This window comes from Cibotium barometz, chromosome 48 (assembly GCF_041138505.1).
Source record: "Cibotium barometz isolate CiBa-2024 chromosome 48, ASM4113850v1, whole genome shotgun sequence".
In the NCBI taxonomy this organism is placed as follows: Eukaryota; Viridiplantae; Streptophyta; class Polypodiopsida; order Cyatheales; family Cibotiaceae; genus Cibotium; species Cibotium barometz.
Window position 1 is genome coordinate 36,285,241 of NC_141093.1, and position 68,253 is coordinate 36,353,493.

Here is a 68,253-nt window from a genome sequence, read left to right on the forward strand (position 1 = left end):
AGTGGACTCTGGATCTTGCTCTTAGCATACTAAAGACACAGGCAGTTGAGTTTTCTCACCATGTGAGAGATCTGGAGGTGACAGACGTGATAGGCCGACTCTGGGAGCTGGCTCACTTCTTTGATTCCGGGAGTGCGGATGCCTCCGGGGTTCGCCACTTGGTGGTCCGCATAGTGGCAGACCTAGCACGCGAACCTGGATATGTATGTATACACGAGGTTGCTCTCTCTAAGCGGGAGGTAGTCGCCATGGGACACAGCCACTGGTGCCTGATCCGAGATTCTTGTAGCACACCGGGTGGGCAGATTCGTAGCCGCTCAGACGGGGACTATTCTCCATCTAAGCCGCTTGCGAAGGCCCGCCGTATGGCTGAGACAGCCTCCACCTCAGCAGGTCATCCATGAGGATCATCTCATGGAATGTACAGGGCCTTGGCAGCGCACACTATGTACGCTATCGTGGATGCTTGAGGCAGGAGCTTCAGAGATGCCTGGTTGGGGGCAGTATTGATATTCTAATGATGCAGGAGCACCATTTGAGTGAGAGCAGGATTCGGAGATATGGTTCCGTGATGCCTGGCAGATGGGACACATTTTGGTCTGCAAGGTTTGGCCCCTTGGGTGGGCAGGGAGGAGTATGTATGGTCATTGCGGATGCATGGCGGCAAGCCATTGTGGATCGCGTGGTCATTGTGCCTGGTAGAGCACAGTATGTTATTCTGAGGATGCATGATGAGCTCTTTGGCGTGCTCAATGTCTATGCGCCTAACCATGCTAGTGCCAGAGCAGAGTTCTGGACCCTTGTTACATAGATGCATTGCCCGAGGCCGCACATTGGTGTGTCGGAGGAGACTTCAACATGCTTGAGGACCCGGCCGATAGGGTGGGAGGCAATCATGTTACAGTGCACGGCACAGAGCTTGCAGCATGGGAGCGATTTTGCATGACACTGCGGATCACTGATGCATGGCAGCATGAGGCTTTCTCCCGCTCTCAGGAAAGTCTTAGTTTTTCTCGGTCGGATCGCCGACAGGGAGGGACCAATCTATCACGGATTGATCGCTTCTATGTGGGCGACAGGTTCGGGGAGCGTGGGGGCTCCGTTGGCATTCTCGCTGGCACTTCTTTCTCAGACCATGCGTCATTTATTTTGATACTTGAGGAGGGGACACGGGAGACCAGCTTGCAGTTGAGGATCCCAGAGAGGATACTTACAGATTCCAGTCTTTCTGAGGACATTGAGAGGATATGGCATGATAGCCAGAGCTCTGACCTGGATGCAGCAGGCCAGTGTGCCCAGGGACTCATCGAGCTCGGCTCTTTTTTGCACGTTGTAGCCTTGACACGACTGGGAGAGACACGAGAGCCGGAGCGCCGCTTGAGACGTAGCCTTGCTTCGCTCCAACGCCTTCAGGAGCAGCAGCCTACATGTGAGTGGGTGGCGTCCCAGCTGAGCCAGGCACGCCAGGAGGTTAGAGAGGCAGAGGAGCAGAGACATGCGTTCTACTATCATCGCCAGGCCTCACAGTGGACGTAGCTTGGTGTGATAGTGACTGGGGAGTTCTTTGAGATTACCGGACCCCGCCATGCTCGAGCAGGTGTACGCCAGCTCAGGAGACAGGACGGCTCGTTAGCCACTGAGCCCGGGGAGATTAGAGCCATTGCCACTGAGTTCTATAGAGACCTGCTCTCAGCGGAGCCAGCCACGGAGGCACGTGATGCTTGCAGACAGACTCTGTGGGCCCATGTACAGAGGAGGGTCACAAATCGTATGCGCACAGTTCTGGGTGAGCCTCTTTCAGAGGATGAGCTTGTTGAGGCTTTGAGGGTCCTTCCGCGCCATAGTTGCCCTAGGGAGGACGGATTGACGCCTGCCCTTTTCATGCGCTATTGGGACATTTTGGGGCCAGGCCTCCGCAGGGGCTTTCAGCATGTTTTGGACACTGGGGTGATGCCACAGAGCTTTTCAGAGGGCTTGATCTTTCTTATCCCCAAGGGGGAGGGAGTGTCTGATGATATTCGGCAGTGGAGACCTATTACGATCCTCAATACTGTCTACAAGGTCCTGGCCAAGGCCTTGAGTTTGAGGATCCAGCCCTTCCTTGGGGAGTTGATTCATGCTACCCAGACAGGATTCGTCAAGGAGCGCAGTATCCTTGACAACATTTTCACCTTCTGGGAGGCGACGGCCCGAGCTAGATTTCTCGGCGAGGACCTGGTCGTTATGCTTCTCGACTTTGAGAAGGCATACGATAGAGTCGATTGGGGTTTCCTAGAGGGCACTATGCTTCGCCTGGGTTTTGAGCCAGTCTGGATTCGAGGGGTGGCGGCTCTATATTCCACAGCTCGTAGCCAGGTGCTGATGGCAGGAGGACGGAGGCCGAGTTTTGAGTTGACCAGATCAGTCCGTCAGGGGTGCCCTCTCGCCCCGTTTCTTTTTCTCTTCTTTGCTGACGCTATGAGCATGTATCTGACAGTAGAGAAGGTTGGTTTGAGAGGACTCCAGCTCCCAGTCCCGGGAGAGGACCTGCTCGATTCTGAGTTTGCTGATGACACGGGATTATTTTTGCATGGACAAGAGGCCAATCTTCAGAGGGCAGAGCAGTCGCTACAGGTTTTTGGTGCAGCTTCGCGAGCATTGATCAATTGGCGCAAGACAGTGGCCTTTTGGATCAGTAGCGCTCCCACTCCGGCATGGAGCCCAAACCTGGGTTTCAGATGGATTCCTCCTGGCACAGCAATGCGGTATTTGGGATGCCAGATTGGACTTGATTTGTCACCTGAGCAGCAGATCGCCCCGCTTCTTCTGAGCATTCGGAAGAAGCTTTTGTATTGGAGTACAGCTCGGCTATCCTTGGCTGGGAGGGTGGTGGTGACAAATCAAGTGCTTTTAGTGACCATGTGGTACATCACGTCTTGCTGGATCTTCTCGAGCTCTTGCATCAGCCAGGTACAGAGGCTGATCAAGAACTTTCTTTGGTCTGGGCGGGACGGTCAGCCAGCCCGGGCTAAGGTTGCTTGGGCAGTTATTACTCTTCCGTTGGCCCAAGGGGGCTTGGGCATTATAGATCCAGTTGATCAGAGTAGAGCCTTATTGGGGAAGCTTATTGTTCGGGGGCTGCTTCCACGCGATGAGCCTTGGAAGGAGTTTCTTTTTCAGCAACTGCAGGCTAGGGCTCCTCCAGCAGGGGGCACTTGGGCACCAGAGATACGATGGATCTTCATAGAGATGAGGAGGACAGGCCTCAGTAGAGGATGGGAGGACAAGAGGCCAATCTGCATGGACAAGAGGCCAATCTTCAGAGGGCAGAGCAGTCGCTACAGGTTTTTGGTGCAGCTTCGGGAGCATTGATCAATTGGCGCAAGACAGTGGCCTTTTGGATCAGTAGCGCTCCCACTCCGGCATGGAGCCCAAACCCGGGTTTTAGATGGATTCCTCCTGGCACAGCAGTGCGGTATTTGGGATGCCAGATTGGACTTGATTTGTCACCTGAGCAGCAGATCGCCCCGCTTCCTCTGAGCATTCGGAAGAAGCTTTTGTATTGGAGTACAGCTCGGCTATCCTTGGCTGGGAGGGTGGTGGTGACAAATCAAGTGCTTTTAGTGACCATGTGGTACATCACGTCTTGCTGGATCTTCTCGAGCTCTTGCATCAGCCAGGTACAGAGGCTGATCAAGAACTTTCTTTGGTCTGGACGGGACGGTCAGCCAGCCCAGGCTAAGGTTGCCTGGGCAGTTATTACTCTTCCGTTGGCCCAAGGGGGCTTGGGCATTATAGATCCAGTTGATCAGAGTAGAGCCTTATTGAGGAAGCTTATTGTTCGGGGGCTGCTTCCAGGCGCTGAGCCTTGGAAGGAGTTTCTTTTTCAGCAACTGCAGGCTAGGGCTCCTCCAGCAGGGGGCACTTGGGCACCAGAGATACGATGGATCTTCATAGAGATGAGGAGGACAGGCCTCAGTAGAGGATGGGAGGACAGATTTGCCTTGAGCATCCTGCGAGCTTGGGAGCTGCTGAGACCAGGGCTTTCTCAGAGACCTACTTGTGATGAGGAGCGGGCCACACAGCCGCTCATCTGGAGCCCCGCGGTACGCACTGAGCAGGGTCATATGCTAGGTTCTCGGCCTCATCTAGCCTAGGGACCATTGGCGGCAGGCCCAGCACGCAGTTTTGGAGACTGGCAGGCCTTCTGCAGTCTCCTAGAGGAGGTCCAGGCGGAGAGGCTGAGTCACTTCAGAGGGGGGGGGCTGATCATGAGGGATGACATTCATCACTGAGGAGTGGTTCACGCCTTTCGAGCCAACGGCCCCACGGTGGATGGGAGCCTTTACACAAATGGAGATCCTGATTGCTGTCAGAGCTTGCACTGAGGATGGTAGATGCCTCTACTATGAGATCCAAGATGAGGGCAGACATCCGAGAGTGGAGGCGGAGTCGCCTTTGGTTGCAGAGTGCATCTTTCAGAGGATACGGGTAGTGGCTGCCGCTTCCTGGAAGTGGCATATTGATCCAGACCCTGCAGATGTGGACTCTGATTGGCGCATTTGGGCATATGCTGCGCACCCCTTGGCCCGGCTCCAGTGGGACCCTGGCGAGTACGAGTGGCATGATCCTTATGCGTCCCCCGAGGCCACAGAGATTACCTTTTTCCAGTACATCTGCTCTGCCTTCTTATGAGCAGGAGAGTTTTTGTAGCCCAGTGGGCGTTTTTTTTAAACTAATGAAAGGATCTTTTCTCGGAAAAAAAAAGTAGAAGACTTGGGGTCAAAAGGGAATACATGCACAAGCCGTTGTCCTAAGAAGACGGGACCTTTAGCAAAAATCTCTATCACAAACTGGCCTTTAACAAACAACACATTTAGAAAACCCCTTGCCTACGCAAAAGACTTTGGACAGACTTTGTCATGCAAAACATCTTCCTGCAACCATCTACCTAGCTCCACCTTACAAGGTGGCCAAGGTGGCCTTCCAACGATCACGCGAAGAACCCTACCTGATTCCTAACCATCTCGAGGTTAATCCTCAAACATACCTTCTTTTCTTTTGTCTGTGCACTCTATCTCTCATTCATCCAACCAGGCGCGTTCTTCCTCGCACTCTCGCCAACAGCTTCATCTCAACACCTCTTCATCTCTCCTTCACAATCAGCTTCCCAGTCTCCCCATCTGTTGGGGTAAAGGCATTATGCCCACCCTTATAGTGTGTACAAGCCCATAAGTTATAGTACATAGTACACTTAGTACTTTTAATGTACTAAGTGCACTATGTGTACTAGTGCAATATACATGTGTGATAGGGGAGTCACACACTTACATTTGGTGAGTTGACTTATCCCCACAACTCTCTCTCTCTCTCTCCCTTGTTCTCTCTGTGTATGTCTCCCACATGAATCTCCAACCCTAATTCTTCTTCTCCTATTCAACTGGTATCAGAGCCACGGTTGTGTCCGTGTGTGTGCGGGTGTGCGGAGTCATCTTCATCGCGAAGAAGAAGCTCGGCTATGGAGCCTTGAGTTTGGCACGAGCAGAGGAAGAGCCACGGGCAGAACTGCAACGCTGGAAATCGACTGTAGAAGAGCACTGTGTGTGGTCGTTGAGACAGCAGGTCATTGAAGTGCAAGGAGTCAACGTGCTGGGCGCAATCTGTATGTAAGTTGGGCAGCGACTATGTGATGGCGGCGCAAGTGTGCAGCCAACCGCTACCGTCGACCATCAGCCGTGAGGAGTAGCCGCAGCGTCAACTACCGTAAGCTGAGTGCGGAGCAAAGGCTGGTGACCCACCAGCGTGCCGTAAGCCAAGGCCAGGAGGTCCCGTCGGCCACTGCACAAACTGCGCAGCCCGACTACAAAAATTTGTGCAGCCCGACTACTGAAGCGTGTAGCGGTGGGTGTACGGTGGCCACTAGGCGGAGGCGGCATTTAATTGGCGGGCGTTCATATTCAGGCGAACACGCCTACGAGCCAGCCTCTATAGCCGCCAGCTTCGGTGAGAGCAGGCTCCTGGTGCGGTGAACGTGGAGAAGAAGCGACCACGCATCACGACTGGTTCCGCCTATTCCGCCAAGAGAAGAAGCGACCACACATCATTTTGACTCCACGCCTTGTTGCTGACCTGAGTCGAATACGCCTGGTAGCCCTGGTTGCCTCGCTTCTTCAGCCCGTTGCTTTTCGTGCGCCTACCTCGCATGCGCCTGCATCTTAGTCTCCTTCAGCAAAGAAGCTAGGAGAAGCCTTAACCTGCAACCTGCAAAACCTACACAGAACAGCAGGAGCATCATCACCCCCTTTCCTGCAACAAAATTCAGAAATTTACAAGGTATCTTGCTTCAATTTTTTTTGGGGACTTGCAATTGAGCAGGTACAATCATCAATTGAGCGGGTACAGGTGCCGAATTGCTCAATTTCTGAGCAAAATTGGCAAAATTGGGTGACATTGGTCACAATCAGGATCAATTTGCAGGAAATTGGATGTCGAAATTTGGGGCTTTTGATGTAATTCTGCAATTAAGCACTCATACATGCTGTATGATGTGAGAAATCGCGCATTTGGGCAAATTTGCAGCAAATTGCAGTGCAAATCAAGGGGCTTTTGTGCCGATTTGGTTGATTTGCATGCGGGCAATCGCATTTGATGCTGTGGATAATGTGTTGATGCCTTACAAGCACTCAATGTGCCTGTAAATCAAGGGGCTTTCATGTATTTGATGTATATGTGGCCAGGGGGAAGCATCGTGAACACTCTGGATGCCTTCATGTGCGTCAATGTACCATGTATGATCAGCAATTTATCTTAAATCAAGGGGCTTTTCAAGATTTTATGCTTGTTGAGCTTGGCAAAGCAGCAGGCAAGACTCTTATGCGTTGAATCCTCAGAAATCAGCTTGCAGTCAAGGGGCTTTTGCCCAATTTCTGTTCGGGACTGTTGTATGCAGTGTTCGGGACTGTAAAAGTCTGATTTTCACTCATTTGGACAGCCAGGAGAGCATTTATTGCTACTGTACCCGCTGGTACAGATTTGGTACAGCTTTGTACAAGTTTTGCCATGGCTGTACACTGATTTGAGTGAGGAAAAGGTTCAATTTCAGCTGCTGTACTTGCCGGTACAGGTTTGGTACATCACACGTGAGCACTTAGTACTGTTGTACAGTACTTTGGAAGGGCAATAGAGCACATTTAAGGTGCTGTCCAAAATCTGCAGCAACCAGATTTTGGTGATTTCATCACATAAAGTGGAAGAAAAGTTGCATTTGTGCTTCCGCAGTGGGAGATAAAGCTTGGGAGAACAACTGTAAGCACTTTGTGTGCTTTTGGTGCAGTGTTTGCACATTTTGCAGGGAGTCAAGCATTGACAGGTTGCATATTGCTATGGCAACCACATGTGAGAGCTCTTCATTGCTTCACATCAAGAAGCTTGAAGGCTCACATAACTATGATATTTGGCAAACCCAGTGCTATAATGTGATGCTCCAGAAAAAGTAGCACAAGCCTATCAAAGAAAGGGGTGTAATGCCCGCTTCTCTTACTGCTGAAGAGTGGGAAGATATGGATGAGCTGGCAAGATCTACTATCACGTTATCTGTGTCAGACTCTTTACTTTTCAGCATTCGTGAAGAGAAGACAACTTGGGGAATGTGGCAGAGATTGCAGGACTTGTATGCCCAGCAAAGTGCCTCAAGCAAAGCGTATTGGTTGAAGAAACTCATAGGTCTTCAGATGAAGGAAGGGGCTTCTATGACAGCCCATCTAAATGAGTTTAATGGTATTGTCAGCCAGGTCATTAATCAAAAGTTGGCAATGGACGATGAGTTCAAAGCCACTTTTCTCTTATGCACTTTGCCAGAGAGTTGGGACACATTCAGGACAGCCACTAGCAATTCGCATGCTATGCTGTCATATACAGATGTTGAGGGTGCTCTTCTTCAAGAAGAGATGAACAGGAAAAACAACTCTGTTGGAAAGTCCAATGCAATGAATGCACGTGGGAGATCCCAGCAAAGGGAAAAAAGCCAAGAACGGGGAAGGAGCAAGTCTCGCTCCAAAAAGGATTTGGAATGCCATTATTGTGGCAAGAAGGGACACATTAAAAAGCAATGCTACAAATGGAAAAATGATCAAAAGGAAAAGGGAAAAGGCAAAGACAAAGAGAAAGATGAAGCCAAAGGGCAAAAGTGGAGTCAAGATCGAAGAAATCAATGTGTCACATGGAGGTGGCAGTGAGGATGAGGTCCTATTTACGTCTTCACTTGATGCCCATTCACTTCTTACAGGTGGTCATGGTATGCACTCATGGATCATTGATTCAGGTGCCTCCTTTCATGTCACAGGTTGCAGAGACTTGTTTGTCAGGTATACTGCTGGCAATGAAGGAGTGGTTTATTTGGGTGATAACCATGCATGCAAGATTCTTGGCAGAGGTGATGTGAGGCTTGTGTTTTCAGATGGCTCACAGCTTATGCTCCATGATGTCAGGCATGTGCCTGAGATCAAGAAGAACCTGCTTTCTACTGGACAGCTTGATGATGCTGATTATGTTACCACATTTGGTCGTGGAAAGTGGAAGATTAGTAAGGGCTCACTGGTTGTTGCCAGAGGCTCTAAGGTGGACACTCTTTATTTCATGCATGCAGGTGTTTGTCACCATGCTAATGTAAATGCAACCGAGCTGCCGGAAATCTCTATGTGGCATAGCCGGTTGGGACACATGAGTGTCAAAGGAATGGAGCAATTGTCTCGTTTGGGTTACTTGCCTTCTCTAAAGTTTTCAAGTTTTCAGTTTTGTGAGCATTGTATATATGGTAGGCAACTACAGTGCCCCCACAAGAAAGCTCTTGGACAGAAAGATGCTCAGTTAGAGCTTGTGCATACAGATGTATGTGAGATGCCTCAGCTTTCTTTGGGAGGGGCAAAATACTTTGTGTCTTTTATAGATGATGCCACACGCAAGGTGTGGGTTTATCCTCTTCGTTTAAAGAGTGATACATTCTCAGTGTTTGAGAAGTTTGTTGCTCTTGTTGAGAATCAAACTGGCAAAACACTGAAAGCTTTGCGTTCCGACAATGGTGGAGAGTACATGTCCAAACAGTTTCAGGACTTTTGTGATGCTAAAGGCATCAAGAGGGAGCTCTCTACTCCTTATGATCCTCCACAAAACGGGACAGTAGAGAGGATGAACAGGACCATTCAGGAGAAGGTCCGTTCTATGTTGTCACATGCTGCATTACCTCATGGTTTTTGGGCTGAAGCTGTTATGACAGCCGTTCACCTTATAAATAGGTCACCTAACACGAGGCTTGGTGGGAAAGTGCCAGAGGAAGTATGGACAGGGAAGCCTCCGTCATACAAGCACTTGAGAGTGTTTGGTTGCGTTGCGTACGTGCACATACGCAGGGAAATGCGCACCAAACTTGATCCTAAGTCTCACAAATGCATATTCCTAGGATATGGTGACAGAGGTGAAATGGGGTATAGACTTTGGGATCTGTAACTTGGTTGAACACAATGCTAATCAATACACTTAAATACACTAAGATTTGAAGGACACTTGCTCAAATACAAGAAGTAAATTGCTGAATTGACAAGAGGCACACAATGAGCCGGAACGGCCGACCCCTCCCTTGAGTAAATTGTATTACTATTGGAGAAATTCAATACATAGCTTCACGGGCATCCATTGCCAAATCCTCCATGCCAATGCATATGAAATTCAGCATTTAGAAAACAATGGTATGTCGATGTAGATCACCAAGGAGCTGCCTTGATGCCCGGCCCGACTTCAGTGCCCATATTCTCTACCATTGGCTCTATGTTCTACCAAGCAAGGTAGCAACATCTTCAAGAGCACATAGGACAAGAGAAATACTACACAGAGCGGCTAAACAAGGAGTCCTGCCCTTCTACTGAGTAAGTAATGACAACACATTGTCCAATTAGCTTACCAGTCTTCATAGAAGTTGTTGCAAGCGGAAGCCTTCGCGTTGGAAGCTTTAGAAGTGTGGATATCTTCGATTTGCCGCAATCCTTCGCGACAAAAGTCTTCAAGAGGATGAAGGGAACCCTGGGAAAGCTTCCTCTATGGTTCAACTTGAGAAAGGAAGGCTGAAATTAGGGTTTTCAGCAAAAAGACCAGAAATTACAACAAAAATGAGAGCTGTTTTGCTGAATTTCAGTCATTGGGAGTGAGGAGGAGAGTGATTAGCACTTGGAAACACTCTTGGAAGCTTTGAAAACACCCTAGCAAGTTGGGTATGGCTATGGAGAGCTTGGAAATGGAGAGAAATGCTGGAACAACAGAGTTTTCAGCCTCCAAAAATCCTCATGAAGAGAAAACACGAATTTCTCTTAATAAGTAAGTGAATTGGGGTCCAATCAGGTGAAGGGACATGGGGAGATGCCCATTTATGAGTAAAAGGGAAGGATCAGGTCCTGGACATTGAGTCTTGTCCGCCTCGGGACTTCAGTGAGTGTGAACTTGGAAGCGGTCATAATTTATAAGTGACTTTTGGGCGCCCAAACTTTAATGAAATGGGAACGCACTCACTTATAAATATTGGCTAAGTCCTAAGGGCTATTTGAGCCTAGATTGGGTAATACTTACCACCTCTTCACATGCCACACAACCATGTCAGCAGACAGTTTCACACGCACGGTTCACGGGCGGGCGTCCCCTAGCCCAGAACTACACATAGGTCATGCAAGCATGAAAACAGCATGCAATTTCATTTGCAGGCAAGCACATAAAGATGCTATGCAATGCAGCATTGGCATGAGCAATTTCCGTTCATGAAACCATATAAGACCAGGCGTTTCCAGGCAAGTATACGCAATACCAGACCCAGTGGAAAGCCAATCCTCCAGGCATTTCCGGGCATGTACACAAAGGCACAAGTCCCAGCGGAAAGCCAAGTCCTCTAGGCGTTTCCGGGCATGTACACAAAGGCACAAGTCCCAGCGGAAAGCCAAGTCCTCCAGATATTCCGGGCATGATAACATCAAGTCCCAGCGGAATATCATATCCAACTATACAGCATGACACGTGTCAATCACCTGCATAGGCATATTCCATAAGCCATGGACACCAATCCAATATGTACATAGTGTGAAAGCAAGAGTGAACCATTTGGATGGCCAAATGGTGACATTCCCCCCCGCTTCTAAACAGTTGTCCGCAACTGAAATGCATCCAAATATGTCTGAAGCACATGCGGGCAATCTTTGAAGAACTCTTCATCTACCCATTTAGCATCAATGGGAAGATAGTTCTTAAACTTCACAAGGTAACGCCTCACAACTTTGCCTGCAGAAAGCTTGCGTTCCTTGTGATACACAATCTGCTCTGGCTGCAAGATCTCCTCAAGCTCATCCACTTCTGGTGGATCCTCAATGACCATTTCACTGGGCTCCGGCCCTACATACTTGCGAAGGAGACTCACATGAAAAGCATTGTGTATGTGCCAATGACTAGGTAATGCCAATCTGAAAGCCACTTCATTGATCTTCTCGATCACTCGAAAAGGTCCATAGTACCTGGTTGCAAGCTTAGGATATGCACACTCTTTGCCAGGCCTCTTTGCAAGCCTTGCTTTCTCAAATTTTAGCAATACCCAATCATTCTCTTTAACATCCAATTGCCTTCTATGCTTGTCGGCAGCCTTTTTATGCTTGTCTTGTGACCTTGCAATGGCTATCCGCACCTGAGCAAAAGCAATATCCAAGTCTCTTACATACTCATCAGCTGCAAATATCTCATCCTTTGTGCGAAGGATGGGTGGCAAAACCACCTTACCATAAACAATCTCAAACGGGGCCTTTCCCGTAGATGCATGCACCGTGTTGTTGTATGCAAATTCCACAAGCGGTAAGTACTTCTCCCAAGAAGACTTCTGATCCGCCACATAACATTTCAAGAGGTCCAACACGGCTGAATTTGCAGCCTCACTTTGCCCATCCGTTTGAGGGTGATAAGCTGATGAGAACTCCAATTTGGTGCCCATATTATCAAATAAGGCCCGCCAAAAGAGACTTGTAGTCCTGGGATCTCTATCCCCCACAATGGACTTCGGCATTCCATGATGTTTGAACACTTGTGCAAGATATATTTTAACCATATGCTCAGCTTTGATGGTCTTTTTGACCAGCAAGAAATGAGCTTGCTTGCTAAACCTGTCCACAATTGTCCAAATTGCATCATTACCCTGTTGGGTACGTGGCAAGTCCATAATGAAATCCATTGTAATACTTTCCCATGGCTGCGTGGGAATAGGCAATGGCTGAAGCAAGCCTGGTGCCTTTTACCTATCAAATTTGACCTTTTGACAGGTGATACATGCAAGTACATGTGCCTCTATGTTCTTCCGCATACCTGGCCAAAAGAAATACCGCTCAATCATGTGCGTAGTAGGCATTATGCCTCTATGACCAGCATATGGAGGAGCATGGCACTCATCCAAAACCTTTTGCCTCATGTCAGACACCACACATAGGCAATTATCTTTCATGAGATAACCCTCTTTGATCACATATGAGGCATGTGCATGACCAGCCATCAAATCAGCCCAAATAGTGGCAAAATCAGCATCCGTATGATACAAATTACGCATGGTAGACAAGTCCCCATGAGAGGCAACCGAGATAGCTGCTACATACGGCTTTCGTGACAATGCATCGGCCACTACATTCTTCTTTCCTGGGGTGTGCAAGATCTGAAAATGAAACATAGAGAGGAAATTGGCCATCCTCATATGCTTCTCTGACAACTTAGTTTGAGTAAGAAAATACCTCAAACTCTGGTGATCTGTCTTCACAGTGAAATCAGCCCCAAGAAGATAATGTTTCCATATAGTAAGTGCATGAATTACAGCCAAGAGCTCTTTCTCATAAATGCCAAGAGATAGCTCTGCATCATGTAATCTACGACTCTCATAAGCCACGGCATGTCCCTCTTGATTAAGGACAGCCCCTATGCAATTTCCAGATGCATCACATTCCACACAAAAAGGCTTTTGCAAATCCGGAACGATCAACACTGGACCATGAGTAGTTGCATCTTTCAATGTGAGGAATGCATCTCTCTCTACATTAGTCCATTTGAACACGGCCTTCTTCTTTGTTAAATCATGCAAAGGAAAACAATCCATGCAAAGTGCCGAATGAACCTGCGGTAGTAAGAGCATAATCCAAGAAAACTACGGATCTCATGCACTGAACTCAATTCGGGCCAATTCCGAATTGCATCAATCTTTGCAGGATCCATCCGCACTCCATCTTTGGACACAATATGCCCAAGATAATGTATCTCTGACAAGAAGAACTCACTCTTCTTTGCATTTATGAAGAGTTTATGCTTATGGAGCTCTTCAAAAACAATAGCCAAATGAGCTTTATGCTCTTCTTCGGTCTTCGAGAAGACTAGTATGTCATCAAAGGAGACACCTGTAAATTTCCTGTACCCACGGAATATGCGATCCATCATTCTATTGAATGTAGCCGGGGCATTTGTAAGACCAAAAGGCATAACAAGATACTCATAAAGCCCAAATGCTGTCCTGAAAGCAGTTTTGTGTACATCCTCAGGCACTACACGCACTTGATGATATCCACTCTTGAGATCGATTCGGCTAAAGCATGCCGATCCATCCAACTTGTCAAGGATGTCATCTATGCGTGGAATCGGAAACCGATTCTTGATGGTAAGCTTATTCAAAGCTCTATAATCCACACACATACGAAAGGATCCATCCTTCTTTTGAACCAAGAGGACGGGTGAACAATTTGGAGAAGAGCTTGGCTGAACCAAACCCTTCTCAAGAAGCTCATTCACTTGCTTCATGATCTCCTCTTTTTGGGATGCACTTACACGATAGGCTGGCCTATTAGGTGGTGAGCTACCCGGCACAAGATCAATGCGATGATCTTCCGGTCGTACAGGTGGTAACTCATTTGGTAACTCATCAGCAAAACAATCATTGTGCTCTTGCAAAAATTTCAGCCTATCATTACAAAGAGTGTTTACATGTACATTAGTTTTCTCAATAGGATCTCGTACAAAAATCAGGTACACAAAAATACTCTTTTTCATTACTTTCTTGATTTGTACATGAGATACAAGGGGAATGGTATCACCCTCTTCACCAGCATCAATTACATGTTCTCGGCCTTTATGCATGAAGGTGATCCTGTTAGTCTTGTAAGCCTTGCACGGATCAATACGTGTATGCCAAGGCTTTCCAAGCAATACATCACAGCCATTCAAAGGCGCCACAAGAAAATCCTCATGATCCACATAGCCTTGAATGTGTATGCGCAACTTGCCAAAAATAGGCATGACCTGCACTTCTCTACCAACAAAGGCAGCCCCTGCTTCAATTTGAGGACCCATGTCCTCCACTTCAATACCCAAAGCAGCTGCCATCTGAGTGGATATGAAATTCTCCGATGCACAATCATCAAACATGAACAAAGCGGGTTGATCTTTGAGCTGTCCCCAAGCTTTACATACAACCCTATCTTTGCTATCATGTGAAGTGTTGCCATACACATCCGGAACCATATGCACATTAGGCTTCGGTACATTAGCATTTTCAGCTTTGTTCTTCTTATTTGGGCATGCTCTTGCCATGTGCTCAGTGCTGCCACAAGTAAAGCATTTGCCTTCACGCATATATTGCTCCTTCTTCTCAGCACTAAGACCAAAGTTTGCCGGCTTATAAGGGCGCTTTTTAGCAAACTTATTTTCAGCTTTTGGACCTGATTTGGCTTGGTTTTGGTCCCTTTCAGGTGGCTGTCCATCATTTTGCAGGTTTTGGACAGCCCTCTCTTTGCCTTGAAATGAGGGTTTAGCCTTATTGGATCGACTCAATTTGAGTTCCAATTGCTCGGTGGCGGTGGCGGCTGCGATTAATTGGTGTAAGGTATGACCAGGATACATTTGTAATCCCGCTTTGTACACGGGTTGCAATCCCGATTGAAACCTTCTCTTCCTTTCCGCCTCGGTGACATGCATAAATGGAGACACCTCCAAAAGCACTTTCCAAAACTTTTGTACATATGCATTTACCGATTCCCCCTCATTTTGCTTTACCCAATCCCACTTCATTGTTATCTCATTCAATGCATTAGGAGGCAAGAATTGAGCATAGAACCTCTCCTTGAACTCTTTCCATGATCTAACAGGATTCGGTGAGAGCTTCTCCGTGAGCCACCAATGGACAGCAGTGCCTTTCATGAACATGCTTACATGCCGGATCATGGATTTCTGAGTGAAATCCTCATCACTGAAAGCAATATCAAACTGGGCAATAAAAGCAAGTGCCTTTGATGCATCATATTCTCCATGATATGTGTCAAACTTCACAGATTTGTCTCCGGCTTTGAAGTCACGAGACTTTGATGCATGTGTGTGCATCTCAACATGTTTTCCCCCATGTTTGTCCATTGGGACAGTCCCTGTAATTGGCATCATTTTTGGACCAAAAGGTGATGCATAAGGCATAGATACATGTGCCCTGTAAGCATGAGGCATGGCTGGCCCCTCAACATGCATTGATACATTTTCAGCCATAGCTTCTCCCTCACGAGCACACTCGAAGGCATGAGTGGCATGAGAGATACGCGGAATACCTGCACCAACAGAAAATTGCAGCCCATGATGCATGTGTTGTGCATGTACATTTTCAGCCGGCAATGGCATTTGACATACATTTTGACCACTGCCATAAACATTGTATCCTTCACGGGCTACATGAGATATTCCTGCATGGCGTGAAGTCACTGATTGTTCCTGTCCCATAGCATGGAGATTCATCCTCTTAGACATAACTTCTTGTTCGGGCACTTGTGGGGATTCCAAGACATGTGGGATGGTTGCCTTTTCTGCATAGGCATCCTCGGTACGAGCCAAGTATGCACGTGCTGGATCCCTTGGTTGCATGTGCAACTCTTGAGCAATCATTGCCATTGCATGATCCATATAAGATTCAGCTTTCTTGGTCTTCAAACGGTCATGTACCAATGGATCCTCGCGGCGATAGAGATTCAATTCTTCTTGTTGTGCTTGGAGAAGAGCCTGCATACGAGTAAGTTCAACCCTCAAGACTATCGACTCTTCTTCTTGCATCTTCTCTTTGCCACAAGACGGCTGTCCCACATATTCATGTTCCCTATTGTGCACCACATGAGTTTGCTCATCCTGTAAAGCATTGGAGGCATGCATTTCATTGTCCCTACCTCTTGTATTAGCATCTCCAACATTCATTGTATGGCTGTCCATAATGTTCTAAGTGTAGAGATAGCTAGTGTTCACGGTGATCGTCTCTCACGATAGAAGTGAAAGAGAACCGTATGCTCTGATACCAATGTAACTTGGTTGAACACAATGCTAATCAATACACTTAAATACACTAAGATTTGAAGGACACTTGCTCAAATACAAGAAGTAAATTGCTGAATTGACAAGAGGCACACAATGAGCCGGAACGGCCGACCCCTCCCTTGAGTAAATTGTATTACTATTGGAGAAATTCAATACATAGCTTCACGGGCATCCATTGCCAAATCCTCCATGCCAATGCATATGAAATTCAGCTTTTAGAAAACAATGGTATGTCGATGTAGATCACCAAGGAGCTGCCTTGATGCCCGGCCCGACTTCAGTGCCCATATTCTCTACCATTGGCTCTATGTTCTACCAAGCAAGGTAGCAACATCTTCAAGAGCACATAGGACAAGAGAAATACTACACAGAGCGGCTAAACAAGGAGTCCTGCCCTTCTACTGAGTAAGTAATGACAACACATTGTCCAATTAGCTTACCAGTCTTCATAGAAGTTGTTGCAAGCGGAAGCCTTCGCGTTGGAAGCTTTAGAAGTGTGGATATCTTCGATTTGCCGCAATCCTTCGCGACAAAGGTCTTCAAGAGGATGAAGGGAACCCTGGGAAAGCTTCCCCTATGGTTCAACTTGAGAAAGGAAGGCTGAAATTAGGGTTTTCAGCAAAAAGACCAGACATTACAGCAAAAATGAAAGCTGTTTTGCTGAATTTCAGTCATTGGGAGTGAGGAGGAGAGTGATTAGCACTTGGAAACACTCTTGGAAGCTTTGAAAACACCCTAGCAAGTTGGGTATGGCTATGGAGAGCTTGGAAATGGAGAGAAATGGTGGAACAACAGAGTTTTCAGCCTCCAAAAATCCTCATGAGGAGAAAACACGAATTTCTCTTAATAAGTAAGTGAATTGGGGTCCAATCAGGTGAAGGGACATGGGGAGATGCCCATTTATGAGTAAAAGGGGAGGATCAGGTCCTGGACATTGAGTCTTGTCCGCCTCGGGACTTCAGTGAGTGTGAACTTGGAAGCGGTCATAATTTATAAGTGACTTTTGGGCGCCCAAACTTTAATGAAATGGGAACGCACTCACTTATAAATATTGGCTAAGTCCTAAGGGCTATTTGAGCCTAGATTGGGTAATACTTACCACCTCTTCACATGCCACACAACCATGTCAGCAGACAGTTTCACACGCACGGTTCACGGGCGGGCGTCCCCTAGCCCGGAACTACACATAGGTCATGCAGGCATGAAAACAGCATGCAATTTCATTTGCAGGCAAGCACATAAAGATGCTATGCAATGCAGCATTGGCATGAGCAATTTCCGTTCATGAAACCATATAAGACCAGGCGTTTCCAGGCAAGTATACGCAATACCAGACCCAGTGGAAAGCCAATCCTCCAGGCGTTTCCGGGCATGTACACAAAGGCACAAGTCCCAGCGGAAAGCCAAGTCCTCCAGGCGTTTCCGGGCATGTGCACAAAGGCACAAGTCCCAGCGGAAAGCCAAGTCCTCCAGATATTCCGGGCATGATAACATCAAGTCCCAGCGGAATATCATATCCAACTATACAGCATGACACGTGTCAATCACCTGCATAGGCATATTCCATAAGCCATGGACACCAATCCAATATGTACATAGTGTGAAAGCAAGAGTGAACCATTTGGATGGCCAAATGGTGACAGGATCCCGTGAATAGAAAGATTATACGCAGCAATGATGTCATTTTTGATGAAACATGCATGTATAAGGAGCCTACAAGGCAACACGAGCCTGGCAGAGTCATCTTTGATGATGATGGACATCATGGACAACAACCAAGGGCTGTAAATCAGCCATTACAGCAGGAAAACCAGCCCTTAAATGGTGCTGAAAATGGTCCAAATGGACAGCCAAAGATGGCAGAAGATATCCCTATGGATATACCACAGTTAGAGGAGATACCGGGCATGATTTTTCAGCCTTATGGCATGGAACAGGAGCCACCAATGGGTGATATGCAGGCTGGACAGCAACCTGCAAATGATGGTCATTGGGTACGGAGGTCCACAAGACCCTCCAGAGCCCCTGACAGGTTTGTTCCAGGGGTTGACTACTTGATGCTTACTGATTGTGGGGAGCCCTCATGTTATAAGGAGGCTTTACAGAGGGTAGACAAGGCTCTATGGGAGCGTGCCATGAAGTCAGAGATGGATTCTCTGCACAAAAATGGAACATGGAAGTTGGTGCATTTGCCTGCAGGCAAGAAGGTTTTGCCATGCAAATGGGTTTACAGGCTCAAAGTTGCACCTAATGCAAAGCCAAGATACAAAGCCAGGTTAGTGGCTAAGGGCTTCAAGCAGGAATATGGTGTGGACTTTGAGGAGATCTTCTCTCCAGTGGTCAAAATGACCACACTTAGAGCTGTGTTAGCTTTGGTTGCGCATGATGATCTGGACTTGATTCAGATGGATGTGAAGACTGCTTTTCTTCACGGTGATCTCCATGAGGAGATATATATGCAACAGCCAGAGGGTTATGCAGTGAGTGGAAAGGAGAAGCTTGTATGCAAGCTGAAAAAGAGTCTTTATGGGCTCAAACAGGCACCAAGGGAATGGTATCATAAATTTGATACATTCATGAAATCACAGCATTTCAGGAGAAGTGACATAGATCACTGCTTATACACCAAGAAAGCTTTGGATGGCAGTCTATTGATCCTCATCTTGTATGTTGATGATATGTTGATTGCCGGGAAATCTCGTAAGGAGATGGATGCCTTGAAGAAGAGGCTGCATCAAACCTTTGATATGAAGGATTTGGGTGATGCAAATCACATCTTGGGTATGCGGATACTTCGGGACAGAAATCAGCATGTGTTGTATTTGTCTCAGAAGGAATACATTGGCAAAGTTTTGCAGAGGTTCAATATGGACGGGGGGAAGAAGACTAGTACTCCTTTGCCTCCATATGTGAAACTCAGTGCTATGGACAGCCCACAGTCAGATAGAGACAGGGCTGATATGGCGAAGATTCCGTATGCTTCAGCTTGTGGCAGTCTCATGTATGCCATGGTTGCTACTAGGCCGGACATTGCATTTGCAGTGGGAGTGGTTTCTAGATACATGGGCAACCCTGGCAAGAAGCATTGGGAAGCAGTGAAAGGTGTCATGAGATACCTGAAGGGCACACAGGATATGTGCATTTGCTTTGGCAAACAGGATGCATTAGTGCATGGTTACACGGATTCGGATTATGCCGGTCATCCAGATAACCGGAAGTCTACTACCGGTTATGTGTTTACATTCACAGGAGGTGCTGTGTCATGGATATCCAGGATGCAAAAGTGCACTACCTTATCTACTACAGAGGCCGAGTATATTGCAGCCACAGAGGCTTGCAAGGAGGCATTATGGCTATCTCGGTTAGTGGTTGATTTGGGTTATACATGGGATATTCCATTGTTGCATTGTGACAGTCAGAGTGCCATCCAATTGGCAAAGAACCCTGTCTTTCATGCAAAGACGAAGCATGTGGATGTGAAGCATCACTTCATCAGAGAGGTGATAGAAAACAAGCAAATTCAGCTTGTTAAGATTCATACGGATGACAACCCGGCTGATCTGTTGACAAAGAGTTTGCCTCCGGAGCGGTTTGCTCATTGCAGACACTTGATGGGCATTGGATGAGGCAAGTTTCAGCCTTGATATGGCCTTGTATGTTATCATGTACATGCTGATTTTTTCTTTTCCTTCATTTAAGGCTAGTGCAATATACATGTGTGATAGGGGAGTCACACACTTACATTTGGTGAGTTGACTTATCCCCACAACTCTCTCTCTCTCTCTCCCTTGTTCTCTCTGTGTATGTCTCCCACATGAATCTCCAACCCTAATTCTTCTTCTCCTGGCAAGAAGCATTGGGAAGCAGTGAAAGGTGTCATGAGATACCTGAAGGGCACACAGGATATGTGCATTTGCTTTGGCAAACAAGATGCATTAGTGCATGGTTACACGGATTCGGATTATGCCGGTCATCCAGATAACTGGAAGTCTACTACCGGTTATGTGTTTACATTCACAGGAGGTGCTGTGTCATGGATATCGAGGATGCAGAAGTGCACTGCCTTATCTACTACAGAGGCCGAGTATATTGCAGCCACAGAGGCTTGCAAGGAGGCATTATGGCTATCTCGGTTAGTGGTTGATTTGGGTTATACAGGGGATATTCCATTGTTGCATTGTGACAGTCAGAGTGCCATCCAGTTGGCAAAGAACCCTGTCTTTCATGCAAAGACAAAGCATGTGGATGTGAAGCATCACTTCATCAGAGAGGTGATAGAAAACAAGCAAATTCAGCTTGTTAAGATTCATACGGATGACAACCCGGCTGATCTGTTGACAAAGAGTTTGCCTCCAGAGCGGTTTGCTCATTGCAGACACTTGATGGGCATTGGATGAGGCCAGTTTCAGCCTTGATATGGCCTTGTATATTATCATGTACATGCTGATTTTTTCGTTTCCTTCATTTAAGGGCACTTTGCCTTTAAGTGGGAGGTTGTTGGGGTAAAGGCATTATGCCCACCCTTATAGTGTGTACAAGCCCATAAGTTATAGTACATAGTACACTTAGTACTTTTAATGTACTAAGTGCACTATGTGTACTAGTGCAATATACATGTGTGATAGGGGAGTCACACACTTACATTTGGTGAGTTGACTTATCCCCACAACTCTCTCTCTCTCTCCCCCTTGTTCTGTGTATGTCTCCCACATGAATCTCCAACCCTAATTCTTCTTCTCCTATTCACCATCCACTCGGAACATCTACCACCCCTTGGTGCCACAAACTGGTCATCGCAGCCATGCAGCCACCGTCTCGTTGACCTCCCGTCGACGTACGGTTGCACGCAATCAGCACGAGCAGAGTAAAAGTAGCGTGATCCCACTAAACCACTCGCCTCACACATGGTCGGCCCAACTCCCTTCCCCCAACTTGTCTAATGGATTCTCAACTGCTATAGTCCATTCGCCTCGATTTCAACTATGGCTTTGGCCTACAAATGTTGTCTTGATGTTGCTGACCATCTCTTAAAGTCATCCTTTATCTCTCTATTCACCTTCATTAGAGTTTCTGACGTGTGGATTCTCTCTGATTGTTTTCTAAGGGCACTAGATGACCTCCAAGTTTATAAAACCGCCCCACAAGTGGAGCATTCTCTTCTTACAGTTTGCTGATTTGTTGGAGTAGATAGATGAATCACCACAAAGAACCACTTGTGTTGAGTAGCCGAGGGTCGTATCGGCGACCACAAAGCACCCACAAAAGTAAAGTTTCAGCATGCTTAAATATAAATGCCTGTGAATCCACCCTTACACTAAGTATGGATACGTTTTCTTCCCCTTCATTGTCTTTTTTTTTTGGTGGTAGAGCATCAAAACCTATTCTGCTTGCCTTGTGTCAAGTGTCTTGAACTTCAGCGAGCTTTGGGGCAAGAATGTTGAGCTGGAGTTGGGAGTCAAGCTGTCAAACTAGTGGTCAAGCTAGACGTGAGCTAGTCAGGTAGTGTGTGAAGGACAAGCCAAACATTCATGGAGCTGAACTCTATACAGTTGGAGTTGTGGTGAGGAAGAAACCAGCATGGCTGCAACTCATGGTAACTGGAGTCGAGTTGTGGTGAAATCTAGACAATGCGGTTGACGTCTTGCTATGCTCGCACGTTTGACTGATGACCCCCCTTGTCATGGTTGCAGGCGGCACCCAACACCCCACACACACACACACACACAACATTTGATCTATTTCTACTAGGCAATGTTGTGGTACAAGAAGAGTTGTGATTGAACAAATTCCAGCTTGCTCGCAAAAAAGGAAATTGCCCAAGCAGTTTAAGTGCAGAGCCCTGCGTGAGGATTTCTGCAAACCCAAAATATCACTGCCCAATCACGGACAGGAACTTGCAAGCATGGACAAGCAGGACACAATGGAAAGAATTATTGGTAGAGTCAAACCTCAGCCAATCAAGTTGTTTGCCTTAACCACAGCTGTGACCCAATGGAGTGACATCGGCCACCCAGATTACAATTAGATATGTATAAAAATTGCAGCTTTTGATTTTGCAAACAGGAACTAACCTAGTGGGAAGGGGGCAGACTTCCGATCCACTTGCAGGGGTTGTGTCCTGGCAACAGCATTAAATCTTTTGCAGCTTCATAGACCCATGTCCAGCCTCCCCAGGCCTTTCCCACAGGGACATCAGCTTGGTGCTGCCAAATGTATGCTTGCCATGTGGGTTGCACAAGCTTCTGGCCGAAAGCTCAAAGCACATTGTTGAACACTGACCACTTAAAGCAATTTTCCAAAAAAAAATTAAAAAAAACTAGCTATGTACCTGTGGAGGCATATTAATTACTAAGTTGGGTACGGTATCTGGTAACCTGTAAGCCATTTCATCCATATGGGTCTTGCCGACATAGGTGGCTCCTGCTTGAACAAGAGCTGCGACAGCTGGTGAAGCTTGCTTAATTATTTGCTGAGAAAGAATAAAGCCTTGCTCTTTGAACCCTGTAAAAGCACTATCTTTTTAAGGCTTACAAAGCACACAATATTATACACTGGTTTCAACAGTGGTGGTAAACTTGTCACAATCACACTGTGCTAGCAAAGTCTGCAATCAAAGTTGCCATTTTCTCATCATAATCCGGCCCCTCCATCTCGAAGTGACCGACACCAGGTACAAGGTGTGTCTCAACTCGTCCGGCTGCAGATTTCAACTTGTTCTCTAGCTGCTTGACACTCGTAAACCCATCACCGGTCCCCATGACAAATAGCTTAGGCTTACTCGATTCCAAAATGGGCTTATGGTGCCGACCAAACAAAATGGAAGCTAGGCGCCCAAAAGGGTAGCCCAATGCCACATAAGCCACAACTCTCTCGACCTGATCCACAGCAGATCCAGCAATGGGAGCACCTGTAAAAAGGCACCGATTGCTTAAGACAATAATGGGCAAATTTTCAAATTTCTGTAAAATGGAAAATGGGTGCAATTGTAAAATGGCACAGGTTGCTTAAGATAATAATGCTAAGAAAAAAAAAGAGTACTAAAAAAAACCCTCGTCACTAAAAACATGTATGTGATAGGTTGGAAAAAAGCACACATCCACTTGCCAGTATACACAAATTTTAAAGGTTAATTAATACAGTGTTGATGCAACTGTGTGAAAGTGTCGAAAAAGGTACCATGCAATGAAGTGGCAAAGCTTCAAATCGCATCTGTATGTTGAATTTGCAAAAGCACAGGAGTCGTTTGACGCACTCATGGCTTGGGGCGTAGTCTCACGGATTGTGAAACCCCCATGATAAAATCTTCTTAGCGGGTATCTTGAAGCGAGCATTGGAGCTCCCCCGTCTGTGCACCTGTCACCTTCGCCCTCGCATGTTCTGTCTCCTCGCTGCCTGGTTTCGCCCCCACTCCCCTCCTCCACCCTGTTGAGCCCCCACCTTATCCCCTTCCTGCTCTGCGCTTCAGCCCGCCTTCGCTCACCTCCAGCCCCCCTGGCTGCCTGTTTTCGCCCCCTGCCCTCATGCTCCTCCTCCGCCTTCCTCCTCCTCAGCCTGAGCTCCCGCCTTTTCTCTCCTTCCAGCTCTGCTGCTGCCTCTTCTGTTTTGCCCCCCCTTCCATTCCCCCAGCGCTGCTTTCCGCCTTGCTTCCTTCGCCTCCCTTGCCTTTCCTTCTCTGAGAAAACCTCCAGCTCCTCGCTCTGACAAAGTCGCCTCCCTAGAGGCCTCCCCCTTGGTCTACAAGATTGTGGGTAGCCGCCCGGTGCGTGGACAGCTCATGGATCTTTTGCAGGCAAGCCTTATCGGCGAGCCTGGAAAGATCACTGATATTCATCCTTTGGGGCGTGGATACTACCAAATCAAGTTTGATTCACTTGCAGCATTGGACAGAGTCATGCAAGTGAGCCCTGTCGCACTACGGACGGCCAGGCCTTCTTTGCGAGGTGGCAGCATGCTATCGACCCAACGTCCGACCCTCTGGCTGGCATCTCAAGCTTTCCATGACAGTTTGCTTTCCTCGTCTCAGGAAGAAATATCTTCCCCTCCTCCTGGTGATAGATGGTGTTATTGGGAGAGTGATGCAATCCCCCCCCCCAAAAAAAAAAAAAACCACCACTTCAGTTCTAGCTCAAACAGCAGGGATTCCCTCTCTTCGTATCTACATAGCCTCTCGAGAGTCAGTTCCTCATGTCATATCGCTTCCTTGCCTCCATGGAGCTCCTATTTTACAGAGAGTTGAATACTCTAGTCTCCTGGGCCAATGGTTCATTCGCTAGCAGATGGGACACCTAGCTAGAGCTTGTCCCCACCGTCAATCCAAGAGGGCGTCTCCAGAGGTCTCCACCACACCCCCCCAATTCCCAGCTCAGCTCCTCATCAGGGAATGGGGGATGTTAGCAGTCATCTTCTGTCTCTACATATTACTCCGTGAGGGCCTCTGTTGTGGGTGTGCCTGCACAGGAGTTCTCTCCATTTTTTCCATGTTTTATCCCTGTTTTTGGTCGTGGGGGCTGTCTGTTTTGCTGGCCGACTGAGTTTTTTATCCTCGCCGACTGCACATGTGCTAGCCGATTGGCTTTGCCTAGTCATGGACACGATTTGCTACTGTCGGCTGTTTTTGGACTGCTCGACCAATACCATAGGGTGGTATTTACCACCCTTGCCCCCACACTCCTTTTTGTACCGGATCATTGTGTATATAGCAGAGTTTATACAGCTTCTCTCTCTCTCTACACTTCTGCATTTTGTTTCTCACAGCAGTTGTCTCATTTTCCGCTGTGCATTCCAACATGGTATCAGAGCCCCAGGTGGCTTTAAGCTTGGAGATGGTGGGAGCTTGAGGGTTTGTTGTTTCTCTCACATGCACTCTGCACTCAGTGCATGGTGACAAGATGGCTCATCATCAGCAGTGCAACAGTTGTGCAATATTAGAACCCAGTAGGATGATATTTGTCGTATGCCGTGACCCCATTGTACATCCTCAGTCCAGGATAAGTCAGGCACGAGCTACGTAGGTCATTCCTCAACCTTAGCGGGTCAATCAGTCAGTCAAGTCCCTTAACCCACTTGGAGAGAATCATTCATGCATGTAGAGTCAATAGAAGCCTTAGGGTTTGCATCAAAAAGCACTCTGCATCCTGCATAATATGCATTCATATGCTTGTGCATCATTTAGAACATCCCAGAAGCCTTAGGGAATTTACTAGGATTTATCTGGTATTTTTTTCATATTTTCTGGTATTTATTTAGCATTTATTGTCATTTATAAATATAAACTTTATTAAATGGCCAGCCAACTTGACCAACCTCTAGTTAGTATAAATAGGCTTGAATAGGGCTTAGTTTCTCATTCAGTCTTCAATGTGATAAAAGCTTTCCTCCTCAGCCCTAGGAGTTCCCTTGCCTTCAACACTAGACTAGTCTCATCCAGCCCTTGGAGAGCTTGAGTTTGCTTCAGCCAATCTTGATTCTCCAACGCATGCATCTTCAGCGGTCCCTACAGCCATAAGCGCATCAGATCAGCCCCCAAGTCAACATCAACACTTGCGTTTTCTGTATGTGAATCAGCCGCCTACAGATCAGCCTGCGTTTACAGATCTGCAGCACCTCCAGTTCAGCGTTTCTGTCCAGCAGCAGTCCTGTAGCAAGCGTTTCAGTCCAGCCTCAGTTCTACGTCAGAAAACAGCCATTCAGCCCTGTGTTTGCAGATTTCCAGCAGCCCCTTTCATGCGTTTTCAGTCCCACAGCAGCTTACATCAGTATTCAGCATCATCCAGTCATACACCAGCCCTCTGGTGAAGGTAACACAGCATTCATAAGCATTTACAGCATTCTAACATAGCTTAGAACAGTCCACCATCTCCTTTTCTCAGCCTCAGGTGTGCAGCCCTTCCTCATGCCCTTGGGAAGAGTGCATAGGCTCGAGATCAGTTCATCGAGGTGTTTCTACAGCCGTGTACAGTTCAGCCAAGCTCCGATCCTCCGAGATCTTGCGTTTGGCTTATCTACAGTCCACAGTCATTCTCTCTAAAGAAATAAAGCAAATACTATCTCGTTATCGGGATAGGGGGCCCTTCAGTGGGTAATTCGGGACCCAATCTGGTGTGCAGTTCTCATATCTCTTTAATGTTTGAAGTATTAAAGTGGATTGTTAAACTCACGAAACTCAGGATACAGAAGACGGTGTGAGCATTGGTGTGACAGGATCTTCCAATACAAAGACTTCCGCTGCATATCACATTGGTATCAGATTCAGATTGTCCACACACACCGTATCCTAGCGTGGGGGCATCCTTGGATGGTTAGATTGCGTTCCGGCACGACCACCGACTTCAGCATCATGTCTACAGAAGAGAGTACTCATCAACCGGAAGACGTCTCCCCCGAAGGAGACCTTGTTCTTCCGCCTACAACAGACACCATAGCTCTTCTTAGAGCTCAGAACCAGCTGCTCATGGAGCGTCTCCAACTCTTGGAGGTAGCAGCAGCACGTCCTTCTCCACCTCCAACAACACCCGACTACATCTTCCTCTTCTTTTAAATGGAACAACAAAGGAGAGAGGATGAGGCCCGAAGGAAAAGAGAAAAAGCAGAAAGACCGGACTATGAGGAAGCCCAACACAGGATCGATGAAGACCGGCGTCAGGCTGAACTCGCCGCTCGGGAACACCAACGTGAGCTTGATCGAGAACGTATGTTACTCGAGCACCAACGGGAAAAGGAGGCCATACACTTGAGGTATCAGCAACTCTCCTCAGTCTCCCCAGTCATAGGTGTCACCAGCCAGCAGTCCACAGCAGCATCAACCACCATCATTCGCAATCAACCTAACTTCAGTAAGTATGATGGTAAGTGTGATCATTCATCAGTTAATCAATTTATTCATCAGTTTAATGCTCTTTTTCCATTAGCTAGGATCACAAACCCTCAAGACAAAGTCCACTTAGCGGCTCCCCATCTCACTGGTGAGGCAGTCACTTGGTGGCAACAGACCGGGCCACAGGTGTCACAGCCTTTGACTGGGATATCTTTGTCCATGACCTGAAGACCAGATTTCTCCTGCCCTAGTACATGACCGGTCTGAAAGACGAGTTCTATGGACTCAGATAGAACGGATCCCTAGCAGTTAGGGTTATCTGAGGAGGCTAAGATGGAGCAATTCATTCGTGGATTGGACTCTAACATTCGGTTCACAGTTTGTAACTTTGAACCAAGTACATATAACCGGGCTCTAACTCTTGCTCAGAATGAAGAAATGAAGCTTAACGGGGGCAAGCCCAAGCAGTCATCTCAGTCCAGTACCAAACCCCAGCAGCAGCAATCAACTGCACAGACAGGGAAAGGTAACACGTCTTCTAAAGATGCTAAGAAGGACAGCAGTAATAGCTCCAGTTCAGGGGGTAAGAATGATAAAGAACCTAAGAAAACCCCTGATGAAAAGGCTAAAGCAAGCATTACTCGAGGTTATCTTCCTCCAAAGGAGCAAAGGAAGTACCGGTCAGAAAATAGATGTTTTTTCTGTCATATTATAGGGCATGGTAAGAAGGATTGCCACAAATGGCAAGCGGCACAAGCCACCAAAGCTCCTTCTGCCACAGTTGCCACAGCCTCCCCAGCTCCTCCAGCCCCGCCTACTACCTCAAATGCAATTCAACTTTTGCCTTCCATGCATCCTATGCCATCCGTGGTATTTGATGCTAAGCAGGAGGGTGAGAGCGATGCTGCTCAGAAGAGCCTCATCCGAGCTTATGGCTCTGCCCAAGGCCGAGAGTTTGTAGTCCTTTTCGATATGGGTAGTTCTAAAGACGCCATCTCTCCCCAGTTGGCTAATAACTTGAACTGCACATTAGTCCCATATCATCTGGATGTGGACGGGTTTACACCTGGTCTTCGCACCCACATTTCCCAAAAGGCACAGCAATTTGCCTTTCAAGATCAGAAGGCCTCATTTCAACGAGATTTCATCATCTCACCTCTGTTGGGGTGTGACATGATCTTAGGAATTCAGTGGTTCCGTCAGTATGAGCCTATTCCCGATTGGGGACAGGACACTTTTACTATTTGTAAAGGTTTTCCTAAGCCTGTCATGATTCATGGGGATAGAAGCATTCTTGGCATCCCATTGATTTCGCATCTCCAAGCCAGACGAGCTATCCGCAAGGGAGCAGAAGGAGCACTCCTTTCTGTTCGTGCTCAAACAGCCCCTCCCTCATTAGTAGCATCCGTTACATCTTCAGTCCCTCAGTTAGCAAACCTCCTATCCAGACACCGGGACATTATGCTTAGGGACGATCTCCCACCCTCTCGCCCTGAGGACCATCACATTAATTTGGTCCCTGGATCAGATCCTCCTAGCAGGTTTCCCTATCGTCTTTCCAAGACTTTAGAGGGCGAGTTAGAAAAGCAGTTATCTGAGCTTCTCCGAGCCGGATTCATTCGGCCTTCTTCCTCCCCATTTGCAGCACCTATCCTATTTGTCCAAAAGAAGGACAAGTCTGCACGCCTTTGTGTAGACTACAGGGCATTAAACAAACTCACTCTCAAGAATAAGTTTCCTATGCCCAGGATAGAGTACATTTTGGAGCGTTAAGACGTTGCTAAGTTTTTCACTAAGATCGACCTCAAGAGTGGTTACCATCAGGTCCACATTTTTTAAGCTGACATTCCAAAAACAGCTTTTCGGACAAAGCGTGGTCACTACGAGTTCGTAGTCATGCCTTTTGGGCTTACAAATGCACCCGCAACGTTCAATAAGATGATGTCTAGGATTTTCGCAGTCCACATTGAGAAGTGTGTTTTCATATTCCTTGATGACATACTAGTCTTCTCAGCCACTGCGGAGCAGCATGAGAAAGATGTGGAGAAAGTCTTGCAACTTTTGCGAGATAATCAGCTCTACATAAACGCCAAAAAGTTGGTCTTTGGTATTAAGGAAGTTCAGTATTTGGGCTACATCATCGGTTCCGATGGGATTAGACTGGACCCATCAAAGGTTCAGGAGATCTTAGATTGGGACATTCCTAAGACCGCCCAAGAAATCCGTTGATTCGTAGGTCTTTGTCAGGCCTATAGTACCCAAGAGATTGAAACAAGTGGGCAAACGTTGTCCCAAGCTTTCATTCCGTAGTTTTGGCCCTTTTCCAATAGTTAAAAAGTTAAGTGATGTCTCCATGAAGTTAAAGTTGCCTACCAGTTGGACAGTGCATGATGTTTTCCATGATTCTTGGCTAAAACCATATGTTGGTCGAGAAGTGTGATGTTTCACATGAACAGCAGCCAGACGTGGTAGACGAAGCAGAAGTTATTGAGCCTGAGCAGATCCTTCTTCATCTGGTTCCGGTCGACGGATACGTCAGTTCTATACGAAATTCCGAGATCGAGGCACCCACGAAGCCGTATGGCTAGACGAGGAGTTCTTCCAGGAGTACCCCCAGTTGTTGGCGGACTACTTGGAAGCCATGAATCTGCCGCCAAGCTAAGCATGAGGGAATGTCACATGCACTCTGCACTCAGTGCATGGTGACAAGATGGCTCATCATCAGCAGTGCAACAGTTGTACAATATTAGAACCCAGTAGGATGATATTTGTCATACGTCGTGACCCCATTGTACATCCTCAGTCCAGAATAAGTCAGACATGAGCTACGTAGGTCATTCCTCAACCTTAGCGGGTCAATCAGTCAGTCAAGTCCCTTAACCCACTTGGAGAGAATCATTCATGCATGTAGAGTCAATAGAAGCCTTAGGGTTTGCATCAGAAAGCACTCTGCATCCTGCATAATATGCATTCATATGCCTGTGCATCATTTAGAACATCCCAGAAGCCTTAGGGAATTTACTAGGATTTATCTGGTATTTTTTTCATATTTTCTGGTATTTATTTAGCATTTATTGTCATTTATAAATATAAACTTTATTAAATGGCCAGCCAACTTGACCAACCTCTAGTTAGTATAAATAGGCTTGAATAGGGCTTAGTTTCTCATTCAGTCTTCAGTGTGCTAAAAGCTTTCCTCCTCAGCCCTAGGAGTTCCCTTGCCTTCAACACTAGACTAGTCTCATCCAGCCCTTGGAGAGCTTGAGTTTGCTTCAGCCAATCTTGATTCTCCAACGCATGCATCTTCAGCGGTCCCTACAGCCATAAGCGCATCAGATCAGCCCCCAAGTCAACATCAACACCTGCGTTTTCTGTATGTGAATCAGCCGCCTACAGATCAGCCTGCGTTTACAGATCTGCAGCACCTCCAGTTCAGCGTTTCTGTCCAGCAGCAGTCCTGTAGCAAGCGTTTCAGTCCAGCCTCAGTTCTACGTCAGAAAACAGCCATTCAGCCCTGCGTTTGCAGATTTCCAGCAGCCCCTTTCATGCGTTTTCAGTCCCACAGCAGCTTACATCAGTATTCAGCATCATCCAGTCATACACCAGCCCTCTGGTGAAGGTAACACAGCATTCATAAGCATTTACAGCATTCTAACATAGCTTAGAACAGTCCACCATCTCCTTTTCTCAGCCTCAGGTGTGCAGCCCTTCCTCATGCCCTTGGGAAGAGTGCATAGGCTCGAGATCAGTTCATCGAGGTGTTTCTACAGCCGTGTACAGTTCAGCCAAGCTCCGATCCTCCGAGATCTTGCGTTTGGCTTATCTATAGTCCACAGTCATTCTCTCTAAAGAAATAAAGCAAATACTATCTCGTTATCGGGATAGGGGGCCCTTCAGTGGGTAATTCGGGACCCAATCTGGTGTACAGTTCTCATATCTCTCTCTCATATCTCTATAAAGTTTGAAGTATTAAAGTGGATTGCTAAACTCACGGAACTCATGATACAGAAGACGGTGTGAGCATTTGTGTGACAGGACCTTGGCAGCACTTGGCTTCTCTGTATAACAGGGTATCACCCATGAAGTGGATTTCCTTGGAAGTGCAGATGCGAGTGATGAATGCTGCAAAGCCTTCGATGATGCGGGAGCACATCAACAAACTCCAGGCTCTTCAGCAGGAGGTTCTTCAAGCTAGGAAGGAGATATCTTTAGAGGACATGGCCATCACTTTGCTATCGCATCTAACCCCTCAGTACTCAACTTTCTATTCCTCTTTGATTACCAATGGAAGGCTCAGCACCATCACATGGAAGGAGCTTGTGCCAATGGTCTTGGACCAGGAAGAGCGGTTTTCGAACCCTCCACAGGGCGCGGAGGTTCTAAGGCCTTGACTGGCCAGCGGTTGAAAGGCCGCAACAAGGGCAAAGCGAAGTCTTTACATGCCAAGTCTTATGAGCAAGAGCATGAGTCGGATCGTGACGCCTTGAAGGTAGAACCGGCCTGTAACCATTGTGGCGAGAAAGGTCACTATTGGAGGAAATGTCCTCAACGGAGCCCCGAGAAAGGTGCAGATTCCTCAACAGTAACCGTCAAGACTCCAACTTTTGTGCACTTGGAGATTATGGACACCGGAGTTTCATCTTCTTCGGGCAGGGAGGCGGTTGGACTCACCGCTACGGATACGCGGGAGTGGATTCTAGACAGTGGTGCTTCCAGGCACATGACACCTTCCCGAGAGTTATTACGAGATCTTCGTAGGCAAACGAGTCACATCCTTATTGGTGACAAGTCCACTATCCCTATTCACAGTGAGGGCAAGTTCTTTATGTCCCATCCCTTGGTTTTCAACTTTTGTCAATGCGCGAGGTTCGCAAGACTGGCATACGGGTGGAGTTTGATGAGCATTTTGTTGCTCTCTGGGACAAAGCAACAAGCCAAGTCGGAGTGGAGAATGGGATTTACACACTCTCAGCACTCTCTCTTACATGTTCTTAGTTAGGTGATTTGTGGCAATTTCGTCATGGCCACTTGAATGTGGATACGCTGCAGCGGGCTTTCTGAGACCAGATGGTGGATGGCTTGCCACATGTTGGCAGCAAGCAGGGACATTCCAATTCTTGCATTCGTCAGTCAGAGGAGCCTTTATAGGTGAACTATGCTTTGATGTCTCATATCATTCGGGACAAAGAGCCGACTTCAATTGAGGAAGCTCTTTCCCAAGAGACTTGTGGAACAACCACGCAAGTAGCGGATGGTGAAACCGGCCTCTGATAGAAACCAGAGTGCGGTAGACTAGCAGTCACCCGTCCACTTGTAGTCTAGATATGAAAACAAAACAGATTGGAGCTAGAGTGCCCAAATCTGAAAACCAAAGCTTGGCGCCCCTTGTGGTATTTCTTTATTAAATTCCAAAAATATGAATGGTTGAGTACAACAAAAATCAGCCAAGAGATTACACCTGTATGTCCAATCTGACGGCCCACAATATCTCTTAGCACAGAGGATCTATGCACACAGATCTGTGTTTCACAATAACACATTGTGCCTCCCTCTGATCAGCCAAGACCACTAAGCAGGGCAGCCATGAGCATACATCTGGCATAACTCAAGTGCATGATACATCATCTCAGCTCATACATACATGTACTGTCCAAACTCTTGTCTCAACCCTTGTCAATCTGCCATACCCCTCCTCTCACAAGGGGCCAGATAACTCATATCTGCAACAGACATCAAGCAGTAGAAAGAGAGATAGATGAACAGAAGCAGAGCTTACCAAATTCAGCTCGTGAAACAGCACTGGAGGAAGCAACGGTACCAATCTGTACTTGCAGGCACTTGTTTTCACAACCCTGCTTCACACATGTGCATGTACTTGCCTGTACCTTCCTCCTTGTGTTCACCTCTATGCTGTCTTTGAAAGTACAGATCTGAAAAACAGCACTGTACTTGCTTGTTCTTGACTGTACTTGCTTGTACTTGACGGTACTTGCTTGTACTTGACGGTACGGGCTGTTTCTGCAGACAACCAGAAGTAGCCGCCTGCTGAATTTTGCTATTGGTCGCCTGCGCTGTCTGCAACAGTGTTGCCCAACTCTTGTACTTGCCCCAGAACTGGCCGTACAGTGTACCTACAGAAAGTACACAGCTGTACTTGCAGTCGTACAGCACTGTACAGCCTGGATTCAACAGTGGCAGCCGCCTGTCTGTCCCACAGCTCTGCGCCTCTCTGTCCACAGCAGTACCTGCAGTCGTACAGGGTTGTACGGCTGTTGTACGGCCTTCTTCAGCACACAGCTCACAGAAAACAGCAGCTACAGCTCAGACACAGCAGCCGCCTCAGTTTCCTTAGCTTTTCCACGCATGTTCTCCCACTTTTGCTCCACGACTCCCAAAAGGGAAGAGAGAGAGAGAGAGAGAGAGGAGAGAGAAACACTCCAAAAGTGGAGTGGCCCTCCTCCCCAAAATAATCCTTAGGGCCCCAAACTATAAAAGTTCCACTAAGGCCTAGGGGCAAACTTTAATAAACATTAAAGTTTAATGTTTCTAGTTCCCCCCTTCACACCTAGGGATGTCCACACATCTTAAACTCTATCCGGGCACCCCCATGTGAATCATAAAATATTCTGACTCTGCAACCACCATGCCCACACTTGTACTGTTCCATTTTCACAGGGCTATGACATACCCCCCTCTTGAAAAATGGCAAGCGTCCTCGATTGCATTCTGGTGATGCATCAAAATATCCAAAGTGAAATATACAATATGGCAAGATTAGCGTCCCAATCTCTCTAAGCCATACACATGTATCAACATTCACTGCAAACCAATGGCATAGTAATAGTCCAAGTTGTATACCACTGTGAACCATACATATCCACAAAAATCTCATGTGACTAGTACACATATATCATAGAAGTCCCATAAACAGATGTACTGTCAGCCTCAGTACCTTCGGGTGAGATAAAAACTGCACCAAGCGACCTCTAGATGTCATCTGAGCCTGTCTGTACCAAGGGAGTGGAGGTGCTACCCCCCTCTTGAGCATCAGGTAATGCTCCAGACCCATGCTCTGCTGAACCTGAATGAGCCACAACAAGAGTCGGCTCTAACTCAAAGGCATCGAGATAAAGCTGCAAAACCTGAGGTGAATCACCTTCCTCCATCCACTTCGCATCCATCGGTGAATAGTTCTTGAACTTCACAAGATAGCGACGGGAAACTTTACCTCGTACCTTCCTTTCTTTATGTGCCAGTATCTGCTCTGGAATCAGAACCTCATCAAGTTCCTCAACTTCCGGCTGAGCCTCATCTGATACATCCTCAGGCACATCCCCACGGAAAGGTCTAAGAAGACTCACGTGAAAAGCATTGTGAATCCTCCAGTGATCTGGTAACTTCAAACGATAGGTTACCTCACCAATCTTTTCCAAAACCTGAAAAGGCCCATAATAACGCATGCTCAACTTAGGGAATAAGCGCTCTTTACCCTTCATCTTCTTGAGTCTAGCCTTTTCAAAGCACAAAAGAACCCAATCACCCAATGCAAACTGTAAATCACGTCTGTGACGGTCTGCGGCTTTCTTTTGCTTCTGCTGAGTTTTCTGGAGGGCCAACTTAACTCTCCGATAAGCTTCATCCAAGCTCTCCACATACTGATCAGCCTCAAAGATCTTATCCTTTGTATGCAAAATGGGTGGTACCTTCTTCCCTCCTTCTACAATCTCAAAAGGCGCCTTGCCTGTTGAGGTATGTACAGTGTTGTTATATGCAAACTCCACCAAAGGAAGATACTTTTCCCATTGTTGCTTGTGCTCTGACACAACACACTTGAGAAGATCTAACACTGTAGAGTTAGCCTCTTCTGACTGACCATCTGTCTGTGGATGAAATGACGATGAAAACTTGAGAGTTGTACCCATGTTGTCAAACAACCCTCTCCAGAACAAACTCGTCATCCGTGGATCACGGTCACTAATGATAGACGTAGGCAAGCCATGATACTTGAAGATGTTCGCCATGAACAACTTCACCATATGATCCACTTTAATTGTCTTCCGCACGGGAATGAAATGTGCCTGCTTACTGAACCTGCATATGATAGTCCAGATGCCATCATTTCCCGTTTGTGTCCGTGGAAGATCAAATACAAAATCCATGGCAATGCTCTCCCAAGGTCTATCCGGAATAGGTAAAGGCTGTAATAACCCAGGTGTCTTGTGACGGTCAAACTTTACCTTCTGACATACGATGCATTCCCTCACAAAGGCATCAACATCTCTTCTCAAGGTTGGCCAATAAAAGAAAGTCTCCACTGCTTTGACCGTGGCGTCAATACCTCTATGACCTGCATACGGTGGAGCATGACTTTCAATCATAACCTTGAGTCGCAATGGCCTGGTAACACACAGTCTGCCATGCATCAATAAAAACCCATCTCTGAGAGTATAATGCTCATGCCGCTGACCCTCAGACATCTGTTCATACAACCTTTCAAAATCCTCATCATGGGCATACTGCTCTTTCATTTCATCAAGCTCATGATGATAAGCAAGTGAAACTGCAGAGACCTGTGGCTTGCGTGACAAAGCATCTGCCACTACATTCTTTTTGCCTTCCACATGCACAATCTGGAAGTGAAACATTGACAAAAAGTTTGCCCAACGCATATGCTTCTCTGAAAGCTTAGTCTGCGTGAGGAAGTAACGCAAGGTCTGATGATCTGTCTGTACAGTGAAATCAGCCCCAAGCAAGTAGTGTTTCCATGTAGAAAGAGCGTGAATTACAGCCAACATCTCTTTCTCATACACCTGTAAATGCTTCTCAGCATCTTGCAAAACTCTACTCTCATAGGCTATGACATGTCCCTCTTGCATGAGAACTGCACCAATGCTACTTCCACATGCATCACACTGGATAACAAAAGCCTTTCGGAGGTCCGGTAACACCAATACTTGGTCCGAAGTAAGCTTTTCTTTGAGCTTTTTGAATGCTGTAATTTCCCGATCAGCCCATCTAAACGGAGTGGCCTTCTTCGTCAAAGCATGAAGAGGCGAAGCAATTTCAGCAAAGTGCCGTATGTAACGCCTGTAATAGGAACACAATCCTAGAAAGCTGCGTACATCATGCACGGTCCTCAAAGCTGGCCAACTAAGTATTGCTTCCACCTTTGCTGGATCCATACGGACTCCATGACCAGACACAATATGCCCCAAGAAATGTATCTCCTGCAAGAAAAACTCACTCTTCTTGCCATTAACCACCAATCTATGGTTTCTGAGTTCTGCAAACACAATGGCCAAATGCCTTCTATGCTCTTCCTCAGTTCGTGAATGCACAATCATATCATCAAAGAATGTGCCCACAAACTCTCTATGAGGCCTAAAAATCCTGTCCATCATTCTGTTAAATGTGGCAGGCGCATTTGTCAAACCAAAGGGCATAACCAAGAACTCATACAACCCAAACGTGGTTCGGAATGCTGTCTTATGCACATCCTCGGGTCTAATGTGTATCTGATGATACCCGCTTTTCAAGTCAATACGACTAAAAACTGTGGAGCCCTTTCTCTGGTTCAGCCGACCCCCCTGTCCTAGCTTCTAACGCATGGTCAAGAAGCTCCTCCAGGCCTTGCTCTGAATCCACCTTTGTCCTCTTGTGCTCCTATCTGGTTCATAGTCTTTATCTGGCTGCCTCCTCTGGATCAGCACCTGAGGATTGTCCATGGCATTGATCATGCACATGACATCCCCCTCTGCTAAACTTGATGACGGGATTCCAACCTGTTCTTGGATGACTATCATCATCCCATTCTTTTTCCCGAAGTCCCTCTGTCATCCATCCATCCCTGACAACCCTTTTCTCTGAAATCCCGGCCTGGTCTCCAAACTACTACGTCACAGACTAAGATCTATGCATCTGTTTTCCATCTAGTCCACAATCCATTCCTGCCCTGACTCTGAACACTGTCTTGGTCTTCATTCCTGAGAAATGAGTCTGGCACCTCACATCACCCTTGGAGGATAATCCTCCCTTGGGACCGTTGCCCGAGAACCTATCTGGCTCACAGGACTGCCATCCCCTCTGGCTTTGTGGAACACCACCAACAAACCTCCTGGGATCTCTTCCTGATTCTGTGTTCCTTGCCTCGGGCTTCGTCTCCATTGCTTTCCTCTACCTTGGACCTGTACACCATCATATGGGACTGAATCAGTGTTTAGCTCTGATACCAATGTAACGTGCGGAAGCTCTGGGAGTCTTCTTTCAATCCTAAACACTCCTGAAAACCATCTGATGCAAAACGCAAATATAGAGAGAGAGTAGAGAGAGAGATGTGCTGGAAAATTCAGTATATTTCATATAGTACAAAAAGGGTACTTTGCTACAGCCCTAGGCTGCCTTCATAAAAAGGTGGTAAACACCCTAGATCTGGTCCCTACTTGGACCCCTAAGACCCAATCCCTAGAGGATTGAATGCTTCTAATAATGAGCACATGGTCCCTTTTATAGGACCTCTCTAATGCTTGGCCAACTGGCCGACTGCTGGTCGGCCAGTCCTCATTCCCTAAATTATCCTCAGCGCTGCCCGACCTGATATATCACCTTTGCTCATCATGCGCCGGCTCCTGCCTTCCTTTGGTTCAGCCGACCAGTGCTGGTTGAGCTGACCCCCCTGTCCTGGCTTCTAACGCATGGTCAAGAAGCTCCTCCAGGCCTTGCTCTGAATCCACCTTTGTCCTCTTGTGCTCCTATCTGGTTCATAGTCTTTATCTAGCTGCCTCCTCTGGATTAGCACCTGAGGATTGTCCATGGCATTGATCATGCACATGACAGTTACTCAGTGAGGGCCTCTGTTGTGGTGTGTGCTCGCCCACGAGTTCTCTCCATTTTTTCCATGTTTTTTCTTTGTTTTTGGTCGTGGGAACTGTCTGTTGTTGGCCGACTCATTCTATGCTAGCCGACTAAGTTTTTTGTCCTGGCCGACTGGCTTTATCCCAATTGTGGACATGATTTGCTATTGTCAGCTGTTTTTGGGTTGGCCGACCAGTACCAAAGGGTGGTATAAACACCACCCTTGTCCCCCACCCTCCTTTTTGTACCGGATCTTTGTGTATATAGCAGAGTTTATACAACTTCTCTCTCTCTCCACTTCTGCGATTTGTTTCTCACAGCAGCTGTCATGTGCACAGAGTGTATCTACCGTGTGCAACACGCACACAAGACTAGCTTTGAGGCTTGGGGAAGCTTAAAGCTAGGCATGCTGATTGGCGAGCTGGGCTAGGGATAGATTGACGAGCGGACACCCAAGTATGGACGGGCGGGCGCCCAACTGTGGACACCCGGTGACCGACCAAGAGCCTATAAAAGGGTGGCCAAGGTTAGTTAGTTGTTCATAGAGTCTCGCGAGTCTTTGCGAGAGCTCTACAGTTAGGAGCCTCGATCTAGTGCAGACGTGCACCTACTTCATGCAACCGAGGCTGGCAACAGTCTCAAGGCCCGCGAGGGTAGCTCCGTGGCGGTATGGGACGTCACGGGGTAGACATTGGTCGGTGCGTCTTGCAAGTTAGCTCAGCTCGTGGCTTGATGGGGACAACCAAGACTTGCGGGTTTTGCCCACGGCTGTCATGGTTGGGTGGTGAGTCAGGCCTGCACCCCCTTCACGTTTGGCTTTGTTTTGCAGGTTTCGAGTCGTGTTCTAGGAGCGTTCTACGAGGAGATCCATGGGGATTTTACAGCAGTTGTCTCATTTTCCGTTGTGCATTCTGACATGGATGCACAGTCGTGGACATGATTTGCTGTTGTCGGTTGTTTTTGGGCTGGCCAACCAATACCAAAGGGTGGTATAAATACCACCCTTGCCCCCACTCCTTTTACACTTCTGTGTTTTGTTTCTCACAACAGTTGTCTCGTTTTCCGCTGTGCATTCCGACATGGGAGGGGGGGGAGGGGATCCTCACCCCCAGGATTCAGAGCACCACGTCCTGTGAAACCGGCCTCTGGTAGAAACCAAAGTGCGGTAGACTAGCAGTCACCCTTCCACTTGTAGTCCAAACAAATAAGAAAATTAACTGGAGCTAGAATGCCCCAAAACTGAAATAAAGTCGACACCTATTGGCCCCAAAGCTTGGCGCCCCTTTCGGTATTTCTTTATTCAAATTCAATGAGATGTAAAACTGAGTACAACAAAGCCAGCCAGGAGAATAAACCTGTATGTCCAATCTGGCAGCCCTCAAGACCTCTTAGCACAGAGGATTCACACACATATCTATGTCCCAACTCCCACAAAAGCAACACACTGTGCTTCCCTCTGATCAACCAAGACAATTCAGCAGGGCAGCCTTGAGCACACATCTGGCATATTCCATGAACATGGTTCTACAACTCAGTTCAAATATACATCCACTGTCCAGCCTCTGTTTCCACCCTTCAAACTGCCATACCCCTCCTCTCACAAGGGGCCAGATAACACAATTCTGCAGCAGACATAAGCCAGTGGAAAGAAAGAAAGATGGACAAGTTCAGAGCTTACCAATTCAATGCGTGGTTCTGCACCAAAGGGACTGATCGTACTAGTCTGTACTTGCCAAAGACTGTCTATACTTTCCTCCCAGCAACCACCTAACTGAAGCACCAACTATGCTCTGATAAAACACCGCCTGCAGTTGGAAATGCGTCGCCTGCTACTGTTCGGGACTGAACAGAACTGTACCTGCCTGTACCTGTCCGTACAGGTCAACAGTGTCCCACTGTACCAGTCCGTACAGTCTCTGCGCCTGCAGGCTGCTGCCTGTATGATGCACCTCCGCCTGTACCAGCTGTACGGGTCTGCACTGTACCCGACTGTACCAGCTAGACAGAGGTTTCCTTGTTGCCTGTACCTGTCCATACAGGTCTACAGTCGCCTGTACCATACAGGTCAGCACCTGCACACAGCAGCCGCCTGCTGTCTGTTCCTGCCAACACCGCCTGAACCTGTACCTGCAGCTGTCGACTGTACCTGCCTGCACTATAACTGCAACCGCCTGACTGTACGGCCTGTTTTCCACGTGCTCTGTACAGCCTGTCTCTGTACGGCCTATCCAGCAGTCCACTATCCAACCAGTCGACAGTCTTTCTCTTCCCTTCCCTGCACGTAGCTTGCACGCTTCCCCAAAAGCGAGAGAGAGAGAGAGAGAGAGAGAGAGAGAGAGAGAGAGAGAGAGAGAGAGAGAAGAGAGAGAGAGAGAGAGAGAGAGAGAGAGAGAGAGAGAGAGAGAGATTTTATTAACGTCTTCCAAAAGACCGAACTCGGCCTATGAGACAAATCGGAGTACCTGTATGGGGTATCCTCCGTCATCCCAACAAAATGAAAAAGTACTGAACAAAAAAGCTGAATCTGGGTGTGCAGGGGATGGAGAGCTCTACTACTAGGAGAATGCAAAGCTACATGCATGGAGTATACAATCATGATACGCAACCTAGCTAGCTCCATCCTGTACCATACTGGGGGTATAAAATGGTATACATCAGTGAAGGGGGTGTCCACAGCTCCCTGAAGAACATGCCTGGGTGTGCTCTGAAGCGAGCCAGTCGCTCCGCACCGTCTCTGTGAAACTGAGCTCTGATCTCTGTCATCTCTCTCTGGTATAGGCGTGGTGTCCGAAAGCCAGGTGTCCTCTGTCTCCTGCGGGCTCTAAGTGTCTCTGCTCTCTGGAGAGTAATTCCCTGCCGTGTAGGGGCTGGGAGGGGGATGGATCTCTGAAAAAATGTAGTAATCTGTGTCTGTCGCCCCCCCTCTGGAGCTGTCTGAGCCTGTAATAATGTCTCTCTGTGGCGCTGTATGTCTAGAATGAATCTCCCCAGTATGCCCTGGTCTGCTGCCTCAAAGATCTGGCGTAGGGAATGTGGCTCTCTGAATAAAATGGATGGCTGTATATGCTCTGCATCTGCATACATAATGCTCCTCACTCTCCACCTCCTCTCTGCACAATCTGCATACCCTCTCCTCTCGGGGGATCCGTGCTGCTCTGCCAGTCTCAATCTCCAGTCGGTGTGCTGAAACTCTGAGCTGACCAATAGCCACTCGGGAGCCGTGTGGTAAAAAGCCCTCCATGTATCTAGGCCTCTCTATAAATCCATCATCAGTGATACTCATGAAGTAATCTCTGTAGTATAGCATCTTCGGTGGAAGAGGCTGTGTAGGCGATATCCATGTCTCTCGTGTATAGAGCTGCCATAGATCCTGTCTCAATACTCTGTTCCTCTCACTATGAGAGAGACGGATATGTGGTGCATCCCTGTCATACTGGAATGGTGGTAGATGATCCATGTCTAGGCCATGCTGTGAGAACCAATGTGTGACCTGTGCATACCATGATGCTCTGTCTCCTGCCTCAGCCAGCTGTCTAGTCAAAAGCTCTGTATGACAATCTGTCCTGTGGCATCTCTCTGAATCTGTCTAGATGCCTCAAAAGCGAAAACACGTGAGCGTTGGGCGAAGGCGGCGGCAACTGGGCGTGAGCTAACACGTACGAAAGCGAACACTTGTGCTTTGGTCGACGGCTGGCTACGTGAGCGAGTACCTGTAGCGCAAGCCACTGAAGGAGGCGGCGAAGGCTGCAACGCCTACGTGGTGGTGGTCCGGCGAACTCAGGCGAACACTCACGTGAGCAAAGCACTCACGCGGGCTACAAGGTAGCGCATAAGCGAGGAGGCCAGCGCGCACAACTCCCGGCGCCCGTCAACAGCACATTCGCTCCACGTCAGCCAGCGCTTCATAGCAGCCAGCCATCCGTACATCAGCTACAGCTACAGCAGCTTCATCACCCCCCTTCTGCAACAGCATCACGATTTCTGCAGCAGCACCAAATTCAGCAAACCCCCCCTTTCCTGCAACAAAAAATCAAAAATTACAAGGTATTCTGCTTCAATTTTTTTTTTGGGATTTGCAATTGAGCAAGTACAATCATCAATTGAGCAGGTACAGGTGCCGAATTGCTCAATTTTGAGCAAAATTGGCAAAATTGGGTGACATTGGTCACAATCAAGATCAATTTGCAGGAAATTGGATGTCGAAATTTGGGGCTTTTGATGTAATTGTGCAATTAAGCATTCATACATGCTGTATGATGTGAGAAATCGCACATTCGGGCAAAATTGCAGCAAATTGCAGTGCAAATCAAGGGGCTTTTGTGCCGATTTGGTTGATTTGCATGCAGGCAATGTGTTGAAGCCTGTCAAGCACTCAATGTGCCTGTAAATCAAGGGGCTTTCATGTATTAGATGAATATGTGGCCAGGGAGAAGCACCGTGAACACTCTGGATGCCTTCATGTGCGTCAATGTACCATGTATGATCAGCAATTGATCTTAAATCAAGGGGCTTTTCAAGATTTTATGCTTGTTAAGCTTGGCAAAGCAGCAGGCAAGACTTTTATGCCTTAAATCCTCAGAAATCAGCTTGCAATCAAGGGGCTTTTGCCCAATTTCTGTTCGGGACTGTTGTATGCAGTGTTCGGGACTGTAAAAGTCTGATTTTCACTCATTTGGACAGCCAGGAGAGCATTTATTGCTATTGTACCTGCTGGTACAGATTTGGCACAGCTTTGTGCAAGTTGTGGCATGGCTGTACACTGATTTGAGTGAGGAAAAGGTTCAATTTCAGCTGCTGTACTTGTCGGTACAAGTTTGGTACATCACAGGTGAGCACTAGGTACTGTTGTACAGTACTTTGGAAGGGCAACAGAGCACATTTAAGGTGCTGTCCTAAATCTGCAGCAACCAGATTTTGGTGTTTTCATCACATACAGTGGAAGTAGAGTTGCATTCGTGCTTCCGCAGTGGGAGATAAAGCTTGGGAGAACAACTGTGAGCACTTTGTGTGCTTTTTGGTGCAGTGTTTGCACATTTTGCAGGGAGTCAGGCATTGACAGGTTGCATATTGCTATGGCAACCACAGGTGAGAGCTCTTCATTGCTTCACATCAAGAAGCTTGAAGGCTCACATAACTATGATATTTGGCAAACCCAGTGCTATAATGTGTTGCTCCAGAAGAAGCAGCACAAGCCTATCAAAGAAAGGGGTGTAATGCCCGCTTCTCTTACTGCTGAAGAGTGGGAAGATATGGATGAGCTGGCAAGATCTACTATCATGTTGTCTGTGTCAGACTCATTACTTTTCAGCATTCGTGAAGAGAAGACAGCTTGGGGAATGTGGCAGAGATTGTAGGACTTGTATGCCCAACAAAGTGCCTCAAGCAAAGTGTATTGGTTGAAGAAACTCATAGGTCTTCAGATGAAGGAAGGGGCGTCTATGGCAGCCCATCTAAATGAGTTTAATGGTATTGTCAGCCAAGTTATAAATCAAAAGTTGGCAATGGACGATGAGTTCAAAGCCACTTTTCTGTTATGCACTTTGCCAGAGAGTTGGGACACATTCAGGACAGCCACTAGCAATTCGAATGCTATGTTGTCATATGCAGAAGTTGAGGGTGCTCTTCTTCAAGAAGAGATGAACAGGAAGAATAACTCTATTGGAAAGTCCAATGCAATGAATGCACGTGGGAGATCCCAGCAAAGGGGTAAAAGCCAAGAACGGGGAAGGAGCAAGTCCCGCTCCAAAAAGGACTTGGAATGCCATTATTGTGGCAAGAAGGGACACATCAAAAAGCAATGCTACAAATGGAAAAATGATCAAAAGGAAAAGGGAAAAGGCAAAGACAAAGAGAAAGATGAAGCCAAAGATGTAAAGCCAAAGGGCAAAAGTGGAGTCAAGATCGAAGAAATCAATGTGTCACATGCAGGTGGCAGTGAGGATGAGGTCCTATTTACGTCTTCACTTGATGCCCATTCACTTCTTACAGGAGGTGGTCATGGTATACACTCATGGATCATTGATTCAGGTGCCTCCTTTCATGTCACAGGTTGCAGAGACTTGTTTGTCAGGTATACTGCTGGCAATGAAGGAGTAGTTTATTTGGGTGACAACCATGCATGCAAGATTCTTGGCAGAGGTGATGTGAGGCTTGTGTTTTCAAATGGCTCACAGCTTATGCTCCATGATGTCAAGCATGTGCCTGAGATCAAGAAGAACCTGCTTTCTACTGGACAGCTTGAAGATGCTGATTATGTTACCACATTTGGTCGTGGAAAGTGGAAGATTAGTAAGGGCTCACTGGTTGTTGCCAGAGGCTCTAAGGTGGACACTCTTTACTTCATGCATGCAGGTGTTTGTCACCATGCTAATGTAAATGCAACCGAGCTGCCGGTGTGATATGCAGCGGAAGTCTTTGTATTGGTTGATCCTGTCACACAATATGCTCACACCGTCTTCTGTATCCTGAGTTTCGTGAGTTTAGCAATCCATTTCATTTACTTCAAACTTTAAACAGATGAGAGAGAGATATGAACACTGTACACCAGATTGGGTCCCGAATTACCCACTGAAGGGCCCCCTATCCCGATAACGAGATAGTATTTGCTTTATTACTTTAGAGAGAATGACTTTGGACTGTAGATAAGCCAAACGCAAGATCTCGGAGGATCGGAGAGCGGTTGATCTGTACACTGCTGTAGAAACACCTCAATGACTTGATCTTGAGCCTATGCACTCCTCCCAAGGGCATGAGGAAGGGCTGCACACCTGAGGCTCAAAGAAGAAGAAGGTGGACTGTTCTACACACTGTTAGAATGCTGAAAACACATATGAATGCTGAGTTACCTTCACCAGATGACTGCTGAATGTGCTGATGATGCAGAGAAGGCTGGACACTGATGCAAACAACTGTTTCAATGCTGGAAACTGTTGTAAACTGTTGCTTCAAGGCTGGATTCTGCTGTAGACAGAAACGCTGAGGGCTGGAGAGGACTGTGGACTGAAACGCAGCAGCAACAGATGATTTCAGGGCTGGAACTGTATGGCTGGAGCAAAACGCAGGTAGGCTGCTGTAAGGCTGCACCAAAACGCAGGTATGAAGGCTGTTTGCTACTGGTTTCAGGCGTGGAACTATGATGAACTGTGGGCTGAATATGGGGGACTGTAAGGGACTGAATCAGGGCTGCTTTGGTGCTGAAAACAGGCTGATTGAGGGCTGAGGACAAACACCTAGGGCTGGACTGAAGCTATGGTTCTCAAGGGCTGGAGAAGAAAGCTTATGGGCACTAGGGCATGGATTAGTCTTATGCTGAGAGCAAGAGAGAGAGGAGAGCTCTTAGCACAATGAAGACTGAATGAGCAAAAGAGGCTCTAGGCAAGCCTATTTATACTAACTGGAGGTTGGTCATTAATATTTATAAATGCCCAATAATGCAAATAATGATAAATAAATACTAATAAATATGGGAAAAATACCAGATAAATCCCAGTAAATTCCCTAAGGCTTTGGGGATGTTCTAAATGATGCACAGGCATATGTATGCATATTATGCAAGATGCAGAGTGCTTTCTGATGCAAACCCTAAGGCTTCTACTGACTCTACATGCATGAATGATTCTCTCCAAGTGGGTTAAGGGACTTGACTGACTGACTGACCCACTAAGGCTGAGGAATGACCTACGTAGCTCGTGCCTGACTTATCCTGGACTGAGGATGTACAATGGGGTCACGGCGTACGACAAATATCATCCTACTGGGTTCTAAAACTGTACAACTGTTGCACTTCTGATGATGAGCCATCTTGTCACCATGCACTTAGTGCAGAGTGCATGTGACATTCCCTCCTGATTAGCTTGGCGGCAGGTTCATGGCTTCCAAGTAGTCCGCCAATAACTGGGGGTACTCCTGGAAGAACTCCTCGTCGAGCCATACGGCTTCGTGGGTGCCTCGATCTCGGAACTTCGTATAGAACTGACGAATCCGGCGACCGGAACCATGCTTCCATCGATGAAGAAGGATCTGCTCAGGCTCAATAACTTCTGCCTCGTCTACCACGTCTGGCTGCTGTTCATCTGAAACATCAAACACTTCTGGACCAACATATGGTTTTAGCCAAGAAACATGGAAAACATCATGCATTGTCCAACTGGCAGAAAACTTTAACTTCATTGAGACATCACTTATCTTCTTAACTATTGGAAAAGGGCCAAAACTACGGAATGAAAGCTTGGGACAACGTTTGCCCACTTGTTTCAATCTCTGCTTCATGATACGCAAATAGACCCAATCCCCTTCCTTGAAGTGGACATCTCGTCTAGATTTATTTGCCTGTCTGCTATATGCTTCCTGAGCTTTGGTCAAGCGGTCTTTGACTGACTCAATGATCTCGGAAAATGCTTCCGTGGTTTTATTAGCCTCTAAAGATGGAGACACCATTCTCGTCAAAAGAGAAGAAAAACGGCGACCAAAGGCTGCTTCATATGGAGTCCGTCCGACACTGGATGAATGAGTGTCGTTCAAGATAGCTTGGACCAACGGAAGATAGTGCTCCCATTTGGACTGCTGGTCATGACAGTATGACTTGAGGACATCAAAGGCCAACTGATTATAAATTTCTGTCTGGCCATCTGTCTGGGGATGGAATGCACTGGACAACTGCAACTTAGTTCCAAAGTTTTCAAATAATGCCCTCCAGAAATGCGAGGTAAACTTGGAATCTCTGTCTGATGTTATGGTGCTAGGCAAACCACAAATTGGATACCAATGCTTGAGAAACAGACGGGCTACGTCCTCGGCTGTGGCCGTATGCTTGCATGGGATGAGCATGCAGAACTTACTAAAGCGATCCACAATGGTAAAACACTGAGTGTTACGGGATCCAGTGGATGCTGGTAGAGGCCCTACAAAGTCCATAGATATGTCGATAAAAGGTCCGTCGGGGATAGGCAAAGGTTGAAGTAAACCTGCCTTCTTTGAATGGGGAACCTTGACTTTTTGACAAATCTTACAGGCTTGTACATGTGCATAGACATCACGCCTCATCTTTGGCCAATAAAAGGACCGTTCTAATTTCTCGAGGGTACTGTTGATACCCCTGTGTCCTCCAACTAAGGAGTCATGGGCATCATGGAGAAGAGCGGAACGCTTTTCCCGAGTAACACAGAGACGGTTCTTGTAGAACAACCAACCGTTCTGTACTGAATAGTGACCAGGCTCAGAAGTGAGGGCCAAACTATACTGAGTACCAAACTCAGGGGAGTCGACATATTGGTCTTTCATACTATCCAAGTCCTTCCCCGTGATTTCGAGAATGGTAGCTTCTTGAACTGCCTGGATGCTGGACTTTCGACTGAGAGCATCTGCTACTGGGTTATGCTTACCAGGGATGTATTCAATCATACCTCCAAACTGTTGGAAGATTTGACTCCACCTGGCTTGTCGATCACTCCACTGGGCACTTGGCATAGTCTGAAGCCACTTAAGTGCTTGGTGGTCTGTTTTCACTGTGAAAGCCTGTCCATAAAGAAAAGGCTTCCAATGTTTAAGCGCTGTGATCACACCCAAAAGCTCTTTGTCATATACCGAATAATTCTTTTCGGCGACATCCAACTTTCTGCTGTAATATGCCACGGGTCTATTGTCCTGCTGGAGGACTGCACCTATGGCTACATTGCTGGCATCGGTGATGACCTCGAAAGGTTCGTCCCATGATGCTAACTTTAATACAGGTGCTTCTGAGGCAGCTTTCTGGAGTGCACGGAATGCATCAAGTGCCTTACCTGTAACTGAGACTTTCTGCTTGCGAGTCTTCACACCCTTGAGCAAGTCGGTAAGAGGTGCTGCAAGGCACATGGGTACTATAGGCCTGACAAAGACCTACGAATGAACGGATTTCTTGGGCGGTCTTAGGAATATCCCAATCTAAGATCTCTTGAACCTTTGAGGGGTCCAGTCTAATCCCATCGGAACCGATGATGTAGCCCAAATACTGAACTTCCTGAACACCAAAGATAGACTTTTTGGCGTTTATGTAGAGCTGATTATCTCGCAAAAGTTGCAAGACTTTCTCCACATCTTTCTCATGCTGCTCCGCAGTGGCTGAGAAGACTAGTATGTCATCAAGGAATATGAAAACACACTTCCCAATGTGGACTGCGAAAATCCTAGACATCATCTTATTGAACGTTGCGGGTGCATTTGTAAGCCCAAAAGGCATGACTACGAACTCGTAGTGACCACGCTCTGTCCTGAAAGCTGTTTTTGGAATGTCAGCTTCAAAAATGCGGACCTGATGGTAACCACTCTTGAGATCGATCTTAGTGAAAAATTTAGCACCGTCTAAACGCTCCAAAATGTACTCTATCCTGGGCATAGGAAACTTGTTCTTGATAGTGAGTTTGTTTAATGCCCTGTAGTCTACACAAAGGCGTGCAGACTTGTCCTTCTTTTGGACAAATAGGATAGGTGCAGCAAATGGGGAGGAAGAAGGCCGAATGAATCCGGCTCGGAGAAGCTCAGATAACTGCTTTTCCAACTCGCCCTCTAAAGTCTTGGAAAGACGATAGGGAAACCTGCTAGGAGGGTCTGATCCAGGGACCAAATCAATGTGATGGTCCTCAAGGCGAGAGGGTGGGAGACTGGGCGGGAGATCGTCCCTAAGCATAATGTCCTGGTGTCTGGATAGGAGGTCTGCTAACTGAGGGACTGAAGATGTAATGGATGCTACTAATGAGGGAGGGTCTGCTTGAGCACGAATATAAAGGAGTGCTCCTTCTGCTCCCTTGCGGATAGCTCGTCGGGCCTGGAGATGCGAAATCAATGGGATGCCAAGAATGCTTCTATCCCCACGAATCATGACAGGCTCAGGAAAACCTTTACAAATAGTAAAAGTGTCCTGCCCCCAATCGGGAATAGGCTCATACTGACGGAACCACTGAATTCCTAAGATCATGTCACACCCTAAAAGAGGGGAGACGATGAAATCCCGTTGAAATGAGGCCTTCTGAACGTCAAAGGCAAACTGCTGTGCCTTCTGGGAAATGTGGGTGCGAAGACCAGGTGTAAACCCGTCCACATCCAAATGATATGGGACTAAAGTGCAGTTCAATTTATTAGCCAACTGGGGAGAGATGGCGTCTTCAGAACTACCCATATCGAAAAGGACTACAAACTGTCGGCCCTGGGCAGAGCCATAAGCTCGGATAAGGCTCTTCTGAGCAGCATCGCTCTCACCCTCCTGCTTAGCATCAAATACCACGGATGGCATAGGATGCATGGAAGGTAAAAGTTGAACTGCATTTGAGGTAGTAGGCGGGGCTGGAGGAGCTGGGGAAGCTGTAGCAACTGTGGCAGAAGGAGCTTTGGCAGCCTGTGCCGCTTGCCATTTGTGGCAATCCTTCTTACCATGCCCTATAATATGACAGAAAAAACATCTATTTTCTGACTGATACTTCTTTTGCTCCTCTGGAGGAAGATAACCTCCAGTAATGCCTGCTTTAGCCTTTTCATCAGGGGTTTTCTTAGGTTCTTTATCCTTCTTACCCCCTGAACTGGAGCTATTACTGCTGTCCTTCTTAGCATCTTTAGAAGATGCGTTACCTTTCCCTGACTGTGCAGCTGATTGCTGCTGCTGGGGTTTGGTACTGGACTGAGATGTCTGCTTGGGCTTGCCCCCGTTGAGCTTCATTTCTTCGTTCTGAGCGAGAGTCAGAGCCCGGTCATATGTACGTGGTTCAAAGTTACGAACTGTGAACCGAATGTTGGAGTCCAATCCACGAATGAATTGCTCCATCTTGGCCTGCTCAGATAACCCTAACTGCTGTGCTAAAGTAATAACCTTACCGGAAAACTGAAGCACTGGGGAACCGTTCTGTCTGAGTCCATAGAACTCGTCTTTCAGACCGGTCATGTACTGGGGCGGGAGAAATCTGGTCTTCAGGTCATGGACAAAGATGTCCCAGTCAAAGGCTGTGACACCTGTGGCCTGGTCAGTATGAATACTAGACCAATGCTGCCACCAAGTGACTGCCTCACCAGTGAGATGGGGAGCCGCTAAGTGGACTTTGTCTTGTGGGTCTGTGATCCTAGCTAATGGAAAATGAGCATTAAATTGATGAATAAATTGATTAACTGAAGAATGATCACACTTACCATCATACTTGCTGAAATTCGGTTGACTGCGAATGATGGTGGTTGCTGCTGCGGGATGCTGGCTGGTGACACCTATGACTGGGGAGACTGAGGAGAGCTGCTGATACCTCAAGTGTATGGCCTCCTTTTCCCGTTGGTGTTCGAGTAGCATACGTTCTCGATCAAGCTCACGTTGGTGTTCCCGAGCGGCGAGTTCAGCCTGACGCCGGTCTTCGTCGATCCTGCGTTGGGCTTCCTCATAGTCCCGTCTTTCTTCTTTTTCTCTTCTCCTTCGGGCCTCGTCCTCTCTCCTTTGTTGTTCCATCTGAAAGAAGAGGGAGATGTAGTCGGGTGCTGCTGGAGGTGTAGAAGGACGTGCTGCTGCTGCCTCCAAGAGTTGGAGACGCTCCATGAGTAGCTGGTTCTGAGCTCTTAGAAGAGCTATGGTGTCTGCTGTAGGCGGAAGAGCAAGGTCTCCTTCGGGGGAGACGTCTTCCGGCTGATGAGTACTCTCTCCTGTAGACATGATGCTGAAGTCGGTGGTCGTGCCGGAACGCAATCTAACCATCCGAGGATGCCCCCACGCTAGGATACGGTGTGTGTGGACTATCTGAATCTGATACCAATGTGATATGCAGCGGAAGTCTTTGTATTGGTTGATCCTGTCACACAATATGCTCACACCGTCTTCTGTATCCTGAGTTTCGTGAGTTTAGCAATCCATTTCATTTACTTCAAACTTTAAACAGATGAGAGAGAGATATGAACACTGTACACCAGATTGGGTCCCGAATTACCCACTGAAGGGCCCCCTATCCCGATAACGAGATAGTATTTGCTTTATTACTTTAGAGAGAATGACTTTGGACTGTAGATAAGCCAAACGCAAGATCTCGGAGGATCGGAGAGCGGTTGATCTGTACACTGCTGTAGAAACACCTCAATGACTTGATCTTGAGCCTATGCACTCCTCCCAAGGGCATGAGGAAGGGCTGCACACCTGAGGCTCAAAGAAGAAGAAGGTGGACTGTTCTACACACTGTTAGAATGCTGAAAACACATATGAATGCTGAGTTACCTTCACCAGATGACTGCTGAATGTGCTGATGATGCAGAGAAGGCTGGACACTGATGCAAACAACTGTTTCAATGCTGGAAACTGTTGTAAACTGTTGCTTCAAGGCTGGATTCTGCTGTAGACAGAAACGCTGAGGGCTGGAGAGGACTGTGGACTGAAACGCAGCAGCAACAGATGATTTCAGGGCTGGAACTGTATGGCTGGAGCAAAACGCAGGTAGGCTGCTGTAAGGCTGCACCAAAACGCAGGTATGAAGGCTGTTTGCTACTGGTTTCAGGCGTGGAACTATGATGAACTGTGGGCTGAATATGGGGGACTGTAAGGGACTGAATCAGGGCTGCTTTGGTGCTGAAAACAGGCTGATTGAGGGCTGAGGACAAACACCTAGGGCTGGACTGAAGCTATGGTTCTCAAGGGCTGGAGAAGAAAGCTTATGGGCACTAGGGCATGGATTAGTCTTATGCTGAGAGCAAGAGAGAGAGGAGAGCTCTTAGCACAATGAAGACTGAATGAGCAAAAGAGGCTCTAGGCAAGCCTATTTATACTAACTGGAGGTTGGTCATTAATATTTATAAATGCCCAATAATGCAAATAATGATAAATAAATACTAATAAATATGGGAAAAATACCAGATAAATCCCAGTAAATTCCCTAAGGCTTTGGGGATGTTCTAAATGATGCACAGGCATATGTATGCATATTATGCAAGATGCAGAGTGCTTTCTGATGCAAACCCTAAGGCTTCTACTGACTCTACATGCATGAATGATTCTCTCCAAGTGGGTTAAGGGACTTGACTGACTGACTGACCCACTAAGGCTGAGGAATGACCTACGTAGCTCGTGCCTGACTTATCCTGGACTGAGGATGTACAATGGGGTCACGGCGTACGACAAATATCATCCTACTGGGTTCTAAAACTGTACAACTGTTGCACTTCTGATGATGAGCCATCTTGTCACCATGCACTTAGTGCAGAGTGCATGTGACAGCCGGAAATCTCTATGTGGCATAGCCGGTTGGGACACATGAGTGTCAAAGGAATGGAGCAATTGTCTCGTTGGGGTTACTTGCCTTCTCTAAAGTTTTCAAGTTTTCAGTTTTGTGAGCATTGTATATATGGTAGGCAAATCCAGTGCCCCCACAAGAAAGCTCTTGGTGGACAGAAAGATGCTCAGTTAGAGCTTGAGCATACAGATGTATGTGAGATGCCTCAGCTTTCTTTGGGAGGGGCAAAATACTTTGTGTCTTTTATAGATGATGCCACACGCAAGGTGTGGGTTTATCCTCTTCGTTTGAAGAGTGATACATTCTCAGTGTTTCAGAAGTTTGTTGCTCATGTTGAGAATCAAACTGGCAAAACACTGAAGGCTTTGCGTTCCGACAATGGGGGAGAGTATATGTCCAAACAGTTTCAGGACTTTTGTGATGCTAAAGGCATCAAGAGGGAGCTCTCTACTCCTTATGATCCTCCACAAAACGGGACAGCAAAGAGGATGAACAGGACCATTCAGGAGAAGGTCCGTTCTATGTTGTCACATGCTGCATTACCTCATGGTTTTTGGGCTGAAGCTGTTATGACAGCCGTCCATCTTATAAACAGGTCACCTAACACGAGGCTTGGTGGGAAAGTGCCAGAGGAAGTATGGACAGGGAAGCCTCCGTCATACAAGCACTTGAGAGTGTTTGGTTGCCTTGCGTACGTGCACATACGCAGGGAAATGCGCACCAAACTTGATCCTAAGTCTCACAAATGCATATTCCTAGGATATGGTGACAGAGGTGAAATGGGATATAGACTTTGGGATCCCGTGAATAGAAAGATTATACGCAGCAATGATGTCATTTTTTATGAAACATGCATGTATAAGGAGCCTGCAAGGCAACAGGAGCCTGGCAGAGTCATCTTTGATGATGATGGACATCATGGACAACAACCAAGGGCTGTAAATCAGCCATTACAGCAGGAAAACCAGCCCTTAAATGGTGCTGAAAATGGTCCAAATGGACAGCCAGAGATGGCAGAAGATATCCCTATGGATATACCACAGTTAGAGGAGATACCGGGCATGATTTTTCAGCCTTATGGCATGGAACAGGAGCCACCAATGGGTGATATGCAGGCTGGACAGCAACCTGCAAATGATGGTCATTGGGTACGGAGGTCCACAAGACCCTCCAGAGCCCCTGACAGGTTTGTTCCAGGGGTTGACTACTTGATGCTTACTGATTGTGGGGAGCCCTCATGTTATAAGGAGGCTTTACAGAGGGTAGACAAGGCTCTATGGGAGCGTGCCATGAAGTCAGAGATGGATTCTCTGCACAAAAATGGAACATGGAAGTTGGTGCATTTGCCTGCAGGCAAGAAGGTTTTGCCATGCAAATGGGTTTACAGGCTCAAAGTTGCACCTAATGCAAAGCCAAGATACAAAGCCAGGTTAGTGGCTAAGGGCTTCAAGCAGGAATATGGTGTGGACTTTGAGGAGATCTTCTCTCCAGTGGTCAAAATGACCACACTTAGAGCTGTGTTAGCTTTGGTTGCGCATGATGATCTGGACTTGATTCAGATGGATGTGAAGACTGCTTTTCTTCACGGTGATCTCCATGAGGAGATATATATGCAACAGCCAGAGGGTTATGCAGTGAGTGGAAAGGAGAAGCTTGTATGCAAGCTGAAAAAGAGTCTTTATGGGCTCAAACAGGCACCAAGGGAATGGTATCATAAATTTGATACATTCATGAAATCACAGCATTTCAGGAGAAGTGACATAGATCACTGCTTATACACCAAGAAAGCTTTGGATGGCAGTCTATTGATCCTCATCTTGTATGTTGATGATATGTTGATTGCCGGGAAATCTCGTAAGGAGATGGATACCTTGAAGCAGAGACTGCATCAGACCTTTGATATGAAGGATTTGGGTGATGCAAATCACATTTTGGGTATGCGGATACTTCGGGACAAAAATCAGCATGTGTTGTATTTGTCTCAAAAGGAATACATTGGCAAAGTTTTGCAGAGGTTCAATATGGATGAGGGGAAGAAGACTAGTACTCCTTTGCCTCCATATGTGAAACTCAGTGCTATGGACAGCCCACAGTCGGATAGAGACAGGGCTGATATGGCCAAGATTCCGTATGCTTCAGCTTGTGGCAGTCTCATGTATGCCATGGTTGCTACTAGGCCGGACATTGCATTTGCAGTGGGAGTAGTTTCTAGATACATGGCTAAACCTGGCAAGAAGCATTGGGAAGCAGTGAAAGGTGTCATGAGATACCTGAAGGGCACACAGGATATGTGCATTTGTTTTGGCAAACAAGATGCATTAGTGCATGGTTACACGGATTCGGATTATGCCGGTCATCCAGATAACCGGAAGTCTACTACCGGTTATGTGTTTACATTCACAGGAGGTGCTGTGTCATGGATATCCAGGATGCCTCAGTGCACTGCCTTATCTACTACAGAGGCCGAGTATATTGCAGCCACAAAGGCTTGCAAAGAGGCATTATGGCTATCTCGGTTAGTGGTTGATTTGGGCTATACAGGGGATATTCCATTGTTGCATTGTGACAGTCAGAGTGCCATCCAGTTGGCAAAGAACCCTGTCTTTCATGCAAAGACGAAGCATGTGGATGTGAAGTATCACTTCATCAGAGAGGTGATAGAGAACAAGCAAATTCAGCTTGTTAAGATTCATACGGATGACAACCCGGCTGATCTGTTGACAAAGAGTTTGCCTCCGGAGCGGTTTGCTCATTGCAGACACTTGATGGGCATTGGATGAGGCCTAGCTTGTAGGAAACGTGTGTGGAAGAGTAGGAAACGCCGTTTCGGCGTTTCTGTAGAAGGGCCATGTTTCTCACCATGGGAAATGCTTAGGAAACGGCGAGTTTTACCCCCCAAAAAAAAAACGATTTTTGACCTTGGGTGTGGCCCGTTTTGGTGCAACACATTAAAAGAAAAACGGTATAAGTGGCCCAGCCCATTAAAAGAAAAACGGGGCCACTTATAAAGTGGTCCGTTTTGTTGCAGTTTATTAAAAGCATTTTAAAAAAAAGGCCAACATATATATATATATATATATACTTTTTGGCATTTTTTCTAAGGTCCATTAAAAAAAAAGACTCGCCAGCCTTTTTTTTAAGAAAAACGATTTCTCAGTCTTGTTCGAGTGTTCTCTCTACTCGCCTTCATCCTCCATGGGTCCATGCAACCTCAATGAGTGCCTTGAGGATCTAGTTGAGGATGAGGGTGTACTTCCCATGTAATAAATTTGTATCTTGCACTGTCATTGATGGCTGAAATTCAGCCCTTATGGACTCCTACTTCCCATGTAAACAAGTTGTATCTTGCACAATCATTGATTAATGAATTTCAGCCCTTATGGTCTTCTTTTCATCTACTTTGTTACATGCTTTTACATGTTTCCTCCCTTCAAAAACTATATGTAAACATGTGCTATATTTTTTCTAAATGTATGTGTTCTTTTCAAATCTTAGCCTACCCCCGACGTTTCCTAGTAAATGGGTTTCACGTTTCCTTGCGTTTACTTAGGCTTGCCATTTCCTGAACAGAAACGTTTCCTGCAACCTAGGATGAGGCCAGTTTCAGCCTTGATATGGCCTTGTATATTATCATGTACATGCTGATTTTTTCTTTTCCTTTACTTAAGGGCACTTTGCCTTTAAGTGGGAGGTTGTTGGGGTAAAGGCATTATGCCCACCCTTATAGTGTGTACAAGCCCATAAGTTATAGTACATAGTACACCTAGTACTTTTAATGTACTAAGTGCACTATGTGTACTAGTGCAATATACATGTGTGATAGGGGAGTCACACACACTCATTCCCATGAGTTGACTTATCCCCACAACTCTCTCTCTCTCTCTCCCTTCTGTTTCTCTGTGTATGTCTCCCACATGAATCTCTAACCCTAATTCTTCTTCTCCCATTCAGTCCGAGCACCCCAAATATGAATCATTTAATATTTATCTTGCTCACCAACCACCATGCCCACACTTGTGCTGTTCCATTTTCACACGGTCATGACATCCTGGCCCCCAAGATCCAGGTGCAGGAAAGTGGCAGACCGTTGGTCCAAGGCAGAAACACTGTCGGATTTCCAGAGCAAAGCAACGCTCCCATGCACGCCAGTCTAGCAAGCCACGAGAGGATACGGTTCTGTCAGAGAACCGTTACCAGCTGTGACATGCAAGGGATTGATCGTCGCTCGTAAACACAACCTTAGGCTACACTAAACTACAATTAATGATGCTTAAGAGATAGACAAAGTTGTCAATGCAATGCAACGCAGCTATATTAAATGCAATGGCTACAACTGAGATCTATGAATAGATCTATGTTGAATATCCTTCTCAGAATGAGAGAGAGATGCTGAATGCTAATGATGATGACCGATTCCTTCTCCAATCCTGAGGTCCACCCTTGGATGCCGCCTTTCCTCTACGTAGGAGACAAGAAGATGAGTTGAATGCTGTCTACTGTCTATATGCCGAATGTCCTGCTGATCTGCTGACTCCCAATGTTCCCTAGGAAGGAAAACGTTGAAGAGAAGATAAGATAATGGACTGAATCTGATGCGCTTCTTATATATGCTGTAAATGATGCTGGTCAGGCAAGTTTACTGCTGTCGGCTAGGTGTCAAAGACCACACGACTTCCATAAATGCTCTATAAATGTTGTCGGCTGCTGCTGCTGCTGCTGCTACTGCTACTGCTACTGCTGTCGGCTGGTCACGACAAGCCCCGGGGCCCAACCTGATGCTGTTAAATGCCCTAACTGCTTATGATGCCTAATGTGCTAATGTTGGTGCTATATAAGCCCCATTCACATGCTACACATGCTGAAAATGCCCTAAATAATACTTGATATTCCTGAATGTTATCTGATAAATGCTTATGAATGCTTGATGATGCGATGTCGCTTGTACACCTGATGGGTGTGCACGTGACATTCCCCTCTGCTAAATTGTTGTTAGGCGGTACACCTGGCAACTTTTCGATTCCTCTGCTGATCCTCCTCCACTGAAACCACTGCCCCCTTCTGACTTCTTCTGCCGAGACTAAGGTCGATTGCAGGAGTTGAATCCTTTGAGCCAAAAACTTCTTCATTGCGAGAACTGAATGGCAAATGCTGCTAAAACTGCTTGGAAATACCTGAGTCACCCCTGACCTGTATGTGGAATCCTTTCACACACCATCTCCGTCGTTCCTAAACTTCTGTACCATGGGTTGGTACAACAGATATTGTAACTATTTGGCCTTCCCTAGCACTATTCACATGATGGAACCCTTGCCTAGACATTGGACAGGTAGAAGACATGGGGATAGGGACCATAAAGTTTGCACATGGAAAAGCGCCAGTTTTGGTCAAAAAGCAGAGAAAAGCAAAAGTCAAACTAAGTTGACCGCAAGCCAAGAGCACCACTGGCAAGAGGAGACTGAGCCGAACCAAAAAGCAAAAAGGCACTTTTTCAAAAAACAATTCTAGGGCCAAAAAGCAAGGCCCTAAAGCAAGAAAAGCAAAGCACAAGAACTTTAATAAAAGTTGGCCTTATTTGAATAAGTATTTTATTAATAAAAGCAAAAGCGTGGCTAGCTTTTTTCGCAAAAAGCAAGACCCCCTCAAGTATAAAATAGGCTTGAACCTCTCTTGAAGCATCATCGAGAGCGTATTGTAACATGCGTTGCAGGAGCGTGTTCATAATAATGCTATGCAAAGAAGATTAACGCTAATCCTATGTTTGGCAAAGACAGAAGAGAAGGAGAGAGAGACCTAATCTACTGTATATTCCCAAAACATGCTATATATACAATGATCTTGTTGATTCACAGCTTCATAATGCATACCAAAGATCCCTGCAACCATCTACTTGCAATCGAACAAGAGAAGCTCCTGTTGATCCACCACTGTGTTCTTGCTGCCTTGCAAACTCTCACAAATGGATCCTTTTGATCTTTGAATGATAATTCTAATGAATGCCTAATGATCCTATTTATAGGAAAAAGGAATGAATTCGTAATCAAGTCGGTTTTGCCATCTGGTGTGCAAGATTGTTGGTAGCCGCCCGGCGTGCGGACAACTTAGAGATCTTCTACAAGCTAGCCTCCTTGAAGCGCCTGTAAAGATCACCGATATCCATCCTTTGGGCCACGGCTACTACCAGGTTGAGTTTGACTCGCCAACCAGCCGCATCAAATAGAGTCATGTAGCTGAACCCCATCGCATTATGCACAGCCCAGACCCTCTTTGCAATGTGGCAGCATGGCTTTGACCCCTCATCCAACCCACTGGCTAGCGTTTCGGGCTTTCCCATGATAGTCTGCTTTCATGCCTCACGAAGGAATACCTTCCTTTTCTCCCGGTGATTGGTGGAGCCATTCGGCGAGTGATGGAACCCCCCCCCCCCCAACTGCCACTTCGGCCCTCGCACAAGCGGCTGGGATTCCATCCCTTTGCATCTGTATAGCCTCGCTAGAGACTGTGCCTCACGTCATATCCCTTCCTTGCCTCCGGGGAGACCCCATCCTGCAAAGAGTAGAGTACTCACACCTCCCAAGCCAATGTTTCATATGCACACAGACGGGACATCTCACCAAAGCTTGTCCTCGTCGCCAGTCCAGGAGACCACCTCCCGCGTTTCCCCCCCCATTCCAACTCAAATCATCATCACGGAGTTGGGAGAGATGCAGGCCCTCAGTCAGCAGAGCACCAGGATCTGACCGCGGATGGCTCTGCTCTGCCAGAGAGTGTTTCGTTCTTCAGAAAATGAAGGAGAGAGAAGATCCCCCTTCGCGAACATGGGTGGAGACTAGGAGTCCCAAATGTAAGCGTTGAGAGCATCAACTAAGTTACAAGGAGACTAGCTTTGTGGGAAGTGGAAGAGTGAAACCATGATGCAAGGTAATATCGAGCCTTTTCTGAAAGCTTAAAGCAGCATGCTACCTTTTCTGAAAGCTTAAAGCAGCATGCTACCCGGTCACGTGCCACCTCTGCTTGAAGGACGACACAAATCATGATAGGATGAGTGAAAGAGCTGTAATAATCTAAGGATAGTGGCATACGTAAGAGAGAAATTTAGGTCCTTTGAGGTCAGATAGACAAATTAGGGGTTTTTACATGTGAGAGACAAAGTTCGGTCTTCTAAGGCACTAAACCCTAAACACTATCAGAGGGACTGTAAGAGCAGATATGGAATCCCTAACTAAACCCAATACGAGAAACAAACTAGGTTATCTTACAGCACAGTCAAAATGGCAAATTATACGTTCTTAAGGCAGCAGAAAGACAAATTAGGGTTTCTACAGGGTTTCAAAGAGACAAATTAAGGTTTCGTAAGGCACTGCCAGAGATAAATTAGGGCTTCTGGACAGAATTTGAACATACCTGCAGAGGAGCCGACGAGGAGGATGCGATGGGCGGGACTGTGTTGGGCAGCCCAGTTGCAGACGGCGATGACGTCCTGCACTTCGGAGACGCCAGTCCACGAAGACTTGCCCGTGGATCGCTTGACACCTCGCATGTCGAAGGTGACGCAGAGTAAGCCCTTGCAGGCAAGGCTGGTGGCGGTGCCCTTCAGAAGGGCCTGGCATCCGCCCAACACAGAGTACTGGTGCACGAGCACCACCGTCCAACCCTTCCCCTGTGCAGAGCTCGTTGATGATGGGGGTTTGTATAGTCTCAGTGAGAGGGACACCCCTCCTTGCCCTTCTTCTTGGGCTAGAGTTGCATACTCCACCTCCACCCCACGTTCTGCCATTTGATGTTATACTGGCCTGCAATGTACCACCTCCTGGCTTCAGGAGCACTCCCCTCGTGTAGCTTCCGAAGCAGGCTGTTCTTTGAGTCTCATACAAGGAACCATCCGGAAACTCTCTTTTTTTTTTGAAGGCCAATTTTGAAGACCAAGGTAGCCCATACTTCACTCAAACCTACATTCGTATTAAGTAATAACGTCCATCGTAGTAACTAACACATAGGTCTTTGTATAACGAGGATGTCTTGCAATTGGAGCTTCAATCAAGTCAGGCATTGCCTTTGGTCCAATATTCTGAGTGGGCGGTCGATATCTATCCATCGAGGGATCATGCCAGTTGAATGGGCGGTTAGGGGGTGCATCTGCTACTATTGACAGGGGTTACAAGGACCTTGCCTTCTTCCAAGACCTGTGGTGGGAAAAAGGGGTGGTCGTCTTGCGAGGTTGAGGCTTCATCGAGGACATCCCCAATAGAGTTTGGTGGTGGGGCCGGCTTGGGAGATGAGGGAGGTGACATCAGAGTTGGAGAGGCAAATGGGGATATCCAGGGAGAAGTGATGGGTGGTGAAGGGAAGGCAAGGAGAGGTGTAGTTGAGGTAAAGGGGAAAAGGCTCCAAGGCTTGTTCCTTCTCCTTGCCTTTGGCTAAGGGGCCCACAATAGGTGCGACAAAAGAGCAACCTCCTGATGGTGAAGGGCATTGGGAAGGTGGTGTAGTTGAGGTAGAGGGGAAAAGGCACCGAGGTTTGTTCCTTCTCCTTGCCTTTGGTTGAGGGGCCCAAAGTAGGTGCGACAAAAGAGGGGCCTCCTGATGGTGAAGGGCATTGGAAAGGTACGATAGAACCACCTGCTTCTCCTACTCAGGGACCTTCTTCAGACAGGTCATTGCTATCGGATGCATCGTCATCGTCGTTATCCCTGGTAATGTCTACGGTGTCCTCTTCCTCTTCCTTGACTTCAAGTGCAAGCTTCATGGGGGGACTGATAAAACTTCAGGGCCTCTTGGGATTCTTCATTAGAGATGTCTTGGGGGTAAGCCACATAGACCATGTCAAAGAGGCGACGTTTGATGGTGCACATTAGGGGCTAGCTGCTTCAAATGCGATGGTATAGTATAAGGATTCCAATGGGGGTATAAGTGTTGAGAAATATGGTGCCAAAGAGCACAAGGAAAATATGGAGTGAGTGTGAGAAGCCACATCACCTAGTGAGAATTATCCCACATGCAAGATAAAGGCCAAGTTGTATTCTCCTCATATAAAAGGAGGACATTTTAAGCATTGGTATACAAGCACAACATCTCAAGTCTTTTTATGAGTACAAGTTTCCATCTTGTAACCTAACTGAACTTGAGTCTAAACTTAATTAGCACACAGTCACCACAATGAGTCTTGTTCATTTTTATCCACCTTAGATTAGTGTTGTCATTAGTTGTAGGATTAGTTTATGATTAGGTAAATGTCTTATTATTAAAAAGTTGTTTAGGAGAGCTCGATTGGTATCAAAGCTTAGGTCTAGCTCTCCTAGTTTAATTTCAACTCATTTCAAGAGATTAGGGTTTCTTTTCTTCTTCTATTATCCTTAGGATTATGATCTTTTAGGAAATCATTTAGACTTGTATTTAAGTAAAAACTCATTAGCCTCCCTTAATCTCTCTTATCCCCAACCTTATCCACTCCCTCCTTGAGGCCAAAATTGTGTGAGCTTGTTGCCATTAGTAAACAAAGCAAAGAGGGGGTATATTAACATTAGTAGATAGCTCCTCACAACAAGAGAGAGGGCATGAAATCTGTGTGAGGTGAAAGAGAAGTGTGAAGTCTTTCATCCCAATAGAAAAAGGAAAGAGAGAGAGATATTTGCAAACAATGCACTTGTGGATGAGTTGTGAGTGCTAATCTATGGGCACACTCTTATTGTGCACACGACGGTTTTGGATAGCTATCTTTGGATGACTATTTTGTATTCGGCATCCACACAACAACGTAAAAAGCAGAGGCAATCGCAGAGTATCCATTGCAACAAGGCAAAACACCAATCAGCACCATCTCCTGCGCTCCTAGCAGCGCAGCTCTGCTAGTCCCGATAGTCCAGTCAAACCTGCTCCAAAACTCAAGCACCACAAATAGCGCAGAGTTGGATAGAGAGAGGTCGTCGTCTTGTTCCTATTGCAACAAGCAGTTGCATTGCACAAAGTGCACATGTGAAGAGGTAAGCGCCAGCTCCTGCTCAAAACGAAGAACAACCATGACGAGACCACGAGCAAGAGGAGCAGAAGCCGACAAGCAGAAGATAATGTTTAACAAAAGATTTTATTTAAAATAATAATAATAATAAAATCGAAGGTCTAAAAAGACTTGTGTAAGGGGGTGTTCACACCTACTGTGTTGGGCACACAAGCATTGCATCAAGCTATAAAAAATCACCCTCTTGCATTGCTATAAACAATCACCCTCTTGCATTGCATCAAGTTTTCATTATGAGGCAAAGAGTACCATATTTTGTAAGTGAAGTAGACATTGCCATTGAAGCTAAAAGCTCAATCGGTAAGACCCTTCTCAACATGACAAAAAGCACAAATAGAACAAATATGCTCATTGGAAAATTAACACACATTTTGGAAAACATGAGTACACAAAGCATGCCTAAAGCACATAATAACATGGCACCCACACGTAAAGATTCAAAGGCATTAAAAGAAATTAAGCACAAGGCATCATGCACAGAGATTCATGTCCACACTAAAGAAGCAGTCAAAAGCCAGAGTCAAAGTAACAAGGAGCAAAAGCCAAGAGCCAAGGAATCAACAAGAAGAAGAAGATGTCATCGACAAATCATAAGCAACAAACATGAAGGCTATAAGAAAAGAAACAATGAAGAAGAACGAGAAGCAGCAAAAGCAACACATTAGAAATTCATCTCACTACCCATCTTTTAAACAAAATTTGTTGTTGAAAAAAAAAACTACTTCCTACAAAAAGTGCTTGTAACTAGCCTCTGGGACCGATGATGTACCCAAGCTAGAAATTCACCCCACTTGTGTTTACAAAAAGTGTGATGTAATTAGTGTCTGAGGCCATATGATGCACTCAAGCTAAAATTCATAACCAAAGTAGCATAAAGGCCAACGTAGCCTAGCACAAGGGGAGAGAGAGGAAGAGTGAAAGCCTAAAAATTATACCCAATCTACCATTAAAGGGGGGGGAGTGCCAACGTAGCACATGAGCCAAAAGTTGCTCACAGCACATAGGGGAATGTAGAAAGTAGAAAGTCAAAACAAGACTTTGTAACCGACATCCAACCACCTTGAGTAGCCCAAAGATTTGGCACCAAGGGGGGGTGTTGAGAAATATGGTGCCAAAGAGCACAAGAAAAATATGGAGTGAGTGTGAGAAGCCACATCACCTAGTGAGAATTATCCCACATGCAAGAGAAAGGCCAAGTTGTATTCTCCTCATATAAAAGGAGGACATTTCGCATTGGAATACAAGCACAACATCTTAAGTCTTTTTATGAGTACAAGTTTCCATCTTGTAACCTAACTGAACTTGAGTCTATACTTAATTAGCACACACTCATTACAATGAGTCTTGTTCATTTTTATCCACCTTAGATTAGTGTTGTTATTAGTTGTAGGATTAGTTTATGATTAGGTAAATGTCTTGTTATTAGGAAGTTGTTTAGGAGAGCTCGGTCCATGCTTTCAATGATAAGTAGTGTGGGCCTTAGCGGAGAGATGGCAATAGGCTTTGTCAATGGCATGCCAATCGTGTGCATGAATCCAATGGATTTCCCTCACTGATGATGTTTGTGGAGGTAGGGTATGAGCATAAATCTTGTGGGACAAAGAGTTCGATGAAATCCCCCTCGTCCAAACAGTCAGAGAAGTTGAGGATATGAAAGGTTTAGGAAAAGGACATGATGATGGAAGCGAAAGATGGTGGAGGGCTCAGTGAGGGATATGGAGTTTTGGAAGAAGAGCATGGCGAGGGTAGTGTGGGAGGCGTAAGGGACCTTGGAGAGGATGGTGAAGAAAGTGGTGGTGGGGATCTCCTCATCAAGGAAAATGTAGTGTTGGAGGAGGATGAGTTAGAGGGTGCAGTGTTACACGGTACCCATCTTCCCTATTCCAATTGGTGAGATGTTTAAGATAAATAGTGTAGCATTTATGGTTCGTGCATCATGTGAGGGTGGTTGGGGAGGAATGGTGAGGTTTGGGAGGTTGCTGGCCACATCCACCATCAAGTTGTCCGCCTTCTTCTCAATGGCACTATGATCTGCTCTGGTAGGTTTCCATCCTTGAGTTCTGATAAAAGTTGCTCAAGCTGAGCAATGGTGGCGTCCTTGGCATCTAGTGCACTTCAGAAGTCCTTGCAGTTTTCCAACATTTGGTTGTAGACTTGGTCCCCACAAGTTGTTGGATGTTATTTGCAGGCCGTGGTTTTAGCTCTTTTAAGTGCAACGGTGGCACAGGTGAGCTCTTCTTGGGTTTAGGCTATGGTGGCTCGGGCCCCTTCGACCTCTGTGTGCGAAGGACTTCAAGTTCACACTACAGGTGAGCAATCCTACAGTCAACCTCTAGGGCTTGGACCTGTAATTTATCATTGAGGATAATGGTTACATTCTTTTGGGTCTCTAGATAGGCAAGATTAGTGTGTGGGCCAAGAGGAGGGCTTGATGTGCTGCATCTGTTTGCTCCTTCTACCGAGCCATATAGGTTGTCATGTTTTGGAGAAGTGAGGAGAAGACAGCTGGGAAATCTAGAAGGCAACCATGTGAGTGGAAAAGGGACTACGAGGATAGGTTGCCTTCCTGGATCCAGCGATGTGTCTCTATGTGATGTTATGTGCCTCATGGGATGTGAAAAAGGGCCCGCTTTTGAAGTGGATTTTTGAAGTGAACTGCTCTATCCTGACACTTTCGAGAGGCGTTGTGGGATGGGCCACTGAATGGGGCAGGCTCAATACGGTCCTGACTTGTACTTGGACCAGCGCAACTGGCTATCCTGACACTTTCGAGAGGCGTTGTGGGATGGGCCACTGAATGGGGCAGGCTCAATACGGTCCTGACTTGTACTTGGACCAGCGCAACTGGCTAGCTGAGGTTGGCCTCTAAAAAATCTGCAAAACTTGCACTCGTAGAGTGGCCTGCTGGTCCAGCTTCTACTTCTTGTGGTTTAGAGAGTCGGCTAGGGAAGGAGTGACTGGGGTGGGGTGTAGAGGGGGTGTGCTTGGGGTGGCATCACTTTGGTAACTGTAAAGTTTGGGGAGCTCCTCCCAGCCCATGGTGTAATAGAGGACTTTAGTGAGGATCATAACAACCCTGAACTTGTCGACTGGGCTTGCACAAATACTGTGGAGCTCATGGTGAAAGTGGTTGGCTGCCCAGTTGTTGTTGACAGCTTGAACTTGCTTGAGGTGGTTGTACTGTCCATCCAGCAGAGATTTGTCAGCATGCTAAGGGCACGAGCAGGGGTGCGCAAGTCATGGCAGGAGATATCCTCCCACTTGAAGTTGTCTTTGCTTACCATGTGCCCTTGATGATGTCACATAGACCATGCCCTGTGTGCCACTTAGCTTCTAGTACGGTTCTGTAGCCTGAGGCAGGTGTAAGGCCTCTTAGGCCACGTCAACAATGAGGGCCAGGGTCAAGTCGACACTTATGGTATCACGGACTATGTGTGTGCTGAGATGGGTATCATAGGAAGAGATAAAATGAAAATGGTTGGTGAGGTCATGGCCCCAAGTGGGAAGAGCAACCATGCCTCTGAGTCATAGCATGTGGAGGTTCTCCATGACCTATGGGTTCCTTGTGATCTGATAGCACTCTCGGGTATGGCAAGTAAGCTTGAGCTTGACCTTCGTATCTGATTGGATGATGTGGCTATGGATCATATGGCCGTCGTCGTGACTTCTTTAAGCAACTGCATGTCAAGTGGAGAGAAGTCAGTGGGCAGCAGCAACAACTACCTGATATTCCAGGAGGTTGGCAACTTTGGTGGCCTTCCTCTTCTTGGTGGGATGCCCCAATAGCAGTCACCATGAGGAGAGTGGAGGGTACTGAGGGCTGGAAGGTAGGGAGAAGATCGAAAAAAGTTGGTAACAGTTTGGCTAGGTGTAGAGAAAATAGTGGGAAATGAGAGGAGGCCTCTCTTTTTATAGTATTTTACTTGGGAACATACGTACACAGTGGATACGTAGATTCACAGACCTTTCTTAGGAACGTGCATACGCAAAATGGCATGCGTGCATTTCCAACTCTGAACGTATATGGTGAGATGTGAACGTGCATGCACATAAGTGAACGTGCATGCACATAAGTGAATGTGCGTGTGCATAAGTGAACATGGATGCGCACAAGTGAACGTACGTGTGTGCAGATGTAAACATGCATGCGTAGAAGTGAACGTACATGCACAAATGGATTTGTGAAAAAGTGCAGGCACATCTTGAACAATATTTTTTTTTTTTACGAAATGCTTGAGGTGGTGGTATGTTGATCACTAGTAATCAAGGCAATGGTTCGTACCATGGGCCAGGTTTTCCCCTGCCATGGCCCCCCATACTAAGATGTACCAAGAAGGCTAGTGATTAGAGAACCAAAATGAGGGCATCTAGGTTGAGTCTCCCCAATCGATGCAATAATATAACAAAGTTTTATACATGCATGGCCATCATCTCATCACATTTGAAGGCATGGTAAACACTAGATTTTGGCGTCCATATGCCTTTTTTGACAAATAAGCAAGTAGCTTCATCGGCAAGATGATGTCAACCTCTATAAATGCTTTGGAGGTGCCTACCACCCATCATGTTTATGTGATGCAAGGGGTTGTGATCACGATCATAAGGGGGCCGTGGGCCGTGGGCCAAGTTTTCACCCACCATGGCCCTCCATACTGAGATGTACCAAGAAGGCTAGTGATTAGAGAACCAATTGTGGGCATCTGGTTTGGGTCTCCCCAATGGATGCAATAATATAAAAAAGTTTTATGCATGGCCATCATCTCATCACATTTGAAGACATGGTCAACACTGGATTTTGGCCTCCATATGCCTTTTTTGACAAACAAGCAAGCAGCTTCATCAACAAGATGATGTTGACCTCTATGAATGCTCTGGAGGTGCCTACCACCCATCATTTATGTGATGCAAGGGGATGTGATCACGTTCATAAGGAGGTAATATCTCATGGAATCATGCTCTTGTTGTTTTTGATATTGTAGAGTTGTGCCAGTGGGATCCACTTATCACCACTTCTTGCAAAGCTTGGCACAAATATTTTCTTAAGCCAAGTAAAATTGACCTTATTCTCCGGCTTTGGAGTTCTATACCATTGGTGTCCTTCCCACCTCAAATTAGGAACAATGAGTGAATCTTATTCTCCAATTTTAGAGTTCTATACCATTGGTTTGCCTTCCACCTAGCATTATGAAAAATGAATGGATGAGTTCATCAATGGGTACACATGTTTCAAAAATAGACTAAAAAATTTCCATATGTTGGATGGGATCACCATCTCCGTTGAATCTTTGCATGAGTTTTCTAATGCGATTTGGAGATTTTGCCTTGAAGCCTTGCATGAGTTTTGTAATGTGATATGGCTTCATGGATATTTTGCATTGGGGCATAAACTTGAGTAGTCTCTAACTCCCTTTCCACCCCCTATCTATTTTCATTGCCATCCTTTAAAAATCAACCAAGGTTGCTTTGGTTAAGATTGGAGCTGGCTCATAAGCAAGTCTCCTATAGGGAGTGTTACTTCTTCTCCTCTTTCCCTTCCCCTTCTTGGGTTGGTTTCTCGGTGGTGCTCATCTCTGCCCAAGGTCATGGGAAAAGGTGGGACTTTTATATTTAGGGCATCCTCTTTCAGGGGAACCCTTGTAACAACACTGATTGCATATAAGTGAGCAATTCAGGCATCATTTTATTGATGCCACCCTTTGTATATAGAGCTATTGCTTAGGTTATTCCTCCTTTTTGGGTTGGGTCCTACTAGCCTATGAAGGGCTACTAGTTTCCTATTCTCCCTTTGGATCTTCCTTGATTGGTTATAAGAGTGGCATCCCTTCTACCAAGGCTTGGGTAAGGGTTGAGGCTTGTGCTGTAGCATCCCTTCTATCACTGTTATGGGTGTTCGGATCTAGAGCTTGCATCCTTTCAAGATTTATCTATTCTAGTAAGGCCCTTCTTACATCTAGTTCTTGTTTCTTTTAATTCAAGGTTTGAACTTATCTTTGGGCCTC

General features: G+C 46.6%; 1 protein-coding gene across 1 annotated transcript; it reads right to left on the minus strand.

Moving 5' to 3' along the window:
- Nucleotides 1–22,807: 22,807 nt before the first annotated feature.
- LOC147611133 (alpha/beta-Hydrolases superfamily protein) lies at nucleotides 22,808–60,152 on the minus strand. The gene is made up of 2 exons (XM_086785796.1): nucleotides 59,644–60,152; nucleotides 22,808–23,269 (listed from the first exon to the last, which is right to left on the minus strand). The coding sequence occupies exons 1-2, from the start codon at nucleotides 60,014–60,016 to the stop codon at nucleotides 22,947–22,949; spliced, it is 696 nt and encodes a 231-aa protein (XP_086641922.1). The 5' UTR covers nucleotides 60,017–60,152; the 3' UTR covers nucleotides 22,808–22,946.
- Between the last annotated feature and the right edge of the window lie 8,101 nt (nucleotides 60,153–68,253).

What these genes read in the sequence shown, in the direction of transcription:
- LOC147611133 (XM_086785796.1), bottom strand. Translation starts at nt 60,016, where the DNA reads ATGGCAGAACGTGGGGTGGAGGTGGAGTATGCAACTCTAGCCCAAGAA. An exon ending in CCTCGTCGGCTCCTCTGCAG is followed by an intron (nt 23,270 to 59,643) that starts GTATGTTCAAAT and finishes GCCTTTTTACAG; the next exon opens with GTGCTCCCATTGCTGGATCT.